The sequence below is a fragment of the Pleurodeles waltl genome, chromosome 3_1 (assembly GCF_031143425.1).
Source record: "Pleurodeles waltl isolate 20211129_DDA chromosome 3_1, aPleWal1.hap1.20221129, whole genome shotgun sequence".
Classification (NCBI taxonomy): domain Eukaryota; kingdom Metazoa; phylum Chordata; class Amphibia; order Caudata; family Salamandridae; genus Pleurodeles; species Pleurodeles waltl.
In genome coordinates this window covers 1,046,464,143-1,046,536,231 of record NC_090440.1, presented here as the reverse complement: position 1 = coordinate 1,046,536,231, position 72,089 = coordinate 1,046,464,143, and positions in this window count along the sequence as shown.

Here is a 72,089-nt window from a genome sequence, read left to right as displayed (position 1 = left end):
CTATATAGGGGAATTAACTGAGGCAATTTCTATAGAGAAGGGGGTGCGCCAAAGCAGTCTCTTTTTGCCTAGCCTTTTTTTTGTATATTAACAGCTGTGTTATGTACCTGTTTAATTTTGTCAATGATTCCCCTATCTTGGCAGCACAGAAAGTTCCAGCATTTTTCTTTGCTGACGATACCCTTTAATTGGTTAAAAGTGAGAGCAGTTTTCCAAATCAGGGTCACAAGTTTAGCCCAGACTGCATTGAGTGTGGTCTTGAAGTTAATGCCACTAACACTAAGCAGATGCCCTACTCTAGGTGAAAAGAGTGAAGAGTACAATCAATGTAAGAAAGGAAGTATTGGAAAGGTTTGGGAGTTGAAACCCTTTATTCTGCAACACTTTGCTGTCAACTCATTTCTGATCTTTTGTCTTTCTTGTGTTTGCTTGCTGGCTTGCCAACTCTCATCACACACCACATATCAATTTATATTGACCCATATCGTACTTTACCACCTTTTTGCAGAAAGTTATGATTTAATTTAATGTGGTCCTATATTTATGCCATCCAGCATTCCTGTGCACTACTTTGGGCTTCTTATCTCTTTTGTTTTTTCCTTTAATTTGTAAGAAAAGGTGTGATTAACCTGCCTCAGAGTCTTTCCTTTATCACCACAGATTGGCATCACTTTGTGCTTCTACCGTGTTCCGCGGTGACTCTCCCTTGAACACTCTGGAACGTTTCGACAGCTGGATCTCTACCACTCTGGATCTAGTACTGCCCACCAAATGAAGAATAAAAAAACCCTACCTTAAATCTAAGCCATGGTACTCTCCCTCACTATTAGAACTTAGAACTAACTGTAAAAAATTAGAAAGGACTTGGAGAAAGGACTACAGCTCTCTAGCCAAAGAAAACTACAAGCAAGCCAACAGAAACTATCATCAGAACATTAAGGCAGCTCAAACTAGCTATTATAGCAGGAGAATAGAGAACCCCGCCAATTCTCAGAAGGAAATATTCCAGATTTTTAAAGAGCTTACTACTATTCCTATGCCGGCCTCTCCGATGGAAGCTTCTGTTATACATAGTAACTCTCTAGCAGCTCATTTCCGGGACAAGGTTACGAAGATTTATACTGATTCTTAGTTGGCCCCCTCCCAGAAGTCATCTGATGAGCTGGCAGTGAATCCCCTACCGGCTGGGCCTTCACTAACTATGTTCTTACCCCTCACAGATGTGCAAACTCTTAAATTACTTAGTACTATTAAATCTGGCTCCCCTTTGGATCCTGCCCCTCCGGCTCTTCTGGTAAAAGCCGCAGACATTATAACCTCTCCTTTGACTAGAATACTTAATAATTCTCTTATCTCGGGCTTCTTCCCTCAATCTCTTAAACACGCCATTGTAAAACCCCTTCTTAAAAAGCCTAAACTTGACCCCTCTGTCCTGGATAACTACAGACCCATTGCTCTTCTCCCCATCCTAGCCAAGATACTGGAGAAACATGTAAATCTACAACTGATGGGCTATCTGGAGAGTAATATGCTCCTTCACCCCACTCAAATGGGTTTTAGAGCACAACACAGCACTGAGTCTGCGCTTCTAACGGTGACCGAATCTGCCCGTCAACTATTAGACCAGGGAGGACATGCAGCCATTATTCTCCTGGATCTTAGCGCAGCCTTTGATACGGTTGACCACTCTCTTCTCTGCGACAGACTTTCCAAGGCAGGCGTGGGAGGCCTAGTGCTCTCCTGGTTTTCTTCCTTTCTCACAGGAAGAACCTTCCAAGTTCTGGACTGCTCTTTTCTTTCGGATATCGTTCCTCTAACTTGTGGAGTCCCTCAGGGTTCCTCTTTAAGTCCAACTCTTTTTAATATCTACCTATCCTCCTTGGCTAAAGTAGTTACTCCCTACAACCTTTCACTAGTCACCTACGCTGATGATACTCAATTAGTGGTTTCCCTCTCCAGTACTGGGAACTCTCCCTCCATCAATCTAGCTGGCTGTATGAGGGATATTGGCGACTGGATGATTCAATCCAAACTCACATTTAATGATGGCAAATCTGAAGTACTCATTTTAGGCAATGGCTCTCCTGCTTCCCCTTTAACAGGTTACTCAGAGGCCTTCACCAGTCTCCCTCCTCCTAAAGGACAGGTAAAAAGCCTAGGTTTTGTACTGGACTCCCGTCTCACGATGGAACTACAAGCTAAGAACATTTCCTCGGTTTGTTTTGGTCTTATTAGATCTCTCAGGAAGATTCTCAATCTTCTTCCCACCTCCTCCAGAAGGATCCTGATCCAGGCACTGGTCCTTTCCCGCCTGGATTATGGGAATTCTCTTTATCTTAGTTCCCCAGAATACGTAGTAAGGAAGCTGCAGATTGTACAGAACACGGCAGCTAGGCTCCTTATGAACTGTCCCAGACATCTATCTGCCAAGCCGGCTCTTGCAGCACTCCATTGGCTGCCGGTGAAACAGCGCATACATTTTAAATCCATGTGCATCACCCACAGAGCCCAACATAACAAAGGTCCATCTTTCCTCAGAAAACACATTTCCATTCACGCTCCTTCGAGACACCTTAGATCTTCTTTTGCCCGGCAGATTCATATACCCCGCATCAATAGATCATGGGGTGGAAACTCCTTTATTAGCAAGGCTGCTCATCTCTGGAATGCCCAACCTCTTGAGCTCCGCCATGAACCCTCTGAATCTCTTTTTAGGAAGAGGTTGAAAACCATTCTCTTTAGTCACTAGCCTGTCTTTCCTGTTTTCTTCTGGAACTTTCCTGTACCTTCAGCGCTGGGATGCCCTAGGGTAGCTACGCGCTTTATAAATGCATAAAAACTAAACTAAACTATCCTTCTAACTTGAACTAGCCACAGGAACTTAAAACAAGCACAAAAATCTGAAATGTTTCAAATAATGCTGCACTGTAGTTTAATGTAAAGCACATTACAACCAGTGATTTAAAGTGAGTGCATAATGGATGGAGGAGCCCAAATATTGCTTCAAGTATCTAACCCTGCAGAACAAAAATGCTGTATGTCAGTTCAGTCATTTATTTAGAGGAGTCAGGGAATGAGGAAGTGGTTGGATGTAGAAAAGGAAGAAGGGTGTGCAAGAAAAAAATAGACATTTCTATCACAACCCGTACTCTTGTGTGTCCATGTATTTTAGACTCATTTTGAGTCTGGTGATCAGCCTGCCATCTGTGCTAGGTCAGTGGTTAATAACTCTACCAAACTGGCAGACTACTGTCCGCCATATTTAGAGATCTCTGTGCCTTCAAAGGAGCTGCAAGCAGAGATCTCATCTGAAGGCACTAAATGTTTGCTGACCAGCTGTCATGTTTCATACAACTACACAACAACCTTTGTTTTAAAAGAACAAAATCCCAAACTGTGGGTTTGCTTTTGTAAAATAAAAATACTATTGACTCTAACACCCTGGGAGCTTTCCCCCAGTGTGGAGGTATTTTTTCTTTTTTTTTCAGATTGTGACTGTAAGGTTTACCCAGGTGATCTCAAGCAGAACAAAAAGGAATCAGACAAAATAACACAACAAATATATAATTTTATGTATATATATATATATATATATATATATATGTTAAAAATGGGGTTTCTGGTTGGCAAGGGTATGCTACTAAGCCAGGCAGAACCCACCCACTCTAGTCAGGGCAAGGGAGCTCCACGTCCAAGATAACCCCTGCTCACCCCCTTGGTAGCATGGCACGAGCAGTCAGGCCTAACCTGGAGATAATGTGTAAAGTGTTTTCACAGTACACAAAACACATGCGATGCAAAATGTACACCACAAAAGTAAACACAACACTGAGCTATGTAAAAATAAACTATTGCACAAAACATAAATAGACCAACATTACACGTAAGTAATACCCTGCTACCGTAGCAGTTGTCAGAATGTTACACAAGTTACTAATACTCTGCAAAAATGCGCAGTTGTCACATTAGAACACGTAAGTACTCAGGATTCTGCAACATAAGAAGTAGTCAGGAATTACAGTAGGAATTCTATGCACTTGTCATGAACACCTTATAAATACCCATTAAAAGGAACATTAGAGAACACATCACGTCATAAAAATACATATCAGCATGTCATGGCCAGAAAAGAAACATCAGCTCATGTATATCATGGCAGGAAAGCAGGTAGGAAACCTCTAAACCCCCCAAGGTCTATACCAGGCTCCTGGAGCCAATATTTCCTAAAAAAGTACCTGGTTTCTGCAGAAGAGGCACTCCCTGTGCCTAAAAGAAGAGCATGGGGGGCCCCTGGCGCTCCTGCGTTCACAACGGGGGCCACACGGTGCTCCTGGGGGATAGGGGCAGTCGGCACCCTCTCCTTGTAGAAAACAGGCCCCTCTGGGGGCCCTCGATTTTGATGGGGGCCTGCCTTGGCATCCTCACACCCTGTCCTCGGGGTGGGGGCCAGGCGAGGCCCAACAACAATTATTAGTGCGAGGGGGAAGGGACCTCCGTCGAGGTCTCCCTTCCCGGTTTTCCAAAAAGAGAGAAGTGCCCATTTCTTTTTTAAAAGAGACCTGGGAAGGGGGCGCTCCCCGCGCCTTCACCGAGTCCTGAGATGCGTCTTTGGAAGATCTGCCCCATCGGGGGGCCCGAGAAGGCACTCGTCCGCACCCGATCTGGTGTGCGAGTGTCTCAAGCTGTTCCTGGGCCGCTGCAGTGATCCCAGAGGAATTGGGGGTGGCAGGTGCCCCGGGGGCGCTCCCAAGAGCGGACCGTGCTCCGGGGATGCCGACAGGAGCACGTTTACTCTGCTTGACTTCTTCTGGTGCCCCGGGGGCACAGGAGAGAGCGTGATCCTCGCACAGGATGTAAATGAGACGCCCGGGTCGCAGCGGTGATATGGGGGCAATTAAGAGAACGCTTTTCAAAGCGCCATGGCGCAAATCTGCAGCCCGGGCTGCGGTGGTGATTTTCTTCAGGCAGAAAAGCACACTTTTGTAAAAGCACTTTTATGGGCACCAAAGAGCGCTCCCAAGGTGCTACGCACTGAAGCAGCACTCCTCGTGCTGAAGAGAGTTTTCAGAAGTCAGGGGCCTCAGCACCCTGCCTCTGGAGACAACAGGTGAAGAAGGGGATGTAGGGCTGGAGAACCCAGCAGCAGATCAGCACTACAAGGGGGTGCAAGCAGTGGCAGTTCCTCTTTGTAACCAGGCAGGTCACAGGTCAGCACAGCAGCAGCAGTCCAAGGTGGTCCTGGTGAGTCCTTTCAACAGCATCGTGTCCAGCTCCAGGTAAGGAGTTCCCAGAATGTCAAAAATGATGTTAAATGTCTAAATTTAGGGGAAAATTCCCCTGTACTTATAAGTTTTCAGTGTGTTTTACAATGGGGAGGAGAGGGGCTTCCAACCAGTTACAACTGGTTCTGGGAGTCCCCTTTCTCTCCTCCAGCACAGGCTCCGAACATCAGTGGGGGGTAAATGACCCTATTGTGTGCGGCCAGGGCACAGCCTTTACAAATGCAGGTGTGCCCCGCCTCTCCCTTCTCTCAGCCCAAGCAGGCTTTACAATATGTAGAGGCACCTCTGTGACAGCTCTACCCTCCCTATGCTCAGGCTGTCTGAAAAGTATGCACAAAGCCCCAACTGTGAGTCTGCCCAGACGTGGATTGGAGGCAAGCTGCAGAACACCAGAGTCATAAGCCCAGATAAATGCGCACTTTCTAGAAGTGGCATTTCTGTGATAGTAATAAAAGATACACCCACACCAGTAAGCAGCATTTCTCATCACTATCACAACCATACCAAACATGCCTACGCTACCCCTCATAAATCAGACAATACCCCTTATACATAAGGCAGGGCATTTCCAATGAGAAGGCAGCACTCACAGCAGTGAGACACCAAGTTAGGCTGTTTGTCACTACCAGGACAGGCCATGCAACATGGCACATGTCCTGCCTTCTACATACATGGCACCCTGCCCATAGAGCTAGCTAGGGTGTACCTTAGGGGTGACTTACATGTAGTAAAAGTGGAGTTCTGGGCCTGGCAAGTAAATTTAGATGCCAGGTCCCTGTGGCAGAAAACTGCGCACACAGGCCCTGCGCTAGCAGGCCTGAGATAGGTTTGACAGGCTACTTCAATGGGTAGCTCAAGCAGTGCTGCAGGCCCACTAGTAGCATTTAAGTTACAGGCCCTGGGTATAGGGGTACCACTTTACAAGGGACATATAGGTAAATTAAATATGCCAATTAGGTATAAGCCAATCATACCAATTTTGTAAGGGAGAGCACATGCACTTTAGCACTGGTTAGCAATCGAAAAAAGTGCTCAGAGTCAAAACGTCAGTCAACAAAGGTAAGAAAAATAAGGAGGCAAAAGGCTGGGGAGTGTCCCTGTAAAAGGGCCAGGTCCAACAATATATATATATAATGAGAGAGAGAGAGAGAGAGAGAGAGAGAGAGAGAGAGAGAGAGAGAGTTGTTACAGTGACTTTCACACATTGATACCAATTCTAACACTCTTGTTCTTTTGAACCCTTCATTTATAAGGCTACATTTGCATATAATTAGCTATGATAGAACCTCCACCCTGTGTCACCTCCCCTCCACCCCAAGCCTCCATTCCACCCCATAACCCTCACAACCTCCTCCCCCTATTTTCTTTGCATGCAGCTGATGTTCTTTTGTGCTGCCTAAATGGGAAAGATAAAATAGTTACGTTGTTTCAGACTTCAGATGCACCCGTGGAAGCGAGAGCATACACTTCAATTCTGCTTTGCAGGATAACTTGATCTTTGCCTCAGAAACACAATATGTATTGTGAAAGAGTGTCTGGGACTATTGAGAAATCTGATTGTCAAAAAGCTTTATTTGAAATCCCCACAACCCACTGGGCCCAAGAGAATGGACTTTTGAGGTAGTTAAGAGATAACTCTGGAACTGCAGATCAATAATAATTCAACATTTAAAATAATTTGCATTTGGATTGAAGTCAATAATTAGAGTTGGATTATGTTTCAATTCTTTATTAAATCTTTTAGTATAAATGTTCTTTTGTTAGCAATTCACCAATATTCCATACAATTACAGAACAATGTATGAAGCGAGTTCCATAAATCGAATACTTATTCTAATCTAATTTGAAGTAAAGGAAAACCTCAACAGAGCTCATTAAGAGCTCAAGCCTCAAGATGTGAAAGCATAAAAACTGTAACAACACTTCCCATGTAGAGAGGTTCAAGAAACTCTCCAAAGTCTCAATAGCATAAAATCAGAGAAGAATTAAAAAGCTTTCAGAGTGAATCCAAGATGCATTAGCAAAGAGTCAAGTCAAAATATATCTGAATAAAATGCTCTGGAGAGTGTCTAAGAAAGTCTGTGTGTCCACCGTCTAGCCTGGGAACACATATATATGTAATACTAGAAAAGAAAAAAAATTAGAGTCTTGCAAAGATAACTTCTGGTTTCATCCAATGAAGTGACAATGTCTTCTTGAGAACAGGAACGCTTCTGCTGATTTTGCAAGTTTGCCAAAGAACGTCCTAAACACAAGATACATTTGTATATTTTCTGCAACATTATCAATATTGCATTTCATTTGTTTTCTCTTTGTTTCTCACTGTATAAGACAAAGACAAGTCAAGGTAAGTACAATACAATTCACACCAGGACAAGAGACAATCCAGCAAATCAGCACACTAGAATGGTATGATAAGGTCTCCATCATTACTGTAGGTCAAGAAATCTTCCTGAACTTTTTTTGGCACATGAGAGAAATGTAACAAAACACTACTATGTTGGGATTAAATGTCTGTCCCTTTATGATTCTTTTACATTTCTTTTTGGATCCATGTTACTAGAAGCAACAAAGACTAAGATTAAGTTTTGTAGAAGTTCCAGATGAGCATTCCAACCAATATCTTTAATCTTTGAATCTTTAATATTTGAAGCCATGGAATTTATGATTGTTGATTACTTACATTGCTGGCTTTGCTCTCAATTTGTACAAAAAGCAGCACATTTCCCTCCTTCTCATATGTTTTCCTACTTTTTTCCCTCTGTAAACTGTTTAGTTTAAATCTACGGGTGCCACTTCAAAGGGATGGTGCCCTCGGATTGAATTTCAAACCTCGTCAGCTCTCCCTGTTTACTTTGCATGAGTTTATATCTCAGTTCTAAAGAGTTTGGTGGTACTTGGTTAAATGTTTTATCACAACTTGCCCTTTATCGTTTTAAGTTTGCTGATTTTGATAGTTTTTTGTGTTATTGAATTAAAATCTCATCCTACAGAAAGTATTAAATAAAAACGTGACTTCAACAGTAGAATGTGCATCTATTATTTTTTCACCCTATTTTCAAGATGAAAAATCATAAAAAAACTAGTTAATAGCATCTGACAACAAGCTGCCTGAAAAATGAAACTTCTTGAAACACCCAAGTAGAATTGAGTTTGAATAATTTGACACAATCAAGATCTTCAGCTAGAAATTCCAATTGACTCTGTTCCAGTTGGCAAATTCTTGCAGAGTAGCATAAATGTGGGAATGAAACTCTATGCAGTGAGGGGTCCTATGGTTTATTTATGAATGATGATACCTCAGCAGTATCAAAATCTCAACACAAACGTATCATCAAAGTCTTTCCAACAAGAAAAGCTGGCAAAGGTCATTTTTATAACATTGTTTTTCAACATTATCAAACTCTATAATTGATCTCCATCCCTTTGCAATGGTAGAATTGTGAATAAATCATTCTTAATTAGGCTGTGCTTGGCTTCTGAGGGTTCCTTTACAGAGACACCAATGTGCACTTTCTTTAGTATCAGGTCTGCTTTCTGTGCCATGCATATTTTTCTCCTGTAAGTCTTTGTCACCTATAACAGAGGACCCCAACAAACTCAGCAACTAAAGATTGATCTCTTTGCTCTCCTTCCTAGCCAAAGTCATTGAAAAAGCCATCAACCAACAATTCATCATCTACTTAGAACACTATCACCTCCTGGACGACTCCCAACCCAAATTCCGCAGCAACCACAGCACAGAGACAGCCCTGATCGTGGTCACAAATTACATTAGGGTCCTCCTCATCAACGGAGGGACAGCCACCCTTATCCTCCTCAATCTCTCAGCAGCTTTCAGCATTGTCTCCCACCACATGCTCATCACCAGTCTTCACAACATAAGCATCAAAGGATCTGCAGTCAGATAGATCACCTCTTCTCTCACAAACAGAACACAATGAGCCACCTTCTACCCTTTACATCTGAACCCAAACCAATCATCTGTACTGTCCCTCAAGCTCATCACTCAGCCCCACCCTCTTCAACATCTATATGTCCCCCCTTGCCAACATAGTCAGATCCCACGGGCTCAACAATATATCTTATGACAGGGGCACACAACTCATCCTCTCCCTCTCTGACAACTCCAATGCCGCCAGCATTGCCAATTGGATGAGGAAAAATTGCCTAAAATTCAACACAAACAAGACAGAAGTCCTAATCTTCGGCAGTGATAACTCCTCCTGGGTCACCTCCTGGGACTCCCCTGGGCTGCCCACAGAACTGGGCTCACTCCAACCTCAGATGAGCACTCAAGGAACCTTGGTATGATCCTGTAAAGCAAACTCACCATGAGGTCCCAAGTCAATGCAGTGTCATTCCCCTGCTTCTTTATCCTGTACATTTTACGTAAGATTTTTAATTGTCTTCCCAAAACGTGAGGCACTACATTGCCCAATCTTTTGTCACCAGTCGATTGGACTACCGAAACACCCACTATATGGGAATAGAGGCCCATCTACTTCAAAGACTACAGATCATCCTGAAGGCTGCAGTAAGACTAATCCTGGATTTCCCTTATCATACCCACATCACCCCCACCTCGGAAAACTCCACTGTCTCCTGGTTCCGAAGAGATGTCAGTTCAACCTCCTCACCCACACGTTGAAGGCTCCGTACAATTCTGGAATGTCTACATTAACCACGACCTGTGATTCCACAAACCCTCCAGACATCTCCACTCAACCTCCCTTGCACTGGTCTATGCCCCCCCGCTTACGTCGCATCAGAACAGGAGGACGCTCCTTTTCCTACCTCACAGCCAAAGATTGGAATGGCCTTCCCCTGCACTTCAGGACCTCCTCTACTATACAGGAGTTCCATAGGAGTCTGAAAACCTAGCTCTTCGATTGAGACCCTGGACCCTGCCAGATCCTGGATACCCTCAAGAGTGACATGTCGCACTATAGAAGTTGATTGATTGATTATAACTTAAGCAGCTGTAATATTAGGATTAAATCAGAGATAGCTTAGGATAACGTAAAAAAACAAATCTTCACCAATGAGACCCATGGTGTATAATTGTTACAATGGGCTTAAGGAAAGGCAGTCTTGCAAAATATTGGTAGGTCCTGGCACATAGATTTCAAATATCAGGTTATCAGATTGCGCTTCTTTGTGTGAAAACAGCTATTTCCAAACCATAGAGCCAGACTGTTGCCTGGATTATTTAAATGCGACCTTTCCCTAACAATTACTGATTACAATTTCTTTTTGCATTACTACTGTTTAAAAGTGTACACTCTATTAGTAAAAAATAAGCTTAAACTCACGTAGAATATAAACAGTTCCATTTTGAGTCAACATCTGCACCTCGTCCTCAAAAAATTTACACCTCTTGGTTTACACCTTATTTAGGAGTATATTTTGCAATTCTATGGATAGCTTGAAAAACTCAAAGGGTACTCCTGAGAAACTATGACAATATCAGCATACATGTGTGCTCATATGCAACAACATTTACACATAAATGCACATGGTATGCATATTCCTAAGTGAAATGGTTAACGAAAGTGCATTTTCACATACTAACTTTTTTTCTCTATTGTGAAAATGTTTTTAGCTCTGTTCTTCCCCTATTCCTATCCAAGATATGTTTATACAGCTGCTCTTGATAGCAGTAAATCTCTGGTCATATCCAGGATGACAATGTGCCTTGCACATGTTTGAGAATAACTACAAACTTACAGGTTTGGGAGTGTAAACATACTTTGAATGGGATCCCTACCCAGAAATGCCTACTCCCTCATCTGGGAGCAGGTTTAGGACCTGATACACAGTTTGTTGGACATGATATTCCGCACAAACATGGTGGAGTACCCTGTCCACTGAACCACCAGTCTGATGGAGGTGCTCCCATTGGCTCTGTCATAAGAAACCTATACTAACAGTGTGATGGTGTAAGAACATTAAATCACTCACCCTATTTAGAGTTGATGTTCTTTTTTCTCTTCAGAACTGCGAGGAAAAACCTGACAGTCTTGAAAAGAAATGCTAATGAACCTTACACCCTGGGAGAAATCTGCCAGAGTCATTATTTTTTTTGTTTCAAAAGCAAACTTTGTGAGTTTGTTTTTGAGAAACATAAAGTTTGCTGAGCAACCACATTACACATGATAGCCAGTCATAACATTTTCAGTGCCTTCACAGGAGCAGCCTCCATGGCAGCTCCTCCGGAAGAACACAGATTACCGCTGGGCTAGCAATGATCTATAGGTATGATGAGCTAGTCAATGGGGGCAGATGTAATGAATGTCCTTTGGGATCCTGATGGATGGCAGCTGCCTGCTAAACTTTAGCTCAGACCTCTACTCCCTAGATTTAATATTACACTATGATGATGTAATGTTTCGGATGAAAATCTTATTTGATGAGTGTAAATTCAACTTTTATGAGTTGCAAATGTGAATTTAGGTGCAACAAATGGTTTTCTGGATTAGACCAGAGGCATCCTGTAGATCTGTACATAAAAGATAGTTTATCCCGCATTATACTTGTGCGTAATGCATTCAAATGTGTTCAATGCTTTCAAATAGCAATATCAAATTTCAATGCACAATTAGACAATACATGAGTATAAACATTCAATTTCACAGAAAAAATATAATTTGTTGAATTTTACTCTCATAAACTAAAATTACAAGCAGATAAATTATAAATTCCACTGATATGGTGGAAGGTCCACGTTTGTATATGTATGGGACGGAATTTGAGAGTTCCTTATATGGGTATTCACAAATATTTAGCAAGTATGTTCCAACCCCCTAGAAAGACATAGAAATGTCCAGCAGGGCAAAACAGGGAAAAGTTTCCTTCTGGGGTGGGAAACATTGAGGCGAAGATACCCTACTTAAAAGGGGTGAAGGGAAAATGGTATAGCTGTAAGGAAAGATGCTTTTGCTCCAGAAAAACAAAAACATTAGTCTGTGCTTGATTCTCAAAAGCATACTTTTGTTTAAGTTTATGTGTTTTCGCAATTCACACAGGAATTTTACAAGTAGTATTTGGCTGCAGAGTCTCCGGCACGAAATCGTTAAGATACTACTCATAAAAACCCTTGCAAAAAATCATAAACTATTACAAGAGTGCAAGTTTAACTTTGCAAATCAGGTCCTGAGTGTGTGAAAATTCACATTAGGAAAGAGTTATAGGTTAATGTGACAAAGCAGTTTTATATCAGTCTATGTCAACATAGTGTAAAATTCAAAAGGAAAAATAAGAGTCAAGAAAAATGCTAAGATTGACAGCTAATCAAGAACCAAGACGAATGCCACGAAATCACCGCTTGAAAATAGAAATCTTAAATTGATGAGAAATATAAATTTTAAATGTATTTACTAATATACACTTTGCTTAGTTCAGTTATTCTTTCCACGCTATGCAACTCTGTGTCTAAGGTATACAGTAATACGAGAAATACATGGAAATGGCTGGAATTTGGGAGGAAACAGTAAGGCTGATTAAATAATGCTCTTCATTCCGAACCTCATTCAACCTTTGCATAAATCCATTTCAAGACACAGCTCGGTTAGTGCGGCCTTGGCTTTAATACTGAACACCGCAACAGTGTTATGCTTTTCCTATTAATACTAATAGGTCTTTTATGCAAAGGAGGCATTACCATAAATGCTGTAAGAGAGGGTTTTCAACCAAGGAAGTGATTCGCAGATTGCTGTGACTCCCTGAATTGACTATTATTTTTACACTGAGAAAATAATTTCTGACCCGAGGAAAACCTCTCGCTGACACATAACCCATGGGGCTGAGGTTTTCAATGTGTATGTGTTAAATGGAGTAGATGCGATTAACAACTATGTTTACCAGGACGATGCCCTTTGCAGAATTCCCAAGACTATACTTTGGTAAGTTCTCTCAATCGAATTTACAAATAAATGTACATTATTTAAAATGTGCTGCGTAAACCGCAAAAATGCATAAAAGCAAGATAGCTATATATTTAAATGTGAACGTGTGCAATGATGCATAAAAGCAAAGTAGCCATATATTTGCATGTGAACGTGTATGTTTACATTGGGAAGAGAAACAAAGCCCTATTAAAATGCATTGCACTTTAAGGTCACTTGTAAACAGATCGCAAGTTATAGCAGGACTTGTCGTAAACACTTGGGCCCAGATTTATGAAAAGTTTGCTCCACCACTGCATAATTTTTTTTTATGTAAAAGCAGCACAAATCTAACCTCATATTTATATTTTGATGCCAGACCAGTTAGCATCAAAATAGCAGAATTGGTATCAGTTTTTGGGAGCACCAACCCACCTTGCGTTGTATTGCGACAATTATCTCCCAGCCACCCTTCTCGGTCTTCCTTCCAAAGGTTCTGGACGCAATCGTACGCCTCCCACCCCACCACATCTGCTTCCCAAACACCCAGCAACTGCAGCAGTAGACCACTCGAGGTTTCTAGCTAATTGCTGGTTTCCAGCATGTGGTGGGTACAGTGGACTGCACCAATGTCCAACTGGTGGCACCTGCAGCAATGGAACATCTTCACAGGAACCGCAAGCACACCCATTGCATAAATGTGTAGGTGATTGTGGACCACCTCCTCAAACATCCTGGCCAAATACCCGGCAGCGTCCGTGATGCCTACATATTCTGGCATTCCACCATCAATGAGCAGTTCCAGGATGGGCAATATGACAATGGCCTACTCGTGGGTAAGCCACCATACCAATCAGTACACACCTACCATGTGGGACAAACAAGACATACACCACATAAACACACATAGGGAGGGAACACAGATGTACAGGCAACAACACTTATGCCACATGCCACCCTACACCGCAATCATTGCACATCACACCAACACATATACCCTAATGTACATAAAACAGCCACAACCTGACTGGCACACCACTTGAGGACAGGTGGAGCTATGTCCCCTTTGCATACAGAAGCTGGGCAAAAACCACTACAAGTGTCCACTGGTTGACACCTAAATACAGACCCCACACACATTACACCTAATAATCTACAGCTCAGCAATGTGAATGGCGCAGGCCATGTCAATGTACAGAAAGTCACACAGCCCCACATCAATCATGGGGTTCAAGCATCTGGCTGCACCAATATCAAATGCCACCCGGGTGTTGCCATGATCAACTACATATCACCTACACATACCTGACATACCTGTAGTGTGCACCTTCACCTGTCTGCTGCATTGTGTTGCACTCATAGGAATACAACATTACCTACCATGAAAGACCATGGGGCAGAATGAAGAGAAGTCGTGCAGCACCTAGTCTAGTGCCACCTCACATATGCCCCTGAGTGCCCCCTAACACCGCCATGTGTGTGCTGTATACAAGAAACGATCCACCATGGCGCAGAGTTTGTGCATTGATGGAAAGATCATGGATCCCATTGTAGGGCCTCGTAAAAGTATAGAGGACATACCTGACCTTTCATCCAGCATGCATAGGGACCGATGAAAAAGAATGGTGTGCCCCCTCCCAATGCCTGCACTGTGCATGTGTTGAAAGTGTCTGTGATAAATCATGTATAGGAACTTTGAAGATTCTACTTTAACAATTTTTGCTCATACTAACACTGTGTGATTCCTACCCTAGTACACTTAATGGCTGGCACATCCATCATCTGCCACACAGAGTCACTATGGGGGTCATTCTGACCCTGGCAGTCGGTGATAAAGCGGCAGCCAACCCGGCAACAGGCAGGCGGTAAAAAAGAATGGAATTCTGACCTTGGCGGGAACCGCCAACACAGCCCGCCACTTTAACACTCCGACCGCCACGGCGGGACAGACAAACAGCGCGGCAGTCACCGCCAACAGGCAGGCGGCAGACAATGTACCGCCCACCCTATCACTACTCACCAATCCACCACCTTTTCCGGGGCGGGAGCCCCGCCGATAAAAACACGGCGGAAACAGACTACGAACGGGAAAACGCTCACCTATACACACTCCACGAGGAAGGAGGACAGCATGGAACCCGAATTAAACATCCTACCAGCTATTGTCTACCTGCTCATCTACAACGAGTACGAATGCCGGCGCAGACGACAACAGTGAGGACTGCACCTACGAAACAGGGGAGGGGGGAGGAGGAAAGGTTACGGGCACACACATACGCGATACCCCCACCCCCACCTCCCCCCAAATACCTACACACCAATGCAGAGCAACAAGTCAGAGTGACACCCCCCAAACCCCCTGGAATAATGCAAAGACATAATTAAAATGATCCATAAAATTTATGTATAAAATAGGTTCATCTAAGTGGTGGTAAATATGCAATATGAAATATACAAAATAACGAATGAACATAGTGTAAATTTGAAACATAGGCAATCAGTCCTGCACAGTCAGTTAAATTTACATAGTCCGTGGGCCAATGTGTAAAACACATGGGCAAAGCCCACACAGGAGATCGGATACCATTGGAGAGAACACTGCAGGGGCATCAGATGATAAAACTACAGGCACCTCAGGGGGAAGGGAAGGGGGGGCACCTCAGCCACATGAGTCCACGACGCCAGATCCATGAGGGGCATCCATGCCCACTGTACCATCCTGGGGAGTGCAAAGCCACAGTCTCACAAGTCTCTACAGTGGGTGGGTTGCCCACTGTGCCATCCTGGGGTGTGCAAAGCCACAGTCTCACAAGTCTCTACAGTGGGTGGGTTGCCCACTGTACCATCCTGGGGAATGCAAAGCCACAGTCCATCAGATGGATAACAGACTCCAATGGTATAGGAGGAGGCATGGTGCCCAGAGTGCTTCGTGAACACCTGCTCGACACAGAACCGGCACTGTGAATGGGCCAGCGGTGCTTGAGATGGCGGTGTCCAGCGGAGCGGTGCTTGAGACGGCGGTGCCCAGCGGAGCGGTGCTTGAGATGAAGGGCCCAGCGGAGCGGTGCTTGAGATGAAGGGCCCAGCGGAGCGGTGCTTGAGATGAAGGGCCCAGCGGAGCGGTGCTTGACAGGAAGGGCCCAGCGGAGCGGTGCTTGAGATGAAGGGCCCAGCGGAGCGGTGCTTGACAGGAAGGGCCCAGCGGAGCGGTGCTTGAGATGAAGGGCCCAGCAGAGCGGTGCTTGAGATGAAGGGCCCAGCGGAGCGGTGCTTGAGACGGCGGTGCCCAGCGGAGCGGTGCTTGAGATGAAGGGCCCAGCGTAGCGGTGCTTGAGATGAAGGGCCCAGCGGAGCGGTGCTTGAGATGAAGGGCCCAGCGGAGCGGTGCTTGAGTTGAAGGGCCCAGCGGAGCGGTGCTTGACAGGAAGGGCCCTGCTCAGCAGTGCTTCTCACGGCGGGGCCCTGTTCAGCGGTGCCTGTCTTGGCGGGGCCCTGTTCAGCGGTGCCTGTCTTGGCGGGCCCTTTTCAGCGGTGCTTCTCACGGCGGGGCCCTGTTCAGCAGTGCTTCTCACGGCGGGGCCCTGTTTAGCGGTGCTTCTCACGGCAGGACCCTGTTCAGCGGTGCCTGTCTTGGCAGGGCCCTGTTCAGCGGTGCTTGTCTTGGCGGAGCCCTGTTCAGCGGTGCCTGTCTTGGCGGGGCCTTGTTCAGCGGTGCCTGTCTTGGCGGGGCCCTGTTCAGCGGTGCTTCTCACGGCGGGGCCCTGTTCAGCGGTGCTTCTCACGACAGGGCCCTGTTCAGCGGTGCCTGTCTTGGTGGGGCCCTGTTCAGCAGTGCCTGTCTTGGCGGGGACCTGTTCAGCGGTGCTTCTCACGACGGGGCCTGTTCAGCGGTGCTTCTCACGGCGGGGCCTGTTCAGCGGTGCTTGTCCTGTCTTTCGAGGGAGCCAGACCTGGCCAAGACTCCCCGCTTAGTCGCCCTCCGACCTTGCGGTTGCGGGGCCCTCCTGTGATGGAGTCCTGGGCCCGTGGGTGTCGTCCGTCACACCCAGAATGGGGCTGGTGGGGCCCTCCTGGTCAGCTCGCCTGCTGCATGACTTCTCCGCCCTGCTGCCCTTGCCCTCCTTCGCTGAAGCTCTCTGGCCCTTGCCTCCCTTTGATGATGTGGCAGGTGACGGGGCAAGGCTACTGTCCTTGGTGGCAGCCGTCTCAGGCTTCTCGCGCCGGCCCTTAGTTTTTTTTGTCCTCTTCCCAGGGGGTGGGCTGGCTGTCCCCTTGCTGCTGGCCGATGTCCCTGCCCTAGAAGCTGGTGGACTCCAATAGCCCTGCACAATGGTCATACTAGATGCAGGGCTGGTGGTGGCTGAGGTGCTCTTTTGACTCTTACCAGATGGAGGGGGTGGGTCAGGTGATGCAAAGAGGTTAATTTTGGAGAGGAAAAGTTTTTTAGGAGCAATGGGAAGGGTAGGTGCAGTGGGTATGGGAGTGGAGGAAGTGGATGTGGTTGTAGGAGAGTCAAGTGTGCTGTCTTTGGGTGCAGGTGCCTGTGACGGAGGCTGTCGTGAGGTGGATGGCTGTTGGGTGGGTGGCTGCCTGCGTTTGTGTGTTTTGGAAGAGGGGGTGACAGACACACTGGGAGAGGACACAGGGGACGTGTAAATGGCAGTGGGGGTGGTGACTGCACGTGTGCGGACTGTACTGGAGGGTGTGCTGGTGATGGAAGTACTGGCTGATGGTGGTGTGCATGCAGGTGTGAGTGGAGACGTGACAGGGAGGGAGGAGGGAGACGAGGAGGAGGGGGACACAGAGGTGGTAGTGACTGTTGCCATGTCTGCATCTGGATGTTGCTTGGGTGAATGCTTGTGGGATCTGTGGTGCTTATGTCTAGATGAGCTGCCCTTGGGTGTTGAGGTGTGTGCAGGCTGGTCTGATGGTGTGGATGGGATAGGCTGAGGAACAGGAGACTGGGACTGGGTGGAGGCAGTTAGAAGAGGGAGGCTGGAGACAGGGACAATGGCTGTCATCAGTGCTGAGGCCAGAGCGTTGAACGATCGCTGATGGGCAGCCTGACCCGAATGAATGCCCTCCAGGTATGCATTGCTCCGATGCACCTCCCTTTCTACACCCTGGATGGCATTCAAAAGGGTAGACTGCCCAACAATGATGGTCCTCAGGAGGTCAATGACCTCCTCACTGAGGGCAGCAGGGGTAACTGGGGCAGGGCCTGAGGTGCCTGGGGCGAATGAGATGCCCGCCTTCCTGGGCGAGCGGGCACGGAGCGAAGGCTGAGGGGCTGCTGGGAGGGTGGGGCTGGTGCGCTGGGTGGCGGCTGTACCTGTTGTGGCGGTGGGCACGGATGTTGCCGCCACCGCAAGGGAGCTCCCTTCCGAGGACGTGTCGGTGTCGCTGACGTCTCCACGGGTCCCCGTTGTGGAGCTCTCCTCGCCCTCCGTCTCACTGGTGAACTCGGAGTCGGTTGCATGGCCCTCCGGGGCCATGTGAGATGCAGCTCCCTCGTGCGCCGATGCCACTTCTCCTCCGCCTGATGATGCTAATGCACACATGAACAGGAAGACAAAGAAAATGGGGGGGGGAGAAATAAAGACAGTTTGAGTGCATGCATTGGCAACACCGTTGTTGGAGAGGACAGACACAGAAGCCCCCAGCACTATGCCGCGCAATCGGGGTACACTACTCAGTTGTTGTGACTAGGCCTACAGGTCTATGGACGACAAATGCACACATGGGTGATGCAGTACCATGGATAACTGTACTTGGCACCCTACAGAGGTGGGGGGCGGGGCACAGGGCCATGCCTAACAGAGGGGACTAGCCTACAGAAAGCGCCCTGGCCTAGAGTTACCCACAGCCCTCCTCCCCAACCCAGACACCTGCACTGCGCGCAAAGATAGCAGAATGTGCAGATACTCACCCCCTTGTGTCTGCTGTGATGTCCTCACGCGCCCATCCAAATCGGGGTAGGCCACCGCCAGGATCCGGGACAACAAGGGGGTCAATTGGTGGCTGGCACCCCTCCTACGTTGGGAGGCCATTCCCAGCAGAGACTCGGCGGTCTTTCTGGTCCCGCGGCGGATGTCCTCCCACCTCTTTCGGCAGTGGGTGCCCCATCTGTTGTGGACCCCCAGGGCCCGGACGTCCTTGCCGATGGCACGCCAAATGTCGATCTTCTGATGGGCGCTGACCTATGTGACATGTACACGGTGGGAAAGGAAATAGCATCACTTTTCTGCATGGTCGATGTGAGTGACCCCCCCTCCCCAACCTTGCCATGTGGCACATGCTCTCATCTTTCGTGCGTTGCACTCCTCATTCGCTCCCCTCCCCACCATCTTACATACACCCCACTCAACACAGGCATAGCCCATTCAACGTGCACCCTGTGTACTAACCTGTTGGTCTGGAGGACCGTAGAGTAGCGCATACTGGGGGAGGACCCCATCAACAAGTTTCTCCAATTCTTCGGAAGTGAAGGCAGGGGCCCTTTCCCCAGTCGCACCAGCCATTGTATCTCCCAGACCGAGGTCACAGCAGCACTTGCAGTATAGGTCCTCTCCTGTGGATGATCAGGTCTCGAGTGATTAATCAGATAGAAAATGGCGGTCACGCCCGCGGCGGTGCGTATTGCGGCGGTGCGTACCGCTACCGCCGGCGCACATCGTCATTGGCTCCTGAGACCCATAGGCTTCAATGTTAACCAATGCGGCTTAGCACCGCGGTCTTCGACCGCCTACCGCCACGGTGTGCCACGCCAGCGCATTGACCTCACATCCCACTGTCACACTTCACAGGTCAGGCAGCCGCCATTTCAAGGGCCCACATGGCATAATTTCAACTGCGTCACACAGGCCTAGGCCGTGCATTGCCACTCATACAAGCCTTTCTATGCATTGTGAATCTTTTACTGTGCAAGCTGTGTGAACGAACCTGTGGTTTGCTTGACTCTGTGCTCCATGTTGTCCTTCCTAGGCACCGTCCGCTGGGACTTGCGAGGAGAAGGATGAATCCTCCCGTGTACCGACCGCTGGTGGACCTGTCGACAATGGAAGAACGACATATTATACTTAGATACAGGCTTGACCGAGCCACTATACATGAACTGTGTGCCCAGCTGGAGCCAGACCTGATGTCCCCCATCCGCCAACCCACAGGGATTCCCCCTCTGGTGCAGGTTCTGTCAGTACTCAGGGATGTCTCAGCCAATGTTTTCTAAGGTTTTGTCCAGAGTGTTGTCTGCCCTGATGAAATACATGCGGAGCTACATAGTTTCCCTGAGGTGGATGAATTGGCTACAGTGAAGGGTGATTTCTATGCCCTTGGACATATCCCCAACATCATTGGTGCCATTGATGGGACCCATGTGCCTTTGGTTCCCCCCAAAGGAAGTGAGCAGGTGTACAGAAACAGAAAAAGTTTTCATTCGATGAATGTCCAGGTGGTCTGTTTGGCTGACCAGTACATCTCCCATGTAAATGCAAGTTCCCTGGGTCAGTGCATGACGCGTATGTTATGCGAAATAGCAGCATCCCTTATGTGATGGAACAGCTACAGAGACATCGTGTGTGGTTATTAGGTGACTCTGGTTACCCCAACCTGTCGTGGCTACTGACCCCAGTGAGGAATCCCAGGACCAGAGCAGAGGAAAGGTACAATGAGGCCCATGGGCGAACTAGGAGGATTATAGAAAGAACCTTCGGCCTCCTGAAGGCCAGGTTTAGGTGCCTGCATATGATAGGTGGATCCCTAATGTACTCACCAAAGAAGGTGTGCCATATCATCGTGGCCTGCTGTATGCTTCACAATCTTGCTTTGCAACGCCAGGTGCCTTTTGTGCAGGAGGATGGTCCAGAAGGTGGTGTTGTAGCAGCTGTGGAGCCTGTGGAGAGTGAAGAGGAGGAAGACGACGGGGACGACACGGACAACAGGGATACAGTCATACAACAATATTTTCAGTAGCACACAGGTAAGAATCACCCACGCCATTTCACATTTACTTAAGGCCTCCTGCGTCTCTACTGTCTGTGTTTCCCCCCAGTTCCTTTTAACTGAGTTGTGACTTTCCCTTCCCTTTTCAGAGCTGTATGACCCACGGTGTGACTTCTGCTTTGTTTGCCCATGGACTAGAGCTTATTGACATTGGTATGTTGTCATCACAATGTAACTGAACATTATTGCACCGTTATGTGTAATACATTTGTGAAAAATACAAGCAGACTCCTGTTATTGTAAGTGCAATAAGTGATTTATTTCAAGTGCTACATATAGGTACAGGATTGTAAAATGGTGATGGGTGGGGGTGGAGTAATGTCCATGGCAGAGTCCAGTTCTCAGTTTCACAGGTGCATTGTCCATATGCCTGTGGAAGGATGGAGCAGGGGCAGTTTAAGGTTGGACAGGGTGACAATGTGGGACAGTGGGAAGACATCAGGGGGTATCTTATGCTGGCGGGGGTCTTGCAATCCTACTCTGTCTTCTTGTGAGATCTCAGGTTCCGCTTGCGGGGTGGTTGTTCTTCAGCAGGAGGTGGGGTTCTGGTGGCCTGTCGTTGTGTGGGGGCCTCCTGTCCACTAGCACCGGCGGAGGTGGTAGGCTGTTCCTGGTCCAGGCTAGTGACAGGGGCCCATTGGGGTGCCACATGGTCCCGCAATGTGGTGACTATCTGGTTAAGGGCCAGGACTACGGTCCCCATTGCGGAACCAATGTTCCTCAGTTCCTCTCTGATCCCCATGTACCGTTCCTCCTGCTGTGCCTGGATCTCCTGGAACCTGGCCAGTACCGTCGCCATCGTCTCCTGGGAGTGGAGGTATGCTCCCATGATGGTGGTGAGGGCCTCTTGGAGAGTCGGTTCCCTGGGCCTGTCCCCCCCTGTCGCACAGCAGCCCTCCCAGTTCCCCTTGTTCCTGGGCCTCTGTCCCCTGGACGGTGTGCCCACTACCACTGCCCCCAGGTCCCTGTTGTTGTTGGGGTGGTGGGTCAACCTGGGTGCCCTGTAGTGGCGGACACACCGCTGATTGACGTGTCCTGGAGACAGAGGCATGGGCCTGCTGGGTGGGAGCTGTGCTGGTGTTCCCAGAGGGGGTTATGTCTGCTGTAGCCTGTGGCTGTGTGTGGGGAACCGACTGTCCAGAGGTCCCCGATGGGCCGGGCTGGTCATCTGGGTCCAGGGAGACAGAGCTGCTGTCATCGCTGGGGGCCTCTTCTGGGGGTGGGATGGACATCTCTGTACCCTCCGTGGCGGTGTGGTGGCGTTCGGGTCCTGCAGGGGTATAAGGGTATGGTTATTGCTTCTGTGTGTGGCATTTCGTGTGATGGGTGGGTGTCCGTGTACCCAAGTGTAGGCATTCCCTTGTGGTGGCTTTTGTGAGGGTGGCTTGTGGGGGTGATGTGTGTGTGCAGTGGGCATGCTTTGGTGATGGGTGTCCATGCTTTGTGGTCGCATGCAGGGCTTGGTGTTGGGATGGGTGGGTTGTGATGGTGGGACATTTGCAAGGAGTTGGTGTGATGGGGGTGGGGGTGAGGGTGGGGGTATGTGCTGGCATGCAGGTGGGGTGGGGGTGGGAAGTAGTAGTTAAGAATTGACTTACCAGAGTCCATTCCTCCAGATACTCCTGCGAGGCCCTCAGGATGCAGGATGTGCAAGACTTCCTCCTCCCATGCTGTTAATTCTGGGGAGTAGGTGGGGGTCCGCTGCCAGTCTTCTGCACCGCAATGTTGTGCCTTGATACCATGGAACGCACCTTCCCCCGTAGGTCGTTCGATCGCTTCCTGATGTCCTCCTGATTGCGTGGATGCTGTCCCACCGCGTTGACCCTGTCGACTATCCTCTGCCATAGCTCCATCTTCCTAGCAATTGTGGTGTGCTGCACCTGTGCCCCGAATAGCTGGGGCTCTACCCAGACTATTTCCTCCTCCATGGCCCTGAGTTCTGCGTCAGAGAACCTGGGGTGTCTTTGGGGTGCCATGGGGTGGTGTGGATGAGGTGAGGGAAGTTGTATGTGTTGTGGAGTGTAATGTGTGTGGTGGTGTATGGTGTTATGTGCATGGTAATTGTGTGGGTGATGTTGTGATTTGCCTCTGTGTGATGGTCTACTCTAAGCAGTGCTGTCTCTCTCTGTCCTTGATTCGCAATTGTGGTAGTAGGGGTTTGTGGGTGATGTGGGTGTGTGTTTTATATTGTATTGGGTGTGTGGGAGTGGTGTGTATATGTGTCTCAGGTGTGTGTATTTCAAATTGTCCAATGTGGTTGTGTTTTGTAAGGGTGTGTGTATTTTGACCGCGGCGGGGTGTACCACCAATGGAATACCGCGGTTGTAAGACCGCCGCGTGGATTCGTGGGTCGTAATGGCATGGGCGTATTTCTGTTGGCGTGGCGGTGGAGGTTTGGTCATCGCCATTTTTTCGCTGATCTTTGCTGTGGTGGACTTTTGTGGATGTCGGGTTTTTGGAGGTTTTCAGGTGGCGGGTCAGAATGACCGTGGCGGTTAACCGCGACCGCGGCGGTGTTATGGCGGTCTTCTGACCGGCGGTAAGCGCCTTTTACCGCCGAGGTCAGAATGACCCCCTATGTGTTGCACTGCATACGTACTGCCACATGGTAACATGGAGGCCAGAGTTTGGCTTTGTAGGGCTACCATGATGTCCCTACATATGACACCACTGTGGTGGAAGGACATGGAAGATTCCACCAATAATAGGACACTGGCACCAATATGGAGAACACAACACATTTTTGCAATGGCTGAACCATCTGTTTTGATTGAATATTACAATCCACAGGTCCCTGAGCCACAAGTCAAGATTGTCATGTCCATCAACACAGACCCATGTAACCATTTCACAAATCAGGAACATACATTATACAAGAAGCAACTCTGAGTCACCACTCCACCTAAAACTAACAACTGCCAAGGTACATACCAAACCACTATCAAGTATTACCCACACTTCTTCTCTCATTCCTTTGCAGCTGACCAAGGTTACTGCATACAGCCATGGGTGATGACTCCATTTGGCAATCCCACAATGGTGCAAGAGCATGGCTATAATGAAGGGCACAGATGAACATGAAATGTGGTGGAGAGGACATGTGGACTTCTGAAGTCAAGGTTCAGGTGCCTGTCCCTGACAGGAGGAGGTTTGTTGTATGGTCCACCACTGGTATGTAAGATGGTACTGGTATGTGCAATCGTGCATAATATATGCATACCGACCAATGTTCCCTGGGATGAACAGATAGATGTCCCCAACGAGGAGGAAGATGACATTGGTGCAGCACATTTGCAGGAGGAACTACAAACCCTTCCTGCAGGAGTTCACAGAGCTTCTACACATAGGGGGTCATTCTGACCCTGGCGGTAATTACTGCCATGGCGGAGGTTGGCGGTAGCACTGCCAACAGGCTGGCGGTGCACCGCTGGGCATTCTGACCGCGGCGGTTCAGCCGCGGCCAGAAACGGAAAGTCGGCGGTGTCCCGCCGACTTTCCGCTGCCCTTGAGAATCCTCCATGGCGGCGGAGCGCGCTCCGCCGCCATGGGGATTCTGACACCCCCTACCGCCATCCAGTTCCTGGCGGTTCTCCCGCCGGGAACAGGATGGCGGTAGGGGGTGCCGCGGGGCCCCTGGGGGCCCCTGCAGTGCCCATGCCAATGGCATGGGCACTGCAGGGGCCCCCGTAAGTTGGCCCCAAAAAGAATTTCAGTGTCTGCCTAGCAGACACTGAAATTCGCGACGGGTGCAACTGCACCCGTCGCACCTTCCCACACCGCCAGCTCAATTCTGAGCCGGCGTCCTCGTGGGAAGGGTGTTTCCCGCTGGGCTGGCGGGCGGACTTTCGGCGGTCGCCCGCCAGCCCAGTGGGAAAGCCAGAATGACCGCCGCGGTCTTTTGACCGCGGAGCGGTCTTTCGGCGGGAACCGCGTGGCGGGCGGCGACCGCCGTCCGCCGCGGTCAGAATGACCCCCATAGTCACTGTACAAATATTATCACTTTACAAATATAATCAATAAATTACTTGGCACCTGAATCTCCATGGTCTACTCATTCTCCACTACATATACCATTGTAATGTAACTCATACCTCAGAGAGCAGGAAAGAAACACAACAGTTACAAGTATGGTAGCAACATAGCTTGTGATGTAAGAGGGTCTAGTGCCTCCATGTCACACATCAGTGTCACATAACTCACGGGCCTGTGGCTCTTGAAGGCCTAGATCCATGCACTACAACATATATTATGTGCCTTTAAGTAGGCAAAGTGCAAACTCCTAGCCCTTTCCCCACATCAGCACCACGCTTGGCAGGATGTATGCAAGGGGGCATACATAAGGTAGGGGCTGTTATCAAATGGTGTTTAAGTAATGTAGCAACTGAACAGTGTCACATCTCAGGCAGATTGCTACTAAGCCAGCCTTGTGTATCTGTGAAAAGGGGACCATCATTGGTAACTATGGACTTTCAGTTACTGTACAGGGTTTGTAACCAATGTTAGAGGCAGAGCCTGCACAGTATATCCATGGGCTTATATCCTGGAACTGCCATTGGGCCCAACCCTGACACATGGTGCACTGTACCTCATGTATGGCACACACATGTTGGCTGTGGAGTGCTCTATGGGTTGCCAGACAAATAAAGCAGCAATGGGTGCTAAACCACTATTCAAACATATGGCCCATTGTCAGGATTGAAGAATAAAATGGGACAATGCACCACCAAATTATTGTCTGGGCGGGACGTATGCAGAGTGTGTCCTACTCCCTAAGTACATTATATACACACCTGTCATACAAATCTGCTGTCTTGACACATACCTACAACAAATCGAGATATACATGTGAAGACTGATGTGTGGGTGTATGGCCTAGGTAGCAAAGGGTTTGCAAGTACCAACAATGGTTGACATGTGTTAGCAAGGTAACCTAGTATAGTCTGTATTACACCATCACACAGCACATAGCAATACACACCACTCACATGTAAGACCAAGAGCAAGTTACCAACAGTGACAAAATTCCCTAATATGTCTAGGTCTCCAACATGCCAGTCAGGTGTGGGATGTGCAAGTATGTTCAGCATTGTCCAAACATGTCATAGACCCATTAAAAAATCAGTAGGAGTAGAAGTAGACAGATATGTTGCATGTGGCTAATGAAAGAAAACAACACTGGGATGATTTCACACATTAACATCACACAGCCATGGTAAGAGTGACATAGATTGTGGAATGCAGGAGTAAATGCATAACCATGTTCAACGAAGTGTGTGGATGGACATCTAAGAGATACCCACAAAAATACAACATGGGAGGTCACTTGGAAACGACACAAGTGCCGTGGCAGGTGTAAAGTCATGTGTGTGTAGTACTCATTAATCTCGCAAAGCCAGGTAATGGGATAGTAATTATCATGTATCCAGTAGTGGCAGATATGTACATTTACAACTTACACAAGTCACACGTTGCATCCTGTCATGCTTGGCTGGGCAATGTTGCTGTAGAAGATGTGTACAAAGTGTAAGCAGCCTAAAGATTGGTAGCAATGTATCACACAAAATATCTCTAACAAGTGATGCGGTAAAATGTGTAGAAGGAACACACATAGACCAATACTGACTGTGGTAACACATCAATGTCTACATGTGATCACCCAACATATGTACAGAGAGGATGGCTAGGTCAGTACATAACCCACTCTTGTTTGAAACTACTATAACCTGTTTGTTTCCCATTCCAACTTGACAGGACTCAGTGCCAGATAACACTACCTGTCTCCTGGCATGGTGCCAAAATTGAAGTCACAACAGAGCTAGAACCCCTAACCAAGATGCCCATGGAAATTACTAAGGACATAAAATCATGTCTGTAAGACCATGCCAAATGATGACACATGTCATACACGTGCAAGTAGCCAGTCCTCAGTACATGATAGAGGAAGGCTGAGATCAAGTACCACAGAGAAAAAATTATATCCCAGTCCGTTTGATTACAAGTGTGAATGTGTCTGTCTGCAGGGGAGTACGTTGCTCTGCTGAATAGCAATCATGAAGAGGCTAGATCCCCTCCCAAAACACTCTAACACCACTGCTGAGGCTACATATACAATTGAAATTGTCAGGGGCCTGATGCATATGCACAGTGGACTGAGGAGTCTGGAGCTCTATAAACCTGCACCCTCACATGCAACCATGAGTCTGTGTTGGCATACAAACTTTCACAGTAGTGATGAAAAGTAGGCAATCATCTTTGCCAGACTGAAACACTCCTACACAGTGATATGCCATTGTATGTGACAGTCATAACAAACATGATGTGGTTGATTGTGAGTACCTAGTTGGTGGCATGCACACATATGCCAGATATCTCTGCACACATGTACCACTTAAATGGCACAGGCCTGGTAATGCGTATTGGAGTCTGAACAAAAGGCAACTTACCACAAATGTAAGTGCATATGTATCACAAAATCATTGACAGAAAAAAATGTCTTTCACATGTGTTCCGACATACAGAAATATAGGTGGCACTGATATGACTACACAGGCATTTGTCAAAGTCCAACATGTGTCCATGCAGGAAGATAGATATGTGAGGTTTCATATCCCATGAGCACACCGCTGTGATCATATGTTACTGAAATGACAGTACACATATCTTTACACACACACAGCACATAGCAACCTTCATTGACAAGTGTGTAAACCATCTCCTGCAACTAAGATGCATGGGGAACTGTATGTCACATGTGTAGCAGAGCATCTTGAAGGTTAAACCAACAACACACCACAGAGTGGACACACATGCACACATATTGCTAGGGGTAACATGATTTTAACCCAGCCATAGTCCACTACATCCTATGAGAACAATTTGTCATGGCTGTCACATGCTTTACTATATATTGGACACAGCCCATTATATCTATTGTGTTGTTGGTATGAGTACATTTGTATATCAGACAATACAATGTGGTACAACCACAAATATGTGTTAGAACACAAATGAGAACTCATAGTACACATGTGCTAACATGTACGTGGACACAATCTAGCTACACATGCACATATGCACATGGTCTCAGTCATCACATACATCATGTACTTAAGCAAACATAGAGGTTAAACATACCAATGTCACTGTCAAGATATGAACGGATGTGCACGCACATGTAGTCATACCATACTGACATCATAATTGCATAACCCCTGTGACATGGTATGTAAATCTGGGTGCACTGTAAGCCTTTCTAAATAATTTCTACACATTCCTGTCATGCGTCAACATTTTTTGATGCAAATGACTAAATTCCATACTCCGCAAGACGAAATAAATTACACCAGGTCCCTGTGCATCAATCGCACAGCCACAGACCTTGTCAACCTGTGAAGAAAGGAATACCACAAATGACCGTCATGCGTCAAAAATTTTGATGCAAACACCTAAACTTCATACTTTCCTATGCAGAAAATTGATGCCTGGCCCCTGAGCATCAATCACAAGTCCACTGGCCTTGTCAGGCACAATTAGAAAAAATCTGCATAGCTGAAAACGTGATACACAGGCCCTGGAAGTGATGAAACAGGACATCCTGGCTGCATACATGGTACATGTGAGTTCACTTTCTCTTCACAGTCTTATTGTCTGTTACTGTGTGAGGGTGTGTGGAGCTGGTGTTGTTGGTGGATTGGAGTCTTGGGAGTATTTTTGTGCTGTGTCCTGCTGCTGTTGTGCCATACTTGTCTTTTAATCAGTCTTTTGTAGTGTATTTGTACTGTACCTATCACTGTATTGTGGGGTGTTTGTCTAGAGTTAGGATAGTTTGCTGGGTATTTAAGATAGGCGGGGTAGTTTTATCTTCAATATTTTTTGGGTGCAATTACATTTGCAGTATAAAAACAATGATGCTGGTTTTGAGTGGCCACTTTATCCTGGGCTACCCCACAGAGGCCAAGAAACTGCGGTGGGATAAGGTGCTCCAACACCTAACAAGAAGTTTTGGAGCCCGAGGCAATGACCACCAGCTTAAACACCGTTGGGCTGACCTGATCTCAAGTGAGCAAGACCTACCAGATCATCTGGGGATTCAGATAGGACCACAGTAGTTTTGTTCTCTCCTCTAAACTGTACCTTCTTCTTCCCACAATTGGCCTACTGGTCCCCCCATGTAAGTCCCTGGTATATGGTACCTAGGTACCCGGGGCATTGGCGTTCCAGGGGATCCCTATGGGCTGCAGCAGATATTCTGCCACCCATAGGGAGCCCATGCAAAGGGTTATACAGGTCTGCCTTTACAATAGGTAACTACACTAGGTCACTATAAGTCACCCCTATGGTAGGACTCTCAGCCCAGAGGGCAGGGTGCAGGTACTTGTGTGTGAGGGTACCCCTGCACTAGCAGAGATGCTCCCACAAACTCCAGTTCCATTTTCCTGGACTTTGTGAGTGCAGGGATACCATTTTACGCATGCACTGGACATAGGCCACTACCTATGTCCAGCTACATAATGGTAACTGTGAACCTGGGCATGTTTGGTATCAAGCATGTCACAATCATACCCCAATACTGTTGCAAGTATGGGAAGTATGATTCCATGCACTCTGGGGGCTCCATAGAGGACCCATAGCATTGCTGCCAGCAGTCTCACAGGGTTTCCCGGGCAGCCCAGCTGTTGCCACCCCTCAGACAGGTTTCTGCTCTCTTGGTTCTTGATCTGATAAAGTCCAGAAAGGCAGAACAAAGGGTTTCCTTTGGGAGAGGGAGGTAACACCCTCTCCCTTTGGAAATAGGTGTGACTGGCTTGGGAGGGGCCACGCCCAAGCCACTGGTTTGCTTTGAAGGGCACATTTGGTGACCTCCATGCATAAACCAGTCCACACCACTTCAGGGACTCCCCCAGTCGCTGCTCTGGCGTGAAACTGGACAATGGAAAGGGGAGTGACTACTCCCCTGTCCATCACCCCCCCCAGCAGTGGTACCCAGAGCTCCTCCATAAGGTCCCTGGGTTCTGCCATCTTGTTTCCAAGGTTGGCAGTGAACTCTGGGAGCATCTGAGTGGCCAGGTCAGGCAGCTGACATCAGAGTACCCTCCTGATATGGGCTTACTTGGTTAGGTGACCAATCCCCCTTTCAGGGCTATTTAGGGTCACTCTCGTGGGTGGGTCCTCAGATTCGGCTTGCAAGACTTCAGAGGACTCCTCTGCAACCTGTGCATTGACATTTGGCCACTGGAACCATGACTGGACCTTCCAGGAACTGACAAAGGCTGCTACAACAAAGAAGACTCTTCTGCAACTTAGTTTCCATGTCTCCTGCCAGCTTTGCAACATTTCCCCAGCCATGCATCCTCAGAAGACAGCAACTGTTCAGCCTGCACTAGAAGAAGAAGGAATCTCCTGGAGTGAAGGAGTCACTTCCCTGCAACCGCAGGCACCTCCAACAAGCGATGACCTCCTGCATGGATCTTTGGTGGAGGTAAGCCTTTGCCTTCCCATGCAGGACAGTACCCCTGTGCACCACGTCTCTTGCAGCTGCCAAGGCTTGTTTGCATCTCCTCCAAGGGATCTTCAGGTGATGTGTAGCTCCAGCCCCCAGCACTCCATCCCGCAAAACAGCCTCCTGCATGGTTCTTTTGCGGCATGGGATCCTCTTTTGTAGTGCTGCATGAGCTCCTTCTAGAACTCTTGTGTCCCCATCCTGTGGGTGCTGCCTCTGCTCCTGTGGACTCTCTGTGATGCTGAAGGTCCCCTGTGACTCCCCCTCCTGGGTTGAGTCCTCCTGGGCCTTGCTGGTCGCGGCAGCACTTCTTCTCCACTATTCGCGAGTTTACCTTTACCAAGGCTTGTTGGGGGAATTCTTGCACCAACACCCGTCTGCAATTTTCCTCCCAGTGTGGGGCTTCATCTGCATCCATCAGGAATTCTCCTCCGGCTCCAGGACTGCAGTGCTGACCTGTTCTTTTCATCACCATCGACCAACTCCTGCATCCACAGCTGGGTAGGTAGTAGCCTGTACTCCTCATGGACTCCACTGTGATTCGTGGACTTGGTCCCCTCTCTCCACAGGTCTTCTTTCTTCAGGAATCCACCACTGGTTTTCTTGCAGTCTTCTCTAGGTGTCTTTGTTTTCTTCTTTTCCTCTTTTTGGGTGGTTTAGGGAAAATCCAGTGTTTTACTCCTCTATTCCTAGTCGCTCGGGTACTGTGTTACTTTCCTTTGTGGTTTTCTGATACCCCCAGCTCCCCTCTACACATTTTACTTACCTAGGTGGGGGTACCTTGGTCACATTCCATTTTCTTAGTATATGGTTTGTGCTCCCCCTCAGGTCACTATTTGTTATTGCTATTTGCACTGTTTTCTAACCTTTTCTATGCCTATTTCTGAGTACTAGTATATATATTTAGTGTATTACTTACCTCCTAAAGGTGGGTTACCTGTCTAATATTTTGTGGTGATTTGTTACAAAGATAAAGTACCTTTATTTTTGTACAACTGATTGTTTTCTTTCATTTGTGTAAGTGCTTTTTGACTACAGTGGTATTGCATGAGCTTTGCATGTCTCCTAGATAAGCCTTGGCTGCTCATTCACAGCTACCTCTAGAGAGCCTGGCTTCTAGACATTGCCTACACTTCACTAAGAGGTGATACCTGGACCTGGCATCTTCCTACATGTGCACTTAGGGCCACTTGGTGCAGCACCACTTTCCTTAAATCTCCCCCTTTCTGTCACTGGCCAATGCCATTTAAGGAAGCTTGACTATGCACTGGGTCTAAACTACTAGCAATGTCCTCTTCCTGTACACTGTGTATCACATACACCCCAAAATGTGTCCATTACCCCCACACACATGTGCTGAATTTGTACCACAGGCCTGCCATTTCTTACAGACAGTATGGGGCAGGCCTGCATCTGCACCTGCACTAGCACATTACTCAGAAACCTGCACCAACACAGGCATCCTTGGACCACAGAGTTTGTGTTGAGACATATGTCTATGTGCATGTTGGTATCCCTTTCAAGAGAATTCATGATATACCATGGCAACAATGGCTGGCCATACAGTATTGGCAAGACATCCATAATTCCAATCAGTTAATGTGCAGGTAGGAACAACTAAAAAAAAACATAAGTAAACTGCCATGGCATAATAGCTCAAGTGTGTGTTTCTTTCAATGGCACACACATATTAGAAACAAGGAAGTATCAAAGCATTCCTCAACACTTTGCAATACTCACACAACCCCTGGGCAGTTGTCTGTCTGTTTGTGGTAACAATGAGTTAGATGTCTTCAACATCTGGGGGAGGCTCGAAAGCTATGGGTGTCACAATGGGATGGCCACTGCAACAACCATTGCATGCCCCACAGATGCAGAATACTATGACATGCAGCCCCATATGGTCATGGAAGAGTAAAGAAACAAAAGACCTGCATGACAATTCCATGTACATATGGTACAGTTAAATGCACCACAGGAGTGACAGGGTAAGTGATGCTTTGTAGATCCCAGGGTCTCCATTTTCTGACCCTATGTCTGTCTGACAGATTATAGATGTTTGACAGTTGGTCTGATCTACCACTACATTGACTTACTCACTCTGCTTAACAAGTTGATTTTAAAATTGTCATCCATGCACAAAAATGTCCAAATATCACAAAGCTATGTTTTCCTTTCGTGTATTGCAGGTGGGCATCCACCCTACACCATTGGAGAGGTGTCCAGACTTGAAGAACCCAATGCTGCCAGTAAATGTCACCTTGAGCATCATGTGTGGCAATCTTAGGTTTTGTGTGAGACAGTCTGATTTGTGCAAAGCAATGAATAAACTTTTTGTGTGACTAATGCTATGAGGTCATTAAAGTTAGGAAGGTGACATCATGTTGAGCATTGACAATTGCTTGATTGTTGCATAAGTGGCAACGTGTGCTGTTATGGAATTGTAGGTGTTAGGAAATAGAACGCATAGCCACATATACATTGATGTAAATCATGAGAGGTGTCAGAGCTGCTGTTTATGTGATTAGCATGCCTGTTGCCAACAGCTTTGCCACAGCACTTTTGACAGCACTGTCTGCCACATGTAGCTTACAGTTACTCATGAAACGGTACAGATGAAGGAAATGTATAGAGGTCTCTAGGGGGCTTATGTAGGAGACACTTACACCAGTGGTGCGTCAGTACCCTTCAGATATAAATTGAAGCCTCAGTTGTGCAAGGAGTCATATTGTGCTGGGCAACAGTCGGTAGAGGACACAGTTAGTATACAACTCATCTCCAGATGGTTGTGGGAAATGTCTATGTATTGTCACATGCTAGATCTCTGCAGATTACCAGCATGGTCTAGCCATCATGATATTTGTGAGTGATCTTGGTCACATCACAAATGCATATAATGTGAATGCTGAGTGTGTACCTGGTACTTAGGTGATGTATGACATGCATGTGCACATGTTGTTCAATAGATATGAATATTGTAGCAGCGCCCAGTGCAGTGCCAATCTTACTGTGGCCCTAAGTGCACCCATACATCCACCATGTGTGTGCCGCATTACACATTTTGCACAACATTGCACAGGGGGGGCAATAGTTACATAGGCCCTTATTACAACCCTGGCTGTCGGTGTTAAAGTGGTGTTAATACTGCCAACAGGCTGGAAGTAAAAAAAAAATGGGATCACGACCATGGCGAAACCGCCATCACAGACAGCCACTTTAACAACAATCCAACCGCTACTGCAGGAGCAACAAACACCGCTGCGGTAACCGCCAACAGACAGGCGGAAGACAATGTACTGCCGACACTATTACAAGGCACCAATCCGCCAGCTTTTCTGAGGCTGTTCCAACGCCATCAAAAGCATGGCGGAAACAGTACTTGGAACGGAAACCACTCGCCTTTCGAAACCCAAGGAAGAACTAGGATGCCATGGAGCCCGAACTGCAGATGCTACCCATGTTGCTGTATCTACTAATACACCACGAAGTGGAAAGAAGGCGACGGTGACGACGGTGAGTACTGCACCTAGCAAACAGGGGAGGGGAGGAGGGAAAAGAGAGTGACACACACACGCGACACACAACACCCCCACCCCCACCCACAACAACATACACACACACATATCCAACAACATCACAAATACACCCCGTCACCCCTTGGAAGAATACAAGGACAAAACAAAATGAGTTTAGCTAGTGTTATATTGGAACAATCAGATAGATCGAGAGAACAGCAAATAATCAGTATACATGAATATTTCCATCAAGTACACAAGTCCGTACACTGTCCCATGAAATGTCCATGGCCAGTGATCCCAAAAAGCATGGGCAAAGCCCACACATGACACCTGCCTAAAAACAGAACTAACACTGCAGTGGCATCAGGTCGAAAAAAAATAGGCACCTCAGGGGGAAGGGGAGAGGGGGCACCTCAGCCGAACGATGGTACAACGCCACTGCTCCTCGAGGGGGCTCCATGCCCACTGCTTGGTCATAGGGAGTGCAAAGCCACAGTCTCTCAAGTCTCTCAAGTGGGTGCACTGCCCACTGCTTGGCCCTGGGGAGTGCAAAGCCGCACTCTCTCAAGTAGGTGGTTTGCCCACTGCTTGGTCCTGGGGAGTGCAAAGCCAAAGCCATAGTCTCTCAAGTGGGTGGTTTGCCCACTGCTTGGTCCTGGGGAGTGCAAAGCCACAGTCTCTCAAGTGTCTCAAGTGGGTGCACTGCCCATTGCTTGGTCCTGGGGAGCGCAAAGCCACAGTCTTTCAAGTGGGTGGTTTGCCCACATGCTCTGGAGGGGGCTTTGTGCTCAGAGTGCTTCATCCTGCCAAGGACTGGGTGAGTGGATGCATTTCTCCACTGGTTCTGGAGGGGGCTTTGTGCCCAGAGTGCTTCATCCTGCCAAGGATAGGGTGAGTGGATGCATTTCTCCATTGGTTCTGGGGGAGGCTTTGTGCCCAGAGTGCTTCATCCTGCCAAGGACTGGGTGATTTGATACAATTCTCCAATGGCTCTGGAGGGGGCTTTGTGCCCAGCTGCACCTGGGTTGTGGCAGTTGACATCCTCTCACCTGGGTGTCTTAGCTTGGAACAGGTAGCATGATACTCCATGGAGGCAGAGTCATACTCCATCCTGCGCCGACTTAGTTTGCCAATTGTTGGTTCATGTCAGTGCTGGAGGTGGTGTCTCAAGTGGCGTGCCCAGGACATCACCTGCAGACTCTGACGGCTGTACACTGGGGATGGGACTGACGTCCAACAGAGTGGCATCGGCTGTGCCCATGGCGATGATGGCGCAGGTGACGGTGGCTGCGGCGGAGATGCTGCCAGTGCTGGCCGTGGTGGATGGAGACACCATACCTTCTCCGGCAGCCTCAGATGGCTGATCCTTGGGGAGGATACTGAAGCCTGACGTTGTGGTGGTGGTGGTGCAGGTGGCGGTGCAGGTGGCGGTGTAGGTGGTGGTCTGAGCGGCGGTGGTGACTGTGGTGTAGGTAGCTGCCATCCCTGATGATATGGTGATCACCAGCCCCTCCCCAGGAGACATCATGCCCTGAGGTGACGTGCCCTTTGGCTTGTGGCCCTTCCCCATTTTGACAGTCGCTGCAGGGACCTTGGCACAGTACTCCCGGTGTTTGGGCGAGGCCTTGCTGGGTGGGTGGTGTGACTTCGGCTGGAAGCCGGCCCCTTTTTGACCTTTACAGGTGGTGGAATAGGGTGGTCTTTCTTATCTGTCGGTGGAACACAGGCAGCTCTGATGGGTGACCCCTTCGATCGTACCGGACTAGCAGGGACCACACGGATGCAGATTTGGTGGCTGAGGTACTGGGCTGGGATCTAGACATCCTGGGCCTAGGGAAAGGAAGGGGGGGAGAGGTGTAGGGAAGAGGTTAATGTTAGCTAGGAAAAGTTTTTTAGACATACTGGGACAGGATGATGGCAGGATGTGGGAGTGAAGGAAGAGGTAGTGATTGTAGGAGGTGTACGTCTGCTGAGTTTGGGTGAAGGTGCATGGGCTGTAGGTTGTTGTGAGGTGGATGGCTGTTGAGTGGGTGTGTGCCTGCGTTTGTGTACTTTGGGAGGAGGGCTCACAGACACACTGGGAGAGAACACAGGGGACGTGTGAATGGTAGTGGGGGTAGTGATTGCACATGAGCGGTGTGTAGTGATAGGCATTCTGGTGATGGAGGCATTGGCTGATGATGTAGTGCATGCAGGTTTGAGTGGAGATGAAGTGGATGTTGGTATGTGTGCATGGGGATGGTACTTGTGTGAGTGCCTGTGGGATGTGTGCTGCTTATGTTTTCCTGAGCCACTTTTGTGTGTTGATGTGTGTGCATGCTGGTCTGATGATGTGCTTGGGATAGGCTGAGGTAGAGGGGATTGGGTCTGGGTAGTGGAAGTTGGAGGGGGGAGGCTGGACACAGGGACAACGGCTGCCATCAGTGCTGAGGCCACAGCCTGAAATCCTCTCTGTTGGGCTGCCATGCCAGAATGATTGCCCTCCAGGTATGCATTTGTTTGTTGCAAATGCCTCTCGACACCCTGGATGGCATTCAGAATGGTTGACTGCCCAACAGTGAGGGATCTCAGAAGGTCAATAGCCTCCTCACTAAGGGCAGCAGGGCTGACTGGGGCAGGGCTTGAGGTGCCTGGGGTGAAGGAGATGCCCACCCTCCTGGGTGAGCGGGCATGGGAAACACGCTGAGGGGCTGCTGGGAGGGCGGTGCTGGTAGGGGGGTGGCGGCTGTACCTGTTGTTGGGGTGGGCACAGAGGTGTTCGCCACCACCAGGGAGCTTCCATCAGAGGAGGAGTCGCTGTCACTGGTATCCCCTCCTGTCCCTGTCGTGGAGGGCCCCTCGCCCTCCGTCCCACTGGTGCCTTCACCCTCCGTGGATTCACCCTACTGGGCCATGTGGGATGCAGCTCCCTCCGTCGCCGGTGCCTCTGCTCTTCCACCAGATGATGCTAAGGCCCACAAGGACAGGGTGACAAAACAAGAAGGGGGGGAAAGACAGAGAACACACATGGTCAATGCTAGCAACACCACTACCGTTGGTAGACACAACACACAGGGAGCAGCCTTTTGCACTAGGCCATGCACTGCCAGTTAGTAGGAAAGTCCCCAGGCTATGGGGTACAATGCCTAACGCCATTTGCTGCACACCTGAAACACACAGGAGCCTGCCCAGTAGTAGATCCCCACTAACACTATTGGGGTTGGAGTGCCTCAGAGCCTGCCCAACAAGGGATCTACACTGCCATGTTTGCCCTGGCCTAGGGGCACCCACAACCCACATCCCCCATCCAGATACTTCCTAAAGTGCACAGAGTCAGATTTATGACACTGTACTCACCCCCTTGTGGCTGCTGTGATGGCCTCAAGCGCCCATCCAACTCCAGATAGGCACCGCTAGGATGCAGAACATCAGGGGGTCATGGTGCGACGGGCACCCCTTCCACGTTGGGAGGCCAGCCCCAGCTGGGCCTCCGCCTTCTTCTTGCTCCAGCGGCCCATGTCCTCCCATCTCTTGCGGCAGTGGGTGCTCCGTCTATGATAGAGCCCCAGGGTCCGCACTTCTTTGGCGATGGCACGCCAAATACCCTTCTTCTGCTGGGCGCGCTGACCTAGAGGAAAGGTACAGGAGGAAAGGACATTACTCACCCTTCCGGACCATCAGACTCATTGCCCACCACTTCCCACCCATGCCCTGACGCACATACGCTCGCCATCCTCACACGCAGCCCTCAGCCCCCCCCCCACATGTATCTTCCATCCACACCACTCCAAACAGGCATTGCCCACGCATCATGCGCACAGTGTACTCACATGTTTGTCTGGAAGACCGTAGAGTAGCGTGTACTGAGGGGAGGACCCCATCCATCAGTTTGACCAACTCCTCTGCAGTGAAGGCAGGGGCCCTTTTCCCAGACACTCAATCCATTGTCGCTTCCAGACTGAGGTCACAGCAGTACTTGCAGTGTAGGTCCTCTCCTGTTGAAGGTCAGGTATCAAGTGAGTGAACAGATAGAAAATGGCGGTCACGTCCGTGGCGGTGCGTACCTTCACCACCGGCGTACATCGCCATTGGCTCCTGGAACCCATAGGGCCCAATGATAACCAATGCTGAATTACGTGGCGGTCTTCGACCTCCTACCGCGACGCAGGACAACGCCAGTGCAGTTACCTCATTTCCCCTTGTCCCTCCTCACAAGTCAGACAGCCGCCATTTCAGGGAGGCACATGGCATGGCACCTAACTGCATCACAAGTACATTTTGGCACATATACGGGCTAACTACGCCACACACGGATTTACTCTCATTGCTGGGGACACACTTGTGCAACCTATGTGGTACATGACCCCCTGCTCACCATTCTCCTCCATAGGCCACAACCGCTGGGGCAGATGATGAGATGGCGGCATCCTCCGGTGTACAAACCCCTAGTGGACCTGTTGACAATGGAAGACAGACACATCATAATCACCTACAGATTTGATTGTGCCACAATCCAAGACCTGTGTGCCCAATTGGAGCTAGACCTGATGCCAGCTATCCCCCACCCCACAGGAATCCCCCCTCTAGTGCAGGTCTTTTAAACAACAGTGGCCATGGCATCAGGGATGTCTCAGCCAATGTTTTCTAACGTGTTGACCAGAGTGTTGTCTGCCCTCCTGAAACACCTACGCAGCTACATTGTGTTTCCCCAGGTGGAGGATTTGCCCACAGTGAAGGCTGACTTTTATGCCCTGGGACATATCCCCAAAATCATTGGTGCCATTGATGGTACACATGTGGCATTTGTCCTCCCAGCAGAAATGAACAAGTGTACAGAAATGGAAAAAGCTATCATTCAATGAATGTGCAGATGGTGTGTTTGGTGGACCAGTACATCTCTCATGTGAATGCCAATTATCCTTGCTCTGTGCATGATGCCTACATTTTGAGGAATAGCAGTATCCCTTATGTGATGGGCCAACTCCAGAGGCACCGGTTGTGGCTAATTGGTGAGCTCAAGGTTCCCACACAGTATGAGTAGGTGTCTGGGTATTGGGTAGTCCCTAAGTGTTAGTTTGTGTTGAACAGTCATCCCTCAACATTTGCAGGTGACTCTGGTTACCCCAACCTCTCATGGCTACTGATCCCAGTGAGGAATGCCAGGACAAGGGCAGAGGACCGCTACAATGAGGCATATGGGCGAACTAGGTGTATTATTGAGAGGACGTTCGGCCTCCTGAAGGCCAGATTCCGGTTCCTCCATCTAACAGGTGGCTCCCTATACTACTCACCGAAGAAGGGGTGCCAGATAATCATGGCATGCTGCATGTTGCACAACCTGGCATTGCAACGCCAGATGCCTTTTCTGCAAGAGGATGACCATGGTGATGGACTTGTGGCAGTGGTGGAGCCTGTGGACAGTGAGGAAGAGGGGGTAGAGGAAGAAGATATTGACAACCGAACCAACATCATCATGCAGTACTTCCAGTGACATAGAGGTAGGAGACTGTCACTCCTCCTCACATTTCTGAATACTGCTATATGTACTGCTGCCCAACAACTGTCATACATTGGTATGAGCAAATGAACATTTACGTTGCAATTTGTTGCTAATGTTGTACTAGAACATTTGTGAAAGATCAGACTGACTCCAGGGTTTTTGATTAAAGGGAGTTTATTTAGGGGCTAATGGGGTATGTGCAAGGGGCTGGGGTGATGGTGGAGGAAGGTCCATAGTAGAGTCCAGTCTCTCGGTATCACAGGTGCATTGTCCAATGGGGCATAGGAAGGGGAGTAATACCAGTTCAAGGTGGACAGGGTGACATAGTGGGACAGAAGGCTGACAATCAGGAGGATCTTATTTTCTGGCGGGGTCTTGGCAATGTTCTCTGTCTTCTGCCTGGATCGCAGGGACCGTTTGCAGGGTGGTTCTCCTTCTGCAGGGGGTGGGGTGCTGGTGGCCTGTTGGTCCTGTGGCAGGGCCTCCTGTCCACTAGCACTGGCGGAGGTGGAGGGCAGTTCCTTGATTTGGCTAGAGTAAGGGGCCCTTTGTTATGCCACTGCCTCCATCATGGTCTTGCCTATCTCAGCCAGCACCCCTGCTATGGTGACCAGGATGCTGTATATGTTGGTGAGGTCCTCCCTGATCCCCATGTATTGACCCTCCTGCAGCCGCTGGGTCTCCTGAAACTTGGCCAGTACCGTGCCCATGGTCTCATGGGAATAGTGGTATGCTCCCATGATGTTGGAGAGTGCCTCGAGGAGGGTCGGTTCCCTGGGGCTGTCCTCCCCCTGTCGCACAGCAGTCCTCCCAGCTTCCCTGTTGTCCTGTGCCTCTGTCCCCTGAACTGTGTGCTCACTGCCACTGACCCCAGGTCCCTGCTCATCCTGGGTTAGTGGGGTTGCCTGGGGTCCCTGTAGTGGAGGACATACTGCTGATTCACGTGTCCTGGGGACAGTGGAATGGGCCTGCGTGGTGGGTGCTGTGGTGGTGTTTCATGAGGGGGTAGGTGCAGTGGTGGCTTGAGACTGTGATTGGGAACCGACTGTCCTGAGGTCCCTGATGGGCCAGGCTGGTCATCTTGATCCAGGCGTGCAGAAATGCTGTTATCACTGTGGGCCTCTTCTGTGGAGGGACTGGATATGACTGGCACCTCCTTTCTAATGACGTTGGGTAGGGGTCCTATTGGGATGTAGATGCATTGTTATTTCATCTGTGTGTGCCATCTTGTGCAGTGAGTGTGTTTCCCTCCATTACTGTGCCTGCACTATCGCCTTGACCCTTGTGTGAGTGGTGTTTGTGTGCCCTGGGTGAGTCTCTCTATTGGACATGCTTTGGTGATTGGTGTCCATGCATGTCTGTGATGGGTGTCCATGCATTGATGTTGCATGCAGGGCTTGGTTGTGGGAGTGGTGGGTTGTGATGGTGGGGTGTGTGGGAGGTGGTGGAGTAATGGGAGAGAGGGTGAGGGTGGGGGTATGCAATGGCATGCAGGTAGGGTGGGTGGGGGGATAAAGTAGTAAAGATTTGGCTTACCAGAGTCCAGTCCTCATGCTACTCCTGCGAGGCCCTCAGGATGCATGATCACCAAGACTTGCTCCTCCCATGTTGTTAGTTGTGGGGGAGGAGGTGGGGGTCCACCGCCAGTCATCTGTACGGCTACCTGGTGTCTTGATACCACAGAACGCACTTTCCCCCGTAGGTAGTTCTACCTCTTCCTGATGTCATCCCTTGTTCTTGGATGCTGTCCCACTGTGTTGACCCTGTCCACAATTCTCCCCCATAACTCCATCTTCCTTGCAATGGATGTCTGCTGCACCTGAGATCCGAACAGCTGTGGCTCTACCCTGACTATTTCCTCCACATTGGCCCTCAACTCATCATCTGTGAAATGGGGGTGCCTTTGTGGGGCCATGGGTGTTGTGTGGTGTGGTGTGTGTAAGTGTGTGGGTGTTGGATAGTGTGATTGTGTGTGCATAGTGTAGTGCGTGAGGGATGTATGGGTGTGTGTGTAGTTGTCGCAGTGGTCTTGATGTCTGTCTGGTGGCAATGATTTGTAATCGTAAGGGGTTGTGGGTAATGTGGGTATGTGTTTTATAGTGGTGTGAGTGGGTGTGTGTGGTGTGTGTATGGGTGTCAGGTGTGTTTTTAATTGGACAATGTTGTGTAGTTTGGTATTTGGGTGTCCATTCTGAGAGCAGTGGTGTATACCGCCAATGGTTCACCGCCGTTGAATGTCTGCAGTGGTGATTTGTGTGTTATCATGTGGTGAGTGTTGTTTTGTTGGCGTAACGGTATGGGCGTTTGTACTGACAGTTTACCACTCACCTTTGGGCTGGCAGATTTGTGTATGTGGCTGTATTCTGTCAGTTTGGTGTGTGTGTGTGTGTGTGTTATAATATGGCGAACAGATATCCGCCACCGTGGCGGTGGGTTGGCAGCCGTCAGCATGGTGGTAAGCGGGATTTTTTCGGCAAAGTCAGAATGAGGGCCACAGTCTTGTCTATGATCCATGTCATTTTGGTCTTGTTCCATGCATTATATACTTTTTATACTTTTTTATAATCCTGTGTGCAGTCTCTTTTGTGGTATTCTCATTGTATTATTGTATGGGTGTGTTGCGCAAATGCTTTACATATTACCCATATTGGTGGACCCCCACCTCCTCCCCCACAGCTCACAGCATGGGAGGATCAAGTCTTGGCATTAGTGCATCCAGAGGGACTCACTGGAGTAGCTGGAGGACTGAACACTGGTAAGTCAACATTTACCACTTATCACCCCCCCATACCTGCATGCCATCTCACACCCTCACCCTCATTCCCATCACTCCACTCCATCCCACACACTGCACCAATGCAGATCTAACCCCAATGCCAAGCCCTGCATGCCATACCAATGCATGGACAGCACTCCCAGTCCTGCATGGACACCCATCACCAGAGCATGCACAGCATAGGGATACTAACAATCCCACAATACATCAGCAAACACATTCAAAGGTGGCAGGGCAACAGCAACAATAGAAGGGAAGATAGGGATGTACAATATGTCACAGGCATGAAGCATGATACATCACTTACATCCCCACAGGTGCCCCAGCCAATGTCAGTGGAGAGGAGGTGCCATGACTATCCAGTCCCCCAACAAAAGATGCCCCCAGTGATGACAGTAACTCTGGACTTCAGGATCTCGATGAACAACCTGGCCCATCAGGGACCACTGGTCAATCGGTCACCCCAGTCCACACACAGTCCACCACAGAGCCTCCCCCACCAGTATCCAACACCACAGCACCCACCCAGCATCCCCACACCTCTGTCCCCAGGACACGTTAATCAGCAGTGTGCCCGCCTGTACAGGGACCCCAGTCCACACCTTACACCCAAGACAATCAGGGACATGGGGTCAGTGGCAGTGGGCATACCATCAGGGGACAGGGGCACAGGGCAACAGGGAGGACCACTGTGTGCCAGGGGGAGGACAGGCCCAGGGAATTGACTCTCCAGGAGGCACTCGCTAATGTCCTGGGGGCCTACCAACAATCCCCGGACACAATGGGCCAGATCCTGAACAACATGCAGGAGAACAAGCGGCTGTAGGAGGAACACCACCATGATCTCCATAGCAGGGGTGCTAGCAGACATGGCCAACATCATGAGGGAATGCACTGCACAGCAGCGGGCCCCTACCACTAGCCAGTCTATTGACCGGCCCACCACATCTGCTGAAGCTAGTGGACAGGAGGTCCCACCACAGGACCCACAGGCCACCAGCACCCCTCCCCCTGCAGAAGGTGAACCACCCCGCAAATGTTCCCTGCGACCCAGACAGAAGCCAGAGACACTTGCCAAGACCACCGCCATGAAAGGAGACTCTCCTGATTGCCCCCCTTGTATCCAACTCTGTTACCTTGTCCACTTTGAACCGCCTTTGCTCCCCTTCCTATGGCCCCTTGAACACTGTACCTGTGCTACAAACAGACTGGGACAATACCCTGGACTTTCCTCCACTGTCACCCTATTCCATTGCACTTTTCAGTCACGTATTTGCACTACAATAAACACCCTTGAACACAATTTGAGCGACACTGTTTTATGTGTTGAAAATGTGAATTTGGGGAACAGTCACATCTACTGCAAATGATCTGAACACTGTGATAGCATACAAATAATGACCTGTAACTGTCTGTAGTGATCACATCAGGACATTGTTGTCCTATCACCAACTTCTGGAAAATGAGAAGCAATAGGTGACAGTAAGTTGAGCTGCAGATGAAGTGAATGCCATCATGCTACAGCCACAAAGAAAACATCAATAGTCAGAGTAATGGTCTGTTCCACTGTCTCACCTGTGTGTCATTGGAAGTATTGACATATAACTGATGTTCTGTTGTCCTCATCCCCTTCCTCTGCCTCCTCATCCTCACTGTCCTCAGGGTCCACTGCTGCCACAGGGTAATCTCCAGTCCCCTTTTCCTGCAGAAAATGCATATGCCATCTGAGGGCCAGGTTGTGCAACATGCAGCATGCCACAACTATCTAGCAGACCTTTCTGGGTGAGAGGCACAGGGATCCACCTGTCAAATGGAAGCATCTGAACCTGGCCTTCAAGAGGCCGAAGGTCCTCTCGATTAATCTTCTGGTTTGTCCAGGTGCCTCATTAGAACGGTCCTCAGCCCCTGTTCTGGCATTCTTCCCAGGGGTCAGTAGCCACGTTAGGTTTGGGTAGCCAGAGTACCTTAAGTATTGAGGGACAACATTTAGCCTTACACAATCCTATGGGGATAACACCTGAAGGCCTACACTGACATACAGTGGTTGGGGACTCTGGCTCACCTATTAGCAACACCCTGTGCCTCAGTAGTTGGGCCATCACATTTGGGATGCTGCTATTCCTCAGGACAAAGGCGTCATGCACCAACCCAGGATACTTGGCAGTGACGTGGTAGATGTACTGGTCTGACAGGAACACCATTTACACATTCAGTGAGAGGAAACTCTTACGATTCCTGAACACCTGTTCATTCTGGTGGGGGGGACAAACACAATATGTGTACCGTCAATCGCCCCAATAATATTGGGGATATGCCCCATTGCATAGAATACTACCTTCACAGTGGCCAAATCTTCCACTTGGGGGAAAGCAATGTAGCTGCACATGTGTTTCACCAGGGCAGACAAAACCCTTGCCAGCACGATTGAAAACATTGGCTGACATTCCGGCTGCCAAGCCCACTGTCACTTGGAAAGAACCAGTTGCCAGGAAATGGAGCACTGATAGCATATCCACAAGAGGGGGGATCCCAGTGAGATGACGGATAGCTGATATCAGGTCAGGCTCCAATTGGGCACACAGCTCTGTGATTGTGGCCCTGTCCAGTCTATAAGTCAGTATAATGTGCCTGTCCTCCAGTGAAGCCAAGTCCACAAGGGGTCTGTAAACGGGGGTTCATCTTCTCCTCCCATTCATCCGCAGCGGTAGGTATCTAAGGGACACAACAGTGAGTAGGCTGTCTCAATTTGAACAATGGAACCACCACCTCAGTGTACATAGTGCATTTATGTGATGGGACAGTGTGAATGGCAAGGTATGGGCAAATCTAGGCAGTGACGCAGTCAAGGTTAATCTGATTGTTGTCCACCACCATGAAATGGCGACATACAGGACAGGTGGAAGTGAAGTAACTCCGCAGACTTTGGGTGTCGTGGCGGAAGGCAGTCTTGCACCGTTGTGCAATTCCTTATTGGATAATATGGGGCTCTATGGAGTACAGTGGCCAATGGGGATCCGCGCAGGTGGTGACAGTGTACACCGCCACAGTCGTGACCACCATTTTCTATCTGATTCCTCACTTGTTTCATGACCTTCAACAGGAGAACACCTCCACTGTGTGTGCTTCTGTGACATGTGTCTGGAACCTACCATGGCCTGTGTGACCAGGGAAAGGGCCCCTGCCTTTACTACGGAGGAGTTGGAGCAATTGGTGGATGGGGTCCTACCCCAGGACCGTCTGCTGTATCGGCCTCCAGACCAACAGGTGAGTACACTGTTGGCACAATGCATGAGAGAAGGATGCATGGAGATATGTGTGCAAGCATTGTTTCATGGGGGGAATGTCATAAGGTGGTGTACACAGTGTGTGCTGGGCGATGTGTCTGTCAATGGTGATGGAAACGGGTTTGGTGGGCCATATGTGTGACAGGCTGGATTGTATGTGTAATGGTGTCCTCCCGTCTGTATCGTCTCTGCAGGTCAGCGCCCATCAAAAGAAGGCATTATGGCGTGCCATCGCCAATGATGTGCAGACCCAGGGTGCCTATGGCAGGCGGAGCACACACTGTCGGAAATGGTGGTAGGACCTGAGATGCTGGGCACTGACGACTGCGGAGGCCCAGCTGGGGATGGCCTCCCAATGAGGAAGGGGTGCCCTTTGGAACCTGACCCCGCTGATGGCCTGCATACTGACGGTGGCCTACCTAGAGCTGGATGGGCGCTTGAGGGCATCACAGCAGCCACAAGGAGGTGAGTATAGTAGCTGTTACAACAATAATTTGTAGGTGGCATGGGATCCGGGAGGTGGGTGTCACTTAGTGGGTGCCCTTTAAAGCCAGGCCAGACATTGCAGAGTGATCCAGCTCCAGGGTAATGGTTGAAAGGGAAAACAAGGTGTAGGAAGTTGGCTCTGTATATACTATTTCAAAGTAAGAAATAGTGTGCACAACGTCCAAGGGTTCCCCTTAGAGGTAAGATAGTGGCATAAGTAGATAATTCTAATGCTCTATTTTGTGGTAGTGTGGTCGAGCAGTAGGCTTATCAGGGGGTAGTGTTAAGCATTTGTTGTACACACACAGGCAATAAATGAGGAACACACACTCAAAGACTTACTCCAGGCCAATAGGTTTTTATATTGAAAAATATATTTTCTTAGTTTATTTTAAGACCCACAGGTTCAAGTTTTACAGTTAATACTTTAAATGTAAGGTACTTCACTTAGATACTTTAGGAACCTTGAATGGAAGCAATATCAAATACAGTCTTTGTAAAAATTGCAATAAGCTATTTTCAAAGTGGACACTGCAAAAATCAACAGTTCCTGGGGGAGGTAAGTAAAGGTTAGTTTTGGAGGTAAGTGAAACACTTCAAAGTCTCAAGTTTGGGGCATAGGCAGCCCACCTTTGGGGGTTCAAGGCAACCCCAAAGTTACCACACCAGCAGCTCAGGGCCGGTAAGGTGCAGAGGTCAAAGAGGTGCCCAAAACACATAGGCGCCTACGGGGAACAGGGGTGCTCCAGTTACAGTCTGCCAGCAGGTAAGTGCCTGCGTCCTCGGGGGGCAGACCAGGGGGGTATTGTAGAGCACCGGGGGGGACAAGAGAAGGCACACAAAGTACACCCTCAGCGGCACAGGGGCAGCCGGGTGCAGTGAGCAAAGCAGGCATCGGGTTTCAGGTAGGAAACAATGGAGGGACCTAGGGGTCACTCTAGCGGTGCAGGCAGGCACCAGGTGGGCTTCACGGGACAGCCACCACCTGGGCAAGGCAGAGGGTTGCCTGGGGGTCACTCCTGCATTGAAGTTTGGTTCCTTCAGGTCCTGGGGGCTGCTGGTGCAGTGTTGGTTCCTGGTGTCGGTCCCTTGTTACAAGCAGTCGCGGTCAGGGGGAGCCTCTGGATTGTCTCTGCAGGCGGCGCTGTGGGGACTCAGGGAGGTCGTCTCTGGTTACTCACGGGCACGCAGTTGCCGGGGAGTCCTCCCTGTGGTGTTTGTTCTCTGGATCTCGATCCGGAGGCGTTGGGTGCAGAGTGTGAAGTCTCACGCTTCCGGCGGGAAACGTGCAGTCTTTGAAAGTTGCTTCTTTGTTGCAAAGAAGTAGCTAGTTTTGAACAGGGCCGCTGTCCACAGGAGTTTACTGGTCCTTTAGTGCAGGGCAGTCCTCTGAGGCTTCAGAGGTCAATGGTGCCTGTCGGCTGCATCGCTGGAGCAGGTTTTCGAAGTTGGAGACAGGCCGGCAGGGCTGGAGCCAAATCAGTTGTTGTCTTCCTCCTTCTCTGCAGGCTTGTAGGTCAGCAGTCCTTCTTCTTTCTTGGGGTTGCAGGAATCTGATTTCCTGGGATCTGTGGAGCCCCTAAATACTGAATTTAGGGGTGTGTTTATGTCTGGGAGGGCAGTAGCCAATGGCTACTGTCCTTGAGGGTGACTACGCCCTCTTTGTGCCTCCTCTATGTGGGAAGGGGGGCACATCCCTAATCCTATTGGGGGAATCCTCCAAACTCAGGATGGAGGATTTCTCAAGGCAGGGGTCACCTCAGCTCAGGACACCTTAGGGGCTGTCCTGACTGGTGGGTGACTCCTCCTTGTTTTTCTCACTATCTCCTCCAGCCTTGCCGCCAAAAGTGTGGGCAGTGGCCGGAGGTGCGGGCATCTCCACTAGCTGGGATGCCCTGGGGCGCTGTAACAAAGGGGGTGAGCGTTTGAGGCTCACCGCAAGGTGTTACAGTTCCTGCAGGGGGAGGTGAAAAGCACCTCTACCCAATACAGGCTTTGTTCCTGGCCACAGAGTGACAACAGCACTCTCCCCATGTGGCCAGCAACATGTCTGGTATGTGGCAGGCTGGCAGGAACTGGTCAGCCTACACTAGAAGTCGGATATTTATTCAGGGGGCATCTCTAAGATGCCCCCGGGTGTATTTTACAATAAATTGCACACTGGCATCAGTGTGCATTAATTGTGCTGAGAAGTTTGATACCAAACTTCCCAGTTTTCAGTGTAGCCATTATGGAACTGTGGAGTTCGTGTTTGACAAACTCCCAGACCATATACTCTTATGGCAACCCTGCACTTACAATATCTAAGGTTTTGCTTAGACACTGCAGGGGCATAGTGCTCATGCACATATGTCCTCACCTGTGGTATAGTGCACCTTGCCTTAGGGCTGTAAGGCCTGCAAGAGGGGTGACGTACCTATGCCACAGGCAGTGTGAGGTTGGCATGGCACTCTGAGGGGAGTGCCATGTCGACTTAGTCATTTTCTCCTCACCAGTACACACAAGCCAAGAGGCAGTGTACATGTGCTGAGTGAGGGGTCCCTAAGGTGGCATAAGACATGCTGCAGCCCTTAGAGACCTTCCCTGGCATCAGGGCCCTTGGTACCAGGGGTACCAGTGACAAGGGACTTACCTGAGTGCCAGGGTTGTGCCAGTTGTGGAGACAAAGGTACAGTTTAGGGAGAGAACACTGGTGCCGGGGCCTGCTTAGCAGGGTCCCAGCACACTTTCAAATCATAACTTAGCATCAGCAAAGGCAAAAAGTTAGGGGGTAACCATGCCAAGGAGACATTTCCTTACACCAGGTAACCAAGCTAGGTTGCATTCCATGTCAGACAGGGCTTAGTGGGTCTCAGGAGGGGTGCAGTTGGCCCTCATCTTGCTGTGGCATATAGCCAACTGTTTGGCAGTGCAATGCATAGTGCTAAATCCTGATCCCTGTGTGTGACAATTCTGTGGTGTTGGTGCCGAAATTGACCTAGTGCTCCCTTTCTCTCTCCCTCCTTTTTTCTTCTGTCATCCTGTCCATGTGTGCATTAGCATCAACTGGCAGAGGAGCAGGGGCACTGGTGACAGAGGGAGCAGCATCCTACAGTACCCAGGAAGCAGAGTCCACCGATGCCAAGGGAACCAGTGTGAAGGCGGGCAAGGGGAGCACCACGGCGGAGACAGGAGGTAATAACACTGACTCAGGTACCTCCTCCGATGGAAGGTCCCTGGTTGTGACAGACACCTCTGTAACAACCCCAGCTGCAGGTACAGCTGCCACCCCCCGTACCAGCACCGCCCTCCCAGTAGCCCCTCAGTAAGTTGCCCGTGCGCGCTCATCCAGGAGGGTGGGCATCTCCTTCGCCACAGGCACCTCAGGCTCTACCCCAGTGAGCCCTGCTGCCCTGAGTGAGGAGGCTATTAACCTCCTAAGATCCATCTCTGTAGGGCAGTCAACCATTGGTCCCAGATGCAGCAATGCATTCCTGGAGGGCATCCACGGTGGATTAGCGGCCCAACAGTGATCGATTCAGGCTCTGGCCTCCTTTCGGATGGCAGCCATTGTCCCTGTTCCTACCGTCCCCCCAACTACCACTTCCCAGTCCCAGTCTCCTCAAGGCAACAGCCACAATCCTTTTCAGGGTGAACCTCAAAAGTCATGAAATTAACCTGTGCTTAACCCTCTGTTAGTTTAGCACAAAAGCAGTCAGATTTAACTTAGAGGCAATGTGTAAAATCTTATGCAGCATTTAAAAAGTGAAAACACAAAACAAGAACGCCCCCCACACACCAATGTATAAAAATAGGGTACTTTTTAATAATTGATGTGACACCAAAATGACAAAAATCAAATCAGTAGAACCAGAGTTATGATTTTTTAAAGTTTAAAGTGTAAAATAGCTCTAAAAGATGAAAGTGCCAACCTCGAACATTTAGTCGCACAAGACCGGGCAAAGTCAAGATTTATGGCCAGCCATGATGGAGTGTGGTTTAGATAACTAAAATAGATTGGGCCCTGGTCACCACTTACCTCTGCATTAAGAAGAATTTAAAAGGAAAATGTCTGAGAAGGTAAAGTTTAGCAGGGCATTTGGCAGTGTGTGAAGAGGAGGCACCATCATTGGGAGCTGCACGACAAAGTCACAGTGAAGACTTCTAAATTCAGGCTTAGTCCCTTTTATGGAAATTGAAAATCTGCAGTGGAATGAAGATGCAGGCTGTAGCCGACAAGGGCTTCACAAGACTGAGAGGAGCTGCTGAACAGGATTTACTGCTGGGGAGAAGAACATAGCAGTGAAGTCAGACCAATCGGCGATGCACCTTTGGCGGATTGGCATGCAGGCAGGTCCCAGTCTCCTCTCGGTTCTCAGAACTCTTTTTAATAGAAAAGTCCCAAATTTGGATTTGGACTATCTGGGCACATTTATCACCATTTCCAATAGTCTAGGACTAAAGTGACACCCCTTAGAGGGTCAGGGCTTACTTAGGCTGGGTCCAGATGTGAGATCAAGATGTTTGGATCTGTTTCTGTTCCTGATGCTCTGACCACGAGGCCATTCAACTAGCCCTTGGAGTCACTCTAGAAGTTCTGGGTTCAAGCAGGAAAGCAGGACTCAAGCAACCAACAGGGCAGTCCTCTGAGGGCACAGGGAAGGCTCAGGAAGCAGGACAGTCCTCTTGGTGTAGCAGGGCCATCCTCTGAAGTACACAGAAGCCCACAGGCAGCAAGGAAGTCTTCTGAAAGTCCTTCTGCAGGTCCAGAAGTGAACTAAAGAGTGGGTTTGAGAGTCTCATTTTTAAACCTTTTGTCCACTTAAGTGGAGGAAACCTCTGGAGCTTCCCGATACAGAAGTGGCTGGGATTTCCTGCCTACCTGCCCTTGCCCCAATCTGACTGCAGAAACAATAGACTAGCGTGAAGTTCTTTATGTGTGAGCTGAAGCAGTTTCTTTGAAGGGCAAGTGGGGCTGTGCACAGTACCGCCCCCCCACCCCATATTGTGCCAAAACCCGGGCTTTCAGTTGTATGTCTGTCTGGAAGGGATACACAAAGGTCAACTGCCAAATACACCCAGTCATGTGACCCAGGAAACAGACTTCGGGCACTAAATGTTTAGAACAAGAACATGACAACTCCCTAAAAGTGGCATTTTCACAATCGAGGCTTAAAATCCAACTTTACCATTAAAGAGAGTTTTAAATTACAATTCCTCAGACACCAAAAATGCAATTTCTACATGCTCCCTAACAAAAGTCATCACAGAGTAAGTGTAATAAAGTTATCGAATGGGAGAGGTAGGCCTCACAGTAGAGACAAATTAATTCACAAGTTTCACCACCAAGACACGTAAGACTTAAAAGTACATGTTCAACTTTTTAAATACAGTGCACCCTGCCCAATTGGCTACTTCAGGCCTACCACAGGAGTGACATATGTATTAGAAACAGAGTTTTAGGCTTAGCAAAAGGTTTGTTTTGCCAAGTCAATTTGGCAGTTTAAAACTGCTTAGAGGTCGCAACGCCTTTTTAAGGGTCTACTTAAGTGGGTGGCACAATAAGTGCTACAGGCCCACAAGTCCCATTTAATTTGCTTGCCCTAGGGATATGGCATACCACTTTACTAGGGACTTATAAGTGAATTAAATATGCGAATCGGGTGTGAGCCAATGTTATCATGTTTTAGGGAGGCACCACAAGCACTTTAGCACTGGTTAGCAGTGGTAATATGCACAGAGTACTAAGGTCAACAGAAACAAATTAATCAAAATAGGAGGGGAGAAGGCAGAATGTTTGGGAGAAGACCATTGGAAGGCTGGCAGGTCTAACCAATGCTCTTCAATGTCATTCTTGTTTCTTAGTGCATGTGCCCCTAAATTACCTCCATCGTTGGCCCCCATCTTAAATATAATAAGAACAGTGACCAATTTTTCATCAGCTTTTCAATTTTGCCCATTTTTCTCTGTGTTCTTTTGTCCCATGCTGGCCAATTCTGTAACTTAATGCAAAAACCTTTAAAAATCTGTCCTTTTTCATATCCTCCTAATATGTAATTTGGCTAATGTTATTGATTAACCAGCAAAATAAGTCACAGATGGAGCGGTTTCCCACATCTCTTTTTTAGGGTTGCAACATGTAATTGTGGTTAGTGCAGGAATCATCTACCTCCTTTGTATCTCATAGATTCTATTAAGGACATCCCTCTGAAACATAGTATTGGACAGGATGTGAAATAACCCACATGCCTTCTTTTTAACATAAGATCCATTATTTACTCCAAATTCAAACTTAGCTCCCCTCCCCAGTCAATACCCAAACCTTAACTACTTACTCTTATTACCTTCATGGGCTCCTAACCCATACTCAATTACATACCCAATTGCAAAGCTCCCCATTGTCCAAAATGTCTTCCAATACCGGAATTCCCAATATTTTAGTTTCTTCTACCGTCCTAACACTGCTTCATAACACTGAACAGTGGTTCTGCCTTGTGATTATTCCATAATGTGGTCAGGAGAACCATCTGTGGAATTTAAAGGTGGCAATATGTTTCCAATTCTGTCTCTGTGGATACTTCAGCTTGTCTGACTTTCTTAAAAGAAACAAAAGGCTGATAACATATAAACATAGGGGCTTATTTACTAAAATAATTTGTGGTCCAGAGCCTGCACTGTGGAAAATCAGACAATTTGTTGATGCAAACCAGGAGGTCACAACATATAAAAGCACTTTGTGAGTTGAAATGTCTTCTAGACTCCTGCTCTCGTTCAGGGTGAATGCAGGACTTCAATTCTGTTGTTTTTTGGGGGGCTCCATTACTGCATATGCAGCCATTTACAATTAGGTAGAATAGGAAGTCTGCATCATGCATAATAGTAATTGTAATGATATTTGTATTTGACCACTGACTCCATTTGCACTTAGCCTAGCTTAACACAGTCACATTGGTGACCACCAGATCCATTTTGATTACAGACTCCATTTTGTCCGTAGCTTAGCTCTAAACACCATATAGGTATTTTTCGGTGCACAACATGTTATGCACTGTGTTTTTCGCTCATGTTTTTATTCTATGTGTCTTTGTGTTCTTTCTCATCAAGGGCTAGGACATAACATGGGGGAGTCAGGGAGATAAGGATGCACTAGGATGATGTTTATGGTATGGCAGGGAATGGTTTAGTTTTGGAGAAGCACCTTGGGATCTTGGCCAGTTCCAACATGTTCCTTTCAAACCTGACCTGAAGTAGCCAGCATTTTTTAACTACAACTTATGGAGTGGAAGGGGTTTCCTAGAATTCTCTTCTCTGGCTTGTTTAAGGTATATAAGAGACTGAGACCAAATTGACAGGGAAGTGGATTGAGCTCTGACGGAACAGGGACACCTGTGTCCATCACAGATTCCTCTGAGGGTAATTTTTCTCTCTCTTTCTTCACGGTCGACCGGTTTAACAGTCTGTTTATGGCAGAAGAGATGAAACAAATTCAACTATGGCCAATGGTGATGCATTTTTAATTATTGTTATTTGCTTTGCATTGTGCATGAATAGGTAGCTATGTTTATGTATTTGCTTTTTGTAGTTTGAAGCAGAGTATTCTTTGTACATGTTCTTATTTCATTGCTGTGACCATTCTTAATCGTGCACTTTCAGTTGTACACTTTTGACCTTTCTTTGCAAGCCTCCCGGAGTGGTTTAATAAATGTATTTCCTAGACTAGAATTGCATAGCAGAAATCCCTTTCAGAGTGTTTGTGTGTGTGTGTGTGTGTGTGTTTCATCTCAGCCCGTAGTGAAGTAAAACAGTGATACAGGTCATTTTGCTAATTCTGTGAATGGCAACTTTGTTCTGTGACTAATTTGTACATCAGTCACAGTGCAAAACTGAGGTAAGATAGCAAAGCGGTTACTGTGCAAAAATACAATTGCTTTGCAAATTTACTTTTGTGAATTGGGTGCATAGGTACTTAATTTCTGGAATGGATCCAATAAATCCAACATTTTACACAGGGCCAGATATAACCTGGTTTGTAATAAAGGATTTACAGACAAGCAGGCATATGTAATGGTAAGGCATACTAATACCTCCTTCGGTTAGGTAATGGCCAAACCCAACAATTAGGGCAGCACAAAATCTTCCAAGGTAGTCAAGCTTATTTTCTTGCCCAAAGTTATTATCCACCCACTAAGTCAAAACAAAGAATAAAGGACATAGGTAGGAAAGGCCTAAGAAATGTAAGCATGTAAGCTTTGATAGCACTACAATTTTAATTAAGGTTATCCTTCTTATTAGTTATACCTTTAATTTGTTCACCTTTGCTGGCTCATTCTTAATTGACTTTAAGCATTACCCTATTTAGGCTCAAATTGATCTTTATAAGATGATGGCAATGATATTACTAAGAACATAACCTGGTGTTGTCTAAGGAAACACCTGGGGATTGCATTACAAAACTGCTTTTTGTTCAACGTTGATCATCAGATAAAAATATTCTGCATAACACCCAATCATATTTTTGAATAAGCCCAGGTGGTAAGCAGTAAGAGTAAGCACAATTGTTTACTCTTACTGCTCCTTTTGCAGGTCTAATTCTTTTTACAAATCCAGAGAAGCAAAACAATAAATAGTTTACAAGGTCATCAGTCATGCCAAGCATCTTACATACTTGCAAATGCCACCCAGCAGCTGTTTTTCAGTTTGTGAAGAGGTGTCGGAATGTTTGCTCTGGGTTTACTGCGTAGACACCATTTAGGGGTCATCAGGGTTCACAGTTGTGATTCGTAGCTTGCCCCTGTGACCCTTGACACTGTCCTTGTGACCCCTATGCTCAGGTTGCAACGGGCAACAGAGAAAGCAGGACAGTTTTGTTTAAAAATAAAAGCAGCTCTCGGATTTCCAAGTGGCTCTTGCTGGGGACAAGTAACAGTTGAGATTTGCAACTGTTTCAATTTGTGACATCCGCTAAGGGTTTGCTGAAGTGTTACCTAGCAACACACCCTTCAAGGACTTACAGGTCCTGGATTCCACCAATCAGGAACATCCTTCAGCTGCAGGCCCTGGGAGGACAGACCAGGACAGCTATAAGTAGTGTGTGCCTGTCTTCCTGTGCTGCTGGACCCTAGGCCCTGGACAACAGTTTGAAGTGGTGCCAAAAGCCTTGCAGACAGTCACAGTAGGTGCCTTAATTCTTCTGTTCACCAGGGTTACTGTGTTTTGAGATTACTATTGGTGACATGCCTATGTGTTCAGGTGTGCCATTTAATTGTCTTGTGTGAGACTGTTAGTGCTATCTTGTTGAAAGTAAAACCAAGCCATTGTACTCTGGTAATTAGATACATTTCAGAAATGAGCCTCTTCGCAACTCTTTTATGGAATTTGAGGAAACATGTTTCTCTCTGGAGCTTGCAGGTTTTGGTTTAGAAATCATGAACTTGCTGAAAGGGTGTCATATTCAGCATGTATAAAATAATGTTATTAAACTATAAGGCCAAACAGTAGTGGTGTTGGTTTCTCAGGGGAGTGCGCACAGTGGTGCATTCTCTGCGTAGACAAATGTAATAATGCACTTTTGATACCTCTTACCAACAATACAATGTTTGATGGAGTAACCCTTGGGGTATACAAAACTAGCCGGAGCATGGCGCTAGATGTAAAAAGCCATTTTGCAGTGGCAAAGCTTGCAATTCCATAAATCACTGGGTTGGCAAATGCCACATGGCCTATTGATATGTACTAAACCCATTTTGAAAATCAGTAAATGGTTATCACATTGTAAAATGGGTTTAGAAATGCATAGCAAATAGGTATTTAAAAGGTGAATGTTTAGGGCGTCCCTTCGAAATTTAAGTTCACAATACAAATAAGCATGTTTTGCGACAGTAATCTGGTTGCAAAACACTGAAAGGTTATAGACACCTGAGATGGGCTGATAACCCATTCTCAAAAGGGGAGGTGCTCCTCTGGGAACTCTTCTCGTTTGTGAATGTTATAGAAAAGTTTGTTAGGAAACAAGCAGTGGTTTGTTTCAGAAACAAACCTTTTATTTCTTTATGCAAAACCTTATTTTTTTGAACGGTATATATATATATAAAACCAAACGTAACAGAGACGTTATAGTTAAGTTCTGAATTTACTCGTACAAAACCATAGAAATTCAGCAGTTACAGTTATAGTTCTTTCACGTAACCTAAACTCAGACGCTAAGGTAACTATAACTTGCACCCTCACCATGCACAGTTGTCTTACCAATAATTTTATTGCAAATTTTGAAATAAAATTATGAAAGATAGCATAGAATATGTCATCACTGATATATCATGGAGTAATTAGCTGTGCACACATCCACTGACAGAGACAGGCCCTGTGGCCGACCTGCGCTGCGCATGGCAAAAGGCCATGTGTGGCGCGGGGTTGGGTGGTTATAACGCCTTGCGTTGGAATAACATATAGTAATTAAAATTACTTCACTTTAAAAAACCATAGAAATTCATTGAAAAAAACAAAGGTTACAGAGATGTTACAGTTATAGTTAGAGTTCTTTCAAGTTACTATAACTCACACCCTAAGGTAACTATAACTTGCGCCTTTGCCATGCGTGGCACAGGGCCAGGCCCTGTGGCCAACCCCTATAACCACCCAACCCCACGCTGCACCCAACCCCGCATGGCCCCCCTCCCCAGGCCGATCTTGGCTCCAGGAATGCCATCCCCAGGGCCCGGCCTAATTTTATATTTTATTTTAGGGAGAAGGTCCACATGGCAAATAGCTATATTGTTGCTATGATACACTGCGACAGGACACACATGGTTCCATAAGCAGGACATTTTAGGTGCTCCCAATTTTATGCCATGGTACTTATTACCATAGTAGGAAAGTATGTTAAAATCTCTGCTCGAAACTGTCTCAACCCTCTCCCCTCAAAATACTACCTCAAAATCACAACAGTACTCAATTTAAGGTCAAGTTTAAAATAGCTGTTGTTTGGGTGGTCAGAGCATGTTATACACTGACCAGAGATGATGCAACCATAACTATTTATGCCAAATGTTACCACACATATTACTAAGCCACACCACATTATTCCACTGGAACACCATATGATCATATGATGATAAAGTACCAGAAGGATACAATACATGTCCTCATACCGTCCTTCAAAATGCTTTGTTCTTGCCCTCCTTTTTCCCTAGCAACACAGTGGGACCCCATGGTAATTTCTTATGGTGGGGAAACTGTTACACTGACACTATGACTCAGTCCTATGCCTTTCTTATATGGAGCGCCAGGAGTGTGGGCTCAACTATAACACAATATTGTGTAAAATCCTTCCTTAGGTGCAGGAAGGTCCTGATAGCTTGTCTACAAGAAACTCACATGACTATATCTGAGCTGCGTAAATTGAAGTAGAGATGGGGTTGACAGATGTGGGGTAGTACATACTTAGCATTTTCCCAGGGTACATTGAAGTCTCTAGCACCAGCAGTGCCGTACATCAGAAATTATATGACTTTGGATGAGGGGGAAGTCAGTTTACTGGGATACCCTAGACAGCTACCGTCCAAGATTGCAAGTGTTTATGCTCCCAACACAGGAAAATTACAATTAGTAGACACCCTATCACCACACCTAAATAGGACACTTGGGGGCATATTTATACTCCATTTGCGCCGAATTTGCGTCGTTTTTTTCGACGCAAATTCGACGCAAAACTAACTCCATATTTATACTTTGGCGTTAGACGCGTCTAGCGCCAAAGTTCATGGAGTTAGCGTCATTTTTTTGCGTGAACACCTTCCTTGCGTTAATGATATGCAAGGTAGGCGTTCCCGTCTTAAAAAATGACTCCGATGCATATGCGTCGTATTTATACTCCCGGGCAAAAATGACGCCCGGGAGTGGGCGGGTCTAAAAAACCTGCATTAGCGCCGGATTTTAGCGCCTGGGTCAGGGCAGGCGTTAAGGGACCTGTGGGCTCAGAATGAGCCCAGAGGTGCCCTCCCCTGCCCCCAGGGACACCCCCTGCCACCCTTGCCCACCCCAGGAGGACACCCAAGGCTGGAGGGACCCACCACAGGGACATTAAGGTAAGTTCAGGTAAGTATTTTTTTTAAAAAAAAATTGTGGCATAGGGGGGCCTGATTTGTGCCCCCCTACATGCCACTATGCCCAATGACCATGCCCAGGGGACAGAAGTCCCCTGGGCATGGCCATTGGGCAAGGGGGCATGACTCCTGTCTTTGCTAAGACAGGAGTCATTTCAATGGGAGTTGGGCGTCGTAAAAAAATTGCGCAAATCGGGTTGAGGCGATTTTTTTGCCTCAGCCTGACTTGCACCATTTGTGGACGCCCATACGCCATTTTCCCCCTACGCCGGCGCTGCCTGGTGTACGTCGTTTTTTTTAACGCACACCAGACAGCGCCGGCGGCTAACGCCGGCTAACGTCATTCAATAAATACGGCGACCGCATGGTGCTTCAGAATGGCGTTAGCCGGCGCTAATTTTTTTGGCGCAAAACTGCGTTGGCGCTGTTTTTCGTCAAAAAGTATAAATATGGCCCTTGGACTTTCGCTCTCTGGCGGGAATGATTATTATTTGGTCTCAAACTGTGACATTGATTGTTCCCTCCCACTGCTCCCCCTGGTGGACATTTGGCCAAGGGGTTTCAGCAGGGGCAGGGCAATGGAGTCTCCGTGATTTATGGAGAGTCCTAAAACCAGACGACCAGGAACTTTCTTTCTATTCCCCTGTGCATGACAGTCACACACACACTGAGATATGTACTTCAGAACAGATGATCTTGTACATCACATATATGCTGCACAATACTTGTGTCACACAGACTTAGATCATAAATTATTAATGATACAACTCCAGCATGGGGAGACACCTCTGTGGTTTCCAACATGGAGAGTACAACTATACACAGTGTTAGATTTTCCCTTTGGGTTGATCATTAGTAAGGAAGTAGACTTTCATTTTAAAACAAATGCGGGTACAGCATCACATCCCAATATCAAATGGAACACAGATTACAAAATTCAAGCACCACTAATGCAGTAGATAGGCTGTGAGTTCTAGAGGCAATAAAAAGCTACTAGAATATGACAGACTGTTTACGAGGTATGATTATACAGAATACCTAAAGTGCCAACATAATGAACGTCATAGAGCAGGCCGGCTATTGGCATGACTTATGAGATCAGCGTCACCACACAAACATGTCTGTGTTATACGTGCACTCGAAGGACATTTAGAGACCACATAGGAAGAAACAAACAAGTATTTACAGATTACTATAAGGACTTATATGAGGCAACTGAATCACTCCCTTTTGAGCGAGCTGTGCATTGCAAAAGATGTATCCCAATGATGACCCTCACTAGCGAATAAGCAGCTTTACTTAGCCGAGCCCTGGAAGTACAGGATGTTAAACTCACTATTGAAAAGCTAGCAAGGGCTGAGACCCAAGGGTTCTAGAGGCTACCTTTGGACTTGTATGCCACATATAAATTACAAATGGCCCAACGCCTCCATACCTTACACATGTGAGCATACGAAGAGGGACAATTTCTGAAATAGACCTAGGCGACTATCATAATGGTACTGCCTAGACCCAGATGATATCTCCTAAATGTCTCATCATACAGCCCACTATTGCTATTGAACTCAGTATGTAAAATACTGGAAAAATAATTGTAAATCGACTACTTCACTATTTACTGTGCTGACCCATCGAGAGCAGTGTGGTTTTGTACCAAGAAGCAAGCCCGGCTCCAGGAATTTTCATATGGAGGGGCCACATGTGTATTCGGGGGGGCCATGACGGGCCCACTTTTTGTCGCCTCTGGTGCTGGCCTACAAGCCCTATATCACATAATATCTACTTCTAAAAGGCACCATGATACAAACACCAAATCATGTTCTTTGTGTATACAGAGCAGGAGGAAGGTAGGGTAGTGGTAAATTGAGCTAAGGTTAATTTTAGGGTTTAGGGTTGGGAAGTGATAAGGGGATGTTAAGGTGAATTTAGGTTTTAGTGATGGGTATTAGTAAATTGAGCAAAGAGTCATTTTAGGATTTATGGATGGGTAGTGGAAGGGGAGGAATGGGTAGCTTAGGGTTATGGGGTGGATATCGGTAAAGGAATGCAAGCATTTTGTGAATGTGATAGTCTGAGTTTGTTTCTATTTAAATAATGAGACAAACAGTAAAGACAAATAATTTATGAATTAGAAATGTTAACATGGAGGGAAGTTGTAATCCTACACACAGGCAAGTGCTTCTGGTACCTCAAGAAAGCTTCCTAAATGGAATGGGGCCTAGGCAGAACTGCTAGGAGTGAGATTGAAATCACCAGCTCTCCAGTCTACAATCCCCCTGTGCTTTGAACAGGTATTTAGGAACATCATATTATGTGGAAGTGTTAAAACAGCATTTCTATCATCTTATCTGAATAAAATGAGTAAGGAAGATCAGCAAGAGTAGGTTAACATAACAAAAAGTGGTGGCAAAGCAAAGGCTCAAAAAGTGAAGATGTGCAGAAGACAATTCTTGAAATCAAATGTAGAGGGTCCAGAAGAAGTGAGTGATGCCATCACAACCACAGTCTACCTCTAAAGAGCTCCTATCCCTTGAGATTTAGGTTGCCAATCTAATGAAAATTTCAAGAAGAGGCCTCTCAACAAGATGCCACCTTTCATTCCAGATAGACCTGAAACTGGTAGCGGACACCGTAGTATACAGCCATCAGATTAATGGTAGCTCACTCCAGGTTAATCTCTCATTTAGTCTATTAGTGCAACTAAACAAAACACTTTGCCCTGATGCTGGCTGTGGATTAGAGCCAACAGCAACTCATCACCACAATCACTAGGCCTGAACTGGGTCAAAGAAAGGCCTACATCAATGCTAAGGTGTTTGCCTCTTTCATATTAGTTGGTTGCCACTTGCTTCAGGAGATTAAATCTTTCAGATTCGAATGACCATCCCAGTATACAGTTACATACAAATAGTGGTCACTGATAACTGCATTAAATGATCCGTGCATTTCAAACAATGAGAGGCCAAAAAAGCTGATCAAAGCTTGGGTGTTCTACTGATGATGATGTGTCAAACGTTTCATTGATTAATTCAAATTTTCCTTTTGCAATTTAAATTTGAGAGCTGTGTCCCAGACCATCTTAATTCTGTACATTTGTACCCCTGTTATCAGTGGCAGCTGCTACATTTTAAAATTGGTGGGGCAGAAAGCCTTAAGCTGAAGATAAAATGTGAGATGGAATCACATATGCAGAGGGGCAGTGAGGCTTTTTTTCCCGTGCAAGAAAATGCAAAAGAAAATGGTACAGATCACACATTTTCAGCATATATTTCAAGGAAACCTGGAATAAAGTGTAAATGGACTCACAAAGACTCCACTCTCCCTGCATTCACACACTCATCACTCTGCTCAGCCAGCAAACACACATGGAAGCTGCATTACTCACCTCACATTTACACAAGCATACCACCCACAAGGGCACACCTCTCATCTAGTGCATTCACACCATTCACCCTGCACTCATGAAAGCATACTACTCTGTATACCTACAGTCACACAGCTCACTCTACGCTCAGACAAGCACACCATTCACAACACTCAAAAAGGCATATTCTGCACTCACACAGTCTTACCACTCACTGAGTGGCCTCTCATTACTCACCCTGTACACATACATACTGCTCTCATTCAATCACACACCTCAGTCTGCAGTCATGCAGGCACATAACTCACTGTCCACCCTGCAGGCACACAAACCCCAAGCTGCAGCTCTACTAAACCCTCTCTGCCTCTCACCCACTCAAGCAGAGTCCAGTAGGACTACTCCTAGGACCTGAGGTGTGTTGGGGAAGGGTATTTTAATGGAGGGCAAGCAGAGGAACAGGTCCTGGGAACAACAAGGCCTCAGGAGGTCGTGAGGACACGCTCATGACGACCCCCTGGGAAGTGCCAGTTAAGGGCACAGCAGGAATGGTCTGTGCTCTGGCAGCCTCCCACCCTTTCCGACACTCCAAGGCAAACAGCATCATCTTGGCCAGTATACCAGCACATTCCAGAAGAGCACACAATGAAGAAAATGTAACAGTAGTCCCTCAGGTATGAAGTACACCCAGTGCCCTCATGGAGAAAAATATTGAAAGAAAGAAAATCCAAATTCAAAGATTCTAGTTCGTTGTGCTGCCTGGTTTGATATAGTGACTTTTTAAGTGCAACTTGTTTCTTAGGGTATGGAGACCTCCATTCTCATCTCTCCTCATATGTGTTAAATGCACTGTTGCCTCCTCCTCTAGCTCATGCTCTTCCAAAAAAAAGTTCAAATCCATATGGCATTAGGTGGGGGCGGGCTCACACTTTTGCTCTCTGTTCACGAAGCTGTGTAGACCCCTACCCGCCGCGCCGGGCCTCAGAACTAAACACCCAAATACAAGAAAATACAATGGCGTTATGAAATGCCACGCCCACCACACTGACATCACTATGCTTCTTTGTGCCTCCAGGGCCAGAAAACCCTCGCCCAGTAAAGACACATGTGCAGCTGGATACCTTCAAATTCCAGATTACTGCCCAAAACTGAGCATCTCCTAGGCTTATGATAAAGAAGCTCAGTGCATTTATTTTCTGTTTTTGCTAGCAAGGAAATGCCCACTCTGCCTCTTATTACCAGCTGCTGTTGCTGGTTATAGCTTAGAATAGATTGCTCAAGGGTGTAACTCTGCAGTCTTTCAGTGCAGGTGTGCCCCAAACCTCTATGAGGCCCCTCAACCCTTCAGAGGGCCCCATTCATTCCAAGGCCAATGAATATCTGAGATATTGACCGTTCAGTAGACTCATCACTTTCTGCAGGGGGGACCTAGCATTTAAAGTTCTGCCACTGGGAATGGTCTGGCTCCATCTGGGTCCAGGTAATCCCATCATGCCGGTCTGCCAACCCTACTGTGGTACTGATAAAGGTGCATTGTGTTTCATGTCACAAGATCTCCAATAGCAGAGGAAAAAGTTAAAGTGTTCAGCTATAATATTAAACTCGAAAAGAAAGTAAAAAGCCTCACTTCCAAGAGCCTTCATTTCTGGCAACTGTCAGAGGCATAGCCAGTGTGTCATGGGCTTTAGTGCAAGAAAGAAAGTGGGTCCCCTATTTGAGATGTGATCAGGATTCAGTTAGCCCCTCCAACCACGGCCTTTGGGCCCTGGTGCCAAAGGACCTGCTGCACCCTGGTATCTCTTGCCTTCTGCTTACCAGGGTACCTGTCCTACCGTCACCCTAACATCCTTAGCCTCCACCCAAAGTATCCAATCACTCTAAAATAGATCAATGCCTTGGTCCATATTCTACAGCTCAATATTCAGACATCTGGGGGAGGTGTTACATCCCACACTTAGGGTTGTCACATAGCCGTGTCATAACATGATTGAAATTGAACTGTCCCAGCCAGTACAAAAATTAGTGAAATCACCTAAACCTGGGATTGTTTTGCCTATCATACTTAGGACAGTAAATATAAGACACATGCAACTTGAAATGTGTTCACAGTTTCACATATGACCAGATTGATAGTTAAAGTAAACAAAATCAGAAAGGGAATGTTCAAAATGAAAATTAACAATTTTACATTGAATTCTCTTTATAGATAATGCCCAAGCCTTTGTAGAATCTCAAAAATGTGGCCAACTGGTCAGTATTTTGTGTGAGAAAGGTGTCAGCCTGTCCCACACACAACCATGTAGCTATGCAGCCGCAACATATTCTTACCTGCTTTGAACTTTACAATCTTTGCCACAAAACACGATCCAATAAAACAATAGCTGCCACCCTGAGAAAAACCGCAATTGTGTAGCAGGCTTAATTTCTGTCCAAAGGGTCTGAGGAGCAAAGGTGAGGGCCACAGAGTAGCAGGTAGGGCTGGCTTTGGCATGGACAAGCTGGGCCCAAGCCCTGGGCACCAATCTTCAGAGGGGCAAAAAGAGCTGTTTACATAAAGGTCCTGCAAACAGCAACACCGCACACCCTAGCTCCAGTAATTCCATTTAAAGTGCTGAAAATCATTCTTAAGGAGCTACAATCATTTTTTTTTAGAAGCCTAGCAGCCCATCCCTTGCTCTCCCATCTACCCATCTACCTCTCCTCCCTGCCACCACACATCAACACCTCTTCCACTTCCCAGCAAACAACTTGGAACCCATCTGAGGAAGCTAAATTGTGAGTGATTAAGATTAGCAGGGGAAGGTACGGAAATGTGTGTTCTGAAGCAAGTCCCTACTTTGATGTAGCCAGGCAAGGAATGACATGTGAAAAAGGCATGCTGTCTCATTTTATTCACTAGCAGCAAGGACATTTTATGGCTTTTGGGGGGCCAGGGTCAAACGTATGGTAGGGGGCCCTGTTCAGAACAGCTGTGAATTTAGGACTGAAATTTCAGGTTTTTCCTGCCCTCTTTGGTCAGGTCACTGGCAGTGCACAGGCACACTGGTCCAAATTCTAAATGTGTTTACATCTAATATTCAGGGATAGTGATGTGTGTTTTCAATATTGTAACACAGCAGCAGCTCACTAATATTACTGCAAACAATCTCCAGATGCCCTCCCATTTCTCATATGTGAGGTCCAATTTTGATCTAAAGGAAACATTTTTCTGAAACATAAACACAGCATTTCTCTGCAAAATGTCCCTAATAGACTCACACACCACCCACATTAAAGTACCTATATCTTAAAGGGAAGCGGTATTTAAAACAATCTGAGAATTTTCCAGGTCATCAGGGCAAGACGCTCTGCAGAACAGAGCTGGAGCTATCATGGGCTCCCTGAAAGTTTACTTTGCCCATGCCTTACCACATCCTTCATCAGCAGTAGTGAGGGCAACACATTTATTTTTGCTCAGGGCATTATCAGAGTGAGGGCCGACCCTGGGAGCACGCACAGCAGGATTGAGCCCTCAAACAGCAGTAAAAGCTGCTCTGGAGAAAGTGAAAAACAGAGCAACTGGAAATCAAAATCACTCAGCATGAAGAGAGGAAATGATTTATTTCCCTAGCCATGTCCCTAATGTAGCTGCACTCATAGGTGGAGAAAAAGCCCACCTCTCTAAAAGGAGATACATGACTGGGTCTCCTTTGAGAGAGAGAGAGACCCTAGCCCAATCCCACATCTCAAGTACAAATAAATGAGAGGTGTGAAAACATCACAAAGATTGTCCGACAGCACAGAGAAAGTTAGAGTAATTTAATATGTGTGTTTTGCCTTGGCTTTTATGCCATGACTGGGAGTGCCAAGGGTCACGTTTGGGTGGGCCTGGCCCACCTGCTAAAACCGGGCCTACTGAGAAGGAATACTCACATAAACATATAGTGCCTGTTGAATGTCATGGATTGCTGACAAGACCATGTCCACTTACCTGAATTCCAGGTTCCGCGGGAGCAAAGAGAATAAAACCCTCACCCCTAAACACTATTCTCTTGTATCTGAAATGAACAGGGAATGAGTGAATAGCCTCCGAGGGAAAGGGATAGGGAACAGGGATTTTGGGAGGGGAAGAGAAACAAAACACTGGTTCACAAAGGAGCGTCACTGTTGTTCTAAGGAAGTTGCCTCAGGGCTTGGTGCAGGAATTCTAAGACCAAAAACAAATCAAAAACAAAAGAACTACAAAGATCACGGAGTCTTTCAGCAAAATAACAATAATTATTATCATTCGATTGGGCAATCACCAAGTCTTTCAGCAAAGTCACAATAATTATTAGCGCTCGATTGCTCAACTATTAAGCATGCTTTTGTAACTCACAACAAAATCTTTATAAAATCAAACTTATGAATTTGTCTTTTGTTATTTGTTTTTACACAATAGACTCTCTCCAAAACAATCCGAATAAATGTTTAAGTTTGCATTGATATCGAGTGATACTTTCAAGAGTTCACAACACTTAACTTCAATGCCGCTTTTAAAAATACTTCTCAAGCTGGCTTTGGAAAATAGTTGTGTATCACGGCATCGACGAATGTCTTTCATAATGCACCAAAATGTCACTAACCTCAAGAAGGCTGAAAACAGGAAGACGAGAGGGGAATTACTAACAAACCGACTTCTCCTAGAATGGTTTGATTATTTGAGGAAGATGGAATACTGCTCCTAAATTCTCCAGCCGCTGGGAAGTCATCCGCTCCAGAGAGGGAAGCTCCGATGAAGCCTAGCACTGCAAAGATGACTCCTGAAAGAATCACAGAACTGCAGGTGAACCTGGAACACCTGCGAAGGAAAACTCGAAGCCAAGCACAGGAACCACCTTAGCAGTTCTATTTATAGACTGGTATGCTGGTGATGAGTCATCAGACACGTGCTGGTGATGAGTCATCAATCATGAGGGGTGTGGATGCTGTGCTGGTGAGGAGTCATCAAACACTTCTGATGATTCATATGAAGGATTTCGATGTCTCTATGAACCTCTTGGCACACAGTTCACAAATGGGACAACACTTGCTTTTATCAATAGAAACAAACATGCAATGTAATATTCGGTCTTCAGACGGAAGATCATTTTCCTCACAAGTTACAGGGAAGTGCTGTGCTGTAAACACATTCATGACATGTTTCATCTTTTTTCATACATGCTGATTTATTTTGTGATGGAGCAGCAAAAAGCGTGCGTATATGAGTGCGAGTCCTAACAATTTCCAACAGGGTATGCCAGGCTCACATGTGGTGGCCTCACTGGATGCCAGATAGTGCCAGTTTGGCACACTAGTGTGGTCCTTTTTTCCAGTTCTGATGCAGATAAGGATGCAGGAAGCTTACTGCATTGAATCAAGTTGTTACATACACTACCCTTGGCAAGGGTTAGAACAGGCAGAGTGTATTTTACAAAATGTCGGATCTTCAGGGGCACCAGACAGGGGTGCCGTTTGTCGCCCATTCTGTTTGTGTTGGCACTTGAACCGCTAGCTTTCCCACTGAGAGCCAAGGTAGGTGAATGGGTTTTCACCATACATGATAAAATATGTGCCTCAGCCTACAATGCAAATGACAACCTATTCTTTCTCATGGACCTTAAAGCAAGCTTTGTACCTCTAATCTTGCTGTTGGTGAAATCTGGGGATATATTTGGCCTCAAATTCAATTGGGATGAATCCTGCGTATTTGCACTAAGAGGACTGGATATGGTTGATCATCCATATGCCCAAAGCTTGATATAACGGGAGCCAGAAACTTTTACATATTAAAGCATCCAAATATATCACACAGATGAAAAGCTTAAGGCCAGTGACCTAGATATATATGTGTGGAATTCGATGGTTGACAACATTCTGGACGGGCTACTACTGTCTCCTTTAGGCAATGTGACAATCTTAATGCTGATTGTGTTACCTAGACTATTTTACTAATTTATGGCTCTCACATTGCTCCTCCAGGGCTCTGTAAAGTAGACGTCCACAAGTAAAAGATTAGTACAATCTTTATTGAATACAGCACTACGCTCAATACATGTCCTTCTGCTCCTAACGCTGTGGTGCAACTGTCATATCTAAAACAATACATTCTGTAATGCAACCTGGAATGGAATTTACACCACGCTCGATGCTATGCATAACACATAACACATCCTTCATCTTTATAAAATTGTGTACCTAAAATCTTTACTAAATGTCTGTTGATATATAGAGAGATATATAAATAAAATGTTAAAGAGTCTAATAGTCCATATATATGCATTACAAATAATGGCGAAAGTACCAAAAGATCAGAGACCTATTACAAAGGAACACACAAAATACTTAAATTCAACTATGTAATCATATAACCCTGCTGGTTTTCTTCTCATTCCCTCAGTAATTGGACTATAACCAGTAGTTTCTACCGCAGAAACTTCACTTTCCTTATTAGGATTTTGAAAAGCTTCTCTCCTTTCATTTTGGACCTCTAAATCTTGCTCATTTTTTAAACGTACATCTAACCCTTTCCCTTGTCTCCACTCAAGAGATCAGTTTCATACTCCGAGTTGAGTGTCCCACTGGAATACACCCTCCTTATTCCTCTTAAAATGGCAATGTGTTTTAAGTTCCAAAGTTTACCATCTTTCAATCTCACAGCAATTTTCAATACTTCAACTACTTCAAAATGTTTTGACAATTGACCTTCTCCCTTCTTAGCTCTCCATGGTTCCTTTACTTTGACCAACATCCCTAATTTAATGTTGATTCCTCCTTCAGTACCTCTCTTCTGATCACATTTGTATTTGTAACTACTACGAGTGTCTTCCAACCGATGTCTTACAGAATCTAAATCCATAGTAACCACAGGATTCTCAACTAACCATATAGGAATAGACTTAGTTCCAGCAACTCTCCCTCTCATAATCTAAAAGGGATTGCACCCTGTCATCTCATTGATTGTAGTACGATACTTCAAGGCAGTCTTATGTATTTGTAATTCCCATTCATCATTCACAACTGCTGCAGATTGAATGGCCCCCTTGAGCACTCTGTTGAAACGCTCAATTATGCCATTTACCCTAGGATTATACAATGATGTCATGCAATGCTTTATACCTACTCCCCTAAAATAGCTCTTGGCTTTTTTTGATAGAAATTGTACCCCATTATCAGTGATTACTTGAGTGGGAATACCTTCATCAGTAAATATTGTATCTAAACATTTTAGAACCATTCCTGGCTCCACATTTTCAACAATTTTAACAACAGTTCATTTAGAAAAAACATCCATTACAGCAATGATGTATTTGATTTTGTAACCTATAGGGCCCATATTACCTAAGGCAATTACTTCTCAAGGATTCTTTGGGATAAAAAGTGTACTCATATTAGATTTCAGTGTCTTTAAAGATTTATAAGCATTAGCACACTTTATGCAATCCCTGACACAACGTTCTACAAAGATGTCAAGGCCTGGCCACCAAAAACCTTTTTGACTGATTGTTTGATCCTCACAATTCCCCCATGTCCTTCATGCCATTGCATTGTAACCAATTTCTTCAAATTAACAGGAGAAAGAACTTTATCTCCTCTCCATGAGATACAATTTGCTTGGAATAACTCATTACTGACCTCCCAAAAATTTCTCAAACTAAATTCTTTCTTAGGCCCCTTTCTTAGGCCATCCCTCAGTGATGTATTTCAAACCTTTCTGTATAGCAGTGTCTTTAATATACTCCTCCTTCCCCGTCATCTTCTCAATAAAATGGATATCCTCATCATTCACCAGAGTAATATGATATTTATCCCACTCACTACTAATTTCGTCCTTAATCTATAGTGGCATCCTGGATAAAAAATGGCCAATACATTTTCTTTCCCAGAAACATATGTCACTCTGTAAATACATCCTGGATCATCATGGACATCCTAGCTGTGTGTGGCGATGCCTTGCTCAAAACATTAGTAGTAAATAACTTAACTAATGGTTTGTTGTAGCTTCTTATTTCACATGATCTGGCCCCCACAAAAGCATGCAAAACTGTCATCTTTCACAGGTGGTAATTGCTAACAGGTATCCACATGCAAGAGGAGACTCTGCAAGATTAGATTTGACCTGGTTTAAGCCTTAGAGTATTAGTAGATCAGTGGGGTTTACTGGTTTATCCACAGTGTCACTGTATTGTACACATAGGGGGAAATCTGCCTTAAAGTGCACTTTAGCTTCCCTTAGACCTACATAGTTCGGTGAGGTACCCAACTGGGTTGAACATGTATGCCAAGTTTGCAGTATGCAAGTCCCATGAACCTCCTTGTACACCACATGGGTCATCCAGAATTGGCTCTGCTCAGGATCAGATTCTAGGCATTTTGTTTCCTGACGGGCCAAGATAATTACTCCACTCCCCAGCAGAAGGAACAAAGGCATCCCCACACGCAAGGAGCAAATAACAGTGCTCTATGCCGCTCCTGAGGAGGAAGGGGTGGGATGAAAATCTGCATCTGGTAATAAGCTATTACACATAAAAAGGAGAAAAGCTGGTGTAAGGAGCCATCTAAACCATCTACCTGCAAAGTGTGTCTGTTGGAAAGGCTCCAGATGACTAGAGCTCACCACCAGGAGCAACATGATTGTGGAAATTATCCCAAGAGGGCTGGAGTTATCCATCCTGCAAGGATTTGACCTTTGAACACTGATGAGAAAATGAAGCATGTGGGACTCTGCCAAAGGTTTCCAAAATATCCCCAGGGTGGGCCAGGGTCCAGGCGTCGGTGCAAGTTTCATGAATTATTAATGATCCAGGGAGGGGCGTGCATGGGGCTCCCTCCCAGGAGCTCACAAGGCCCAAAGACCCATCTCCCGTGATGATGTACTAAAAAATGAGGTCCAGAACCCCATCGCAGGCAAAGAAGGAAGGAGGGGGAAAGCCATCATGTTCCCCCCTACAATAGAAGGAAGGTGCCTGATACCCCAATCCCAGGCCTCTGATGAGGGAACACAGAGGGAGAGAGTTGTTATGCCCTCCACTGTGGCGGTGGACTTGCTGCCACTCTCCATGCCCATATCTGGGGGAGAATGAAACAAGAAAAAATGCCAAAGCCGACTCATCAATCTATTCTTTTCAAGTAGAGAAGCGTAACTGAATAAACACTCTCACTGTTTAATTGAACAATGTCATCGGAAAATATATCACTTATATTTAACAATGATGCCTAACACAAAAGACCAACAATGAATCAGCATTTTTTTTTTTTACTTAAAAACGCAATTTGCACTTGCACAGCAATAAACATTTAAGTCACATGCAGATCACATATATACAATAAAAAACATTGATAACAACCTACTATCCAGGTTCTGAACACATTTTTAAAAAACAAAACAGAGCTCTAATGCTTCAAATTCATTTGCAGCTCCTATTTAGAGAGACTGGTTCAAAGGCACAACATTCTAAATCATACATATGGCTAATCCAGGGGTAATGTGTGTTCCATAACATCAATTCTAATTCCCCCTTTTTGCCCAACAAAATTCACTTGTGCTCTCTGGGTGCTCTTTCTTGTTGAGGTGTTTTAAACTCACAAATATTGGGGATTCTCCTCAGAACTCACCGATACATTCAAAATCAAGAAAAACCAGAAAACAAGCCAATCCTGTGCAAATTTCTATCCCACTAGGAGAAGAGCCTTATTTCTTTTTAATGTATTCTACAGCGTGCCGCCCGACACTATTTTCTGCTATATGCGGTTACTGAGGACCTCACTGTTGGACCACCTTGCATTCTGGAGTGGACACATTCAAAATCTCTCCATTATTGCACACCCAATTACACATTTATAGTGACGCAACTCCTTGCCTCACGGTTCAGGAAGGAAAAGGCCCATCTAAGGGAGAGCAGGGTGCAAGGAGTGGGCGGGGAGAATCCAATAGCCGGTTCCAGAGCTGGTAGTCAACAGAGCTGACCGGGTGGGGAGGGGAGCTGGCTGGGTAGCACAGGAGTGGGCTTCCTCCACTGCCCTAACAAAAATGAAAGTCAGTGTATCCCGTATGGGACCGAGCACACTCAACAAAGATTTAAAAAAAAGAAAGACAAAATGCAAAAGCAGCAAGAAAACACAAGAAAAAGCAGCTCATTAAAAATGTGTGCTTCACAGAGGGTGAGCCCCATAATGACCTCCCGGGGCAAAGTCTGCCCAAAGGTTCTTTCCTTGTATGCCCCGTGATGGCAGAAGTACCACAAAGGCATTAAAAAGAGTTGTGTGTTGCTGCAAGAGTGCAGTAGCAACCCCTCCAAAGGTTTTCAAAAGTGACTCTAGGGCCCATATTAATACTTTTAGACTCAAAACTACGCTGATGCAGTTTTGTGTCAAAACTTCGAGGCCGGCTAACACCATTTCTTAGCGCCGCTCGGGCATCAAATTTATACTTTGACGCAC